The sequence below is a fragment of the Anomaloglossus baeobatrachus genome, chromosome 3 (assembly GCF_048569485.1).
Source record: "Anomaloglossus baeobatrachus isolate aAnoBae1 chromosome 3, aAnoBae1.hap1, whole genome shotgun sequence".
NCBI classification, from domain to species: Eukaryota; Metazoa; Chordata; class Amphibia; order Anura; family Aromobatidae; genus Anomaloglossus; species Anomaloglossus baeobatrachus.
In genome coordinates this window covers 6718160-6790248 of record NC_134355.1, presented here as the reverse complement: position 1 = coordinate 6790248, position 72089 = coordinate 6718160, and the positions used below count along the sequence as shown (strand labels likewise).

General features: G+C 50.0%; 1 long non-coding RNA gene across 1 annotated transcript; it reads left to right on the top strand.

Annotated features, from left to right (window-relative positions):
* The first annotated feature begins 28458 nt into the window (after nt 1-28458).
* Nucleotides 28459-54664, top strand: LOC142294852 (uncharacterized). Its single transcript, XR_012751310.1, has 4 exons — nt 28459-28528; nt 28899-30308; nt 51475-51631; nt 54062-54664. It is a non-coding gene; the product is annotated as an uncharacterized LOC142294852 (long non-coding RNA).
* The last annotated feature ends 17425 nt before the right edge of the window (nt 54665-72089 follow it).

Below are 72089 nucleotides of genomic sequence, written 5' to 3'. Positions count from 1 at the left end.
GCCCTTGGTTGGGGCCCAAACTGGGAGGTTATCTGCCCCAAATCTGTCCCAAGTAGCACGTTTGCGGGGATCCGATCAGTTACCCCCACCTCCCTCACCCCTCGCCCTGCGCCCCAGTCCACATAAATGTCAGCAACAGGCAGCGCCGGGTCAATGCCTCCAATCCCGGAGACAGCGAGGGTTTTTCCAGGGATCAAGTCTTGGGGGGACACCATCTCAGGCCGCACCAGAGTCACCTCCGAGGCGCTGTCTCGCAGTCCTATGGTCACAGACCGGCCGACGGTGACAGGTTGGAAGCTGTCCAGGGACCTACCACCACCCCCACCCACACAATACACCTTGGGCGGCCCTTGGGACGGGGACGGAGCCGGGGCCTTGGGACGCTGAGGGCACATGGCCTTGAAGTGTCCAGGTAGGTTGCACTGGTGGCACCGTCTTGGTTCTGCCACGGGCCTGGAGAGGGGAGTTGAGGGGGACACCCCCTGCAATCTAGGGGCAGGTGGGGCAGTCGCAGAATTCATCTTACCCCCTCTCCAGGTGCTGCTGGTGGCTGCTCTCCTGGCTTCAGGAGCCCAATTGTTGGTGTAGTCATCGGCCAGGGCAGCTGTAGCCGTGGACCCCTTTGGCTTCTGGTCTCGGATGAACTGGCGGAGATCCTCAGGGCAGTTCCACAAGAGTTGCTCCGTGATGAACAAGTCCAGGATCTCCGGTCCGGTGGAAAGTTGCAGGCCTTGGGTCCAGTGGTCGGCAGCTCGGGCAAGTGCCCGCCGGTGGTCAGCCCAGGAGTCCTTTGGTCCCTTCTGTAGGCTCCGGAACTTCTTGCGGTAGGACTCTGGAGTGAGGTTGTACTGTTGGATCAGGGCCCGCTTGATGGTGTCGTAGCCCTGATCTGCCTCAGCAGGCAAGTCCCCAAGGATATCCAGGGCCTTACCCCTTAAACGGGGGGTCAGGTATTTGGCCCACTGGTCCTTGTCCAGATGGTGCTGCAAGCAAGTCCGTTCAAAAGCAGTCAAGAAAGAGTCCAAGTCTCCATCCTTCTCCAGCACTGGGAAGTCCTCAACACGGACCTTTGGAAGTTTGGTGTCTCGAAGGTCACATGTGGCTGATGAGGGCCGGAGCTGAGCTAGCTGCAGCTGGTAGTCACGGTCTGCCTGTCGCTCTCGCTCTTCACGCGCTGCCTGCCGCTCTCGCTCCGCAGCCTCACGCTCTGCGTGCCGCTCCGCAGCCTCAGCGTCACGCGCTGCCTGCCGCTCTGCCCTGCGCTCTGCCAGGAGTTCCTTGTAGCCCTTCTGGTCTCCAGCCTGGAGAAGGGCCATAGCCATTTGAAGAAGGCTATCCGAGCCTCCCAGGCTCGGTGGAATGGCACGTGGTGATCTGCGGCACGCTGCAGAGCTAGGCGATTCACTGTCCCTTTCAGAGCGGAGGGCTGGCATCTGGCTCGTTGAGGAACCTTGGGTGAGCTCCTCCTCATCTTGTCCAGCAGTGCCAGGTTGCGCAATGTCCTCGGCAGAACGGTTTTCTGGCGTCGAGCTCCTGGAGGACTCGTGGGCAACCTCCTCATTGCTGTCCACAGCACCGTCCTCCCTCTCTTCGGCTCCTGCCTTAGCATTGGCCAGTTGCATAGCTCTGCTCCTGGTGCCATCAGCCATTCTTGCAGACTTTTGGTCACTGACACAGAACTGACACCTGATGCCTCCACACACCTTACAGTATCTGCACTCTGACACTCTAGTGTTGAGCTAGTCTGAAGACCCCAGCAGCCACAGCTGCTGCAGGCAGTCTTTAGTGTCTGGGAGTATGGGTCTCACACTCACACACACTATTATCTCGATCCCACCGCTGCCACCAATATGTCACAAACCACCGGGGGGGTCACTCAGAAATCCCCCGCGCTGGCTACCAGTACGTCACAATCGGGGGGTAACAAGTGGGGGTCACCCCTCCTTTATACCTCCCGACCGACAGACAGAGCACGTGACGCGCTCTCTAGCGCCCCTCTTATAGTCAGGCCAATTATGGAATTGCCCGACAATAAGCAAGGAGGCCGCTATACTACTTATGCCGATTATTGAAGGGTCCCCGGTGAGAGTAGGGTATATATTCCCCCGACCTCCGCGGGCGGAATATATAAAATCTCCCCGAATCTCACTGGCCTCCCCACAATAATCCTTGGCACAAACTCGCTGCCACCAACCGCTTCACGGTAACTATTAGCCGAACACACAGACGTGGGATTCAAGATCGAGATAACAGAACAGCCCAAGATTAATTATATAATTTAATCAGCCTAAAGCACACTAGAAACTACAATATATACAATAGGGAATCTACAGAATATACATATGTCAGAGTACAGTTACAATCAAAGCATGGGTTACAAACAGGCATACACAGTTCCAGCAGTTACCTTGTTGCGTCTGGCCACAGGGGGGCGCTGTACCCAGGTTTCTAGGATCCTTCCCACAGATGTTTCCTACACGTGCCCCCAGCGAAAAGAACACTGGAAAATGGCCGAAGTAGGGTTATCAACCTGGGCAGATCCAGGTCCCCTCCTACCTTAGTGACCTCAGAGGGAGCACTGCTCCACCCCTGGCTTGAGTTATGGACAATCCACAACATGGAATATGGGCCATAACTTTGCCGGGGAGCGTCGTAGGCGGACGCCAATGCTCTCATTGTGACAGTTATGAATTTAGCTACAGAACGAGGGGACTCATGACCTGTCTGCCAGTTCCCCATTGGCTGATATCACGCCTGGGGCATTTCCCAATGTCCTGCTCCCATAAAAAGGGTGTGCCGGCATCGTCCGCATGCGGAGACACCATTTTTATGGTTGCCATATTTATCGGAAATATGGCTTGCGAGATATGAACCATTTTTTACTGGAGTCGTTCTGTCTGGCTATTTCCATAGCCTTGCTAATGAGATACAACTCTTGTTACAGGGTGACGGCAGGGAGTCATCCTGTGTCCATTGTTCCCACACCACCTCATCTCCATATCACAGGAGATGGCCATGGGATTTGTTGCTAAACCAGTTGTGTGAAGGAAAGGGGGGGTGACACCAGGAGAGGGCTTCCTGACATACTTGAATATCATGATTTATCGTCATATCTCCGGATTTACCTCACAGGGGCGCTCTTTAGGTTACTCCTTTGTAGGGGGCGCTCTTTAGGTTACCCCTTTGTAGGGGGCACTCTTTAGGTTACCCCTTTGTAGGGGGTGCTCTTTAGGTTACCCCTTTGTAGGGGGCACTCTTTAGGTTACCCCTTTGTAGGGGGCGCTCTTTAGGTTACCCCTTTGTAGGGGGTGCTCTTTAGGTTACCCCTTTTAGGGGGCGCTCTTTAGGTTACTCCTTTGTAGGGGGCGCTCTTTAGGTTACCCCTTTGTAGGGGGCACTCTTTAGGTTACCCCTTTGTAGGGGGCGCGCTTTAGGTTACCCCTTTGTAGGGGGCACTCTTTAGGTTACCCCTTTGTAGGGGGCGCTCTTTAGGTTACCACTTTGTAGGGGGCACTCTTTAGGTTACCCCTTTGTAGGGGGCGCTCTTTAGGTTACCCCTTTGTAGGGGGCGCTCTTTAGGTTACCCCTTTGTAGGGGGCGCTCTTTAGGTTACCCCTTTGTAGGGGGCGCTCTTTAGGTTACCCCTTTGTAGGAGGCGCTCTTTAGGTTACCCCTTTGTAGGGGGCGCTCTTTAGGTTACCCCTTTGTAGAGGGCCCTCTTTAGGTTACCCCTTTGTAGGGGGCACTCTTTAGGTTACCCCTTTGTAGGGGGCGCTCTTTAGGTTACCCCTTTGTAGGGGGCGCTCTTTAGGTTACCCCTTTGTAGGGGGCGCTCTTTAGGTTACCCCTTTGTAGGGGGCGCTCTTTAGGTTACCCCTTTGTAGGGGGCGCTCTTTAGGTTACCCCTTTGTAGGGGGCGCTCTTTAGGTTACCCCTTTGTAGGGGGCGCTCTTTAGGTTACCCCTTTGTAGGGGGCACTCTTTAGGTTAATCCTTTGTAGGGGGCGCTCTTTAGGTTAATCCTTTGTAGAGGGCGCTCTTTAGGTTACACCTTTGTAGGGGGCGCTCTTTAGGTTACCCCTTTGTAGGGGGCACTCTTTAGGTTACCCCTTTTTAGGGGGCGCTCTTTAGGTTACCCCTTTGTAGGGGGTGCTCTTTAGGTTACCCCTTTGTAGGGGGCGCTCTTTAGGTTACCCCTTTGTAGGGGGCGCTCTTTAGGTTACCCCTTTGTAGGGGGCGCTCTTTAGGTTACCCCTTTGTAGGGGGCGCTCTTTAGGTTACCCCTTTGTACGGGGCGCTCTTTAGGTTACCCCTTTGTAGGGGGCGCTCTTTAGGTTACCCCTTTGTAGGGGGCGCTCTTTAGGTTACCCCTTTGTAGAGGGCGCTCTTTAGGTTACCCCTTTGTAGAGGGCACTCTTTAGGTTACCCCTTTGTAGGGGGCGCTCTTTAGGTTACCCCTTTGTAGGGGGCACTCTTTAGGTTACCCCTTTGTAGGGGGCGCTCTTTAGGTTACCCCTTTGTAGGGGGCGCTCTTTAGGTTACCCCTTTGTAGGGGGTGCTCTTTAGGTTACCCCTTTGTAGGGGGCGCTCTTTAGGTTACCCCTTTGTACGGGGCGCTCTTTAGGTTACCCCTTTGTAGGGGGCACTCTTTAGGTTACCCCTTTGTAGGGGGCGCTCTTTAGGTTACCCCTTTGAGGAGAGACACATCCAGTTTTCCTTTGCTGTTTTTTAGGATTCTTCTTCACTGTAAAACATGGACTTTTGTGGGAAATGGCTCGGAGCGGACCTGTAACCAGGACCAGATGTGGATCCTCTCGTTAGTGTTGGCCACTTAACGTCTTTTCTGCGCTCGCTCGTACACTTTCCTCCCTTCTGGGGAATGATTGATATCACTTGCCAGGCAATTTACAGGGATTTCTTCTAAACCATCTGTTCCCTGAAAGTTTGTGTGAGTCGGGAGAAGATCTGACACTTTTCATCCTTTACCGCTCAAAACTCTACAGGAAACTCCTTTGTTCTCGCTTTAACATCCAGGAGGAAATGTTGGTGATGGTCACCTGGGGTCACTGATCGCAGACCATGGACGGGGGCGTTATGAGGGAAGAGCTTTCTGAATTTTGTGTTTGGATTTGTCTGATCCCAATAATTGAGAATTCCAGGCTAAGCTGTCAGGGACCTCCGCTGATCCCGGGTAATTTGGGGAGTAAAAGATGGTGCACCCTTCTGTTGTGTCTCTTCCCTCGGCTGTCTTCAAAGCCTTCATTTTTCCGGATAAACCTGTCTTGGCCTCCACTATAGGTTCTGGACAAGAAGGCTTGCCTGGATGGTACTCTGCCCTCTTCCCAGGGGTTCTGTAGTGGGATGTGGCCCGGGGCGCTTGCAACCACACTGGGCCTCGGTGTTCACTTTTGGAAAATGACTTCTCTTCCTCCAGTTTCTAGGGACCGTCCCCTGTGTGCAGCCTGATCCCTCCACCCGATGGCTTGGTGGAACAGGCCACAAGCGTGAAAGCCTTGCAGTGGCCCTGGAATCCTTTCTGTAGTCACTGCTGTGGTGTCACCTGGGCCTAGCCGGGCCCCGGGTCTCCACCAGGAAGCGGCACTTTCTCCTGCTGTTCTGAGGTTCCAACCTCTCTCTGTTTCACTCCTCTCCTCTCTCAGACTATCTGACTACACTTCACCTTCCAGTCTCTGCTCTACCCTCTGTTGGCTCCTCCCACCTTCCCAGTTGCTAGGCCCCACCCTATGGGAGAAGGGATGGGTCTTATGCCCCCCCATCATACAGCATGGGGGGTAGCTGCCACTATCCCCGGTCCCAAAATATGCCTAACAATGGGTGTAGTGTGAATTTGCCTGTGGACCGGCGTTTACTCCTGTCCTTACCCAGGATGGGACATCACACCTCTGGCAGAGGTGCAATGTCTCTGGGGCGACAGAAGCCTCAGGGGCGCCACATTTCAACTCAGTATCAGCAGATTCTTGACAATAATGTGCAAGAATCAGTGACGAAGTTGAATTTACGCAGGGGATGGATATTTCAGCAACACAAAGAGTCCATCAGTGATTAGATATAAGAAACTGAAATAGCAAAAACCCAAATTGTTACAAAGAAAAAAGGTTAACATTAATAGGGGTGCACAAACTTTTTCATATGACTGTACTGCTCCTGCACAGGGCCCCATATACTGCTCCTGCACAGGGCCCCATATACTGCTCCTGCACAGGGCCCCATATACTGCTCCTGCACAGGGCCCCATATACTGCTCCTGCACAGGGCCCGTATACTGCTCCTGCACAGGGCCCCATATACTGCTCCTGCACAGGGCCCATATACTGCTCCTGCACAGGGGCCCATATACTGCTCCTGCACAGGGCCCCATATACTGCTCCTGCACAGGGGTCCATATACTGCTCCTGCACAGGGCCCCATATACTGCTCCTGCACAGGGCCCATATACTGCTCCTGCACAGGGGCCCATATACTGCTCCTGCACAGGGCCCCATATACTGCTCCTGCACAGGGCCCATATACTGCTCCTGCACAGGGCCCCATATACTGCTCCTGCACAGGGCCCCATATACTGCTCCTGCACAGGGCCCCATATACTGCTCCTGCACAGGGGTCCATATACTGCTCCTGCACAGGGTCCATATACTGCTCCTACACAGGCCCCATATACTGCTCCTGCACAGGGTCCATATACTGCTCCTGCACAGGGCCCCATATACTGCTCCTGCACAGGGCCCCATATACTGCTCCTGCACAGGGCCCATATACTTCTCCTGCACAGGGCCCCATATACTGCTCCTGCACAGGCCCCATATACTGCTCCTGCACAGGGCCCCATATACTGCTCCTGCACAGGGCCCATATACTGCTCCTGCACAGGCCCGATATACTGCTCCTGCACAGGGCCCCATATACTCCTCCTGCACAGGGCCCCATATACTGCTCCTGCACAGGGCCCGTATACTGCTCCTGCACAGGGCCCATATACTGCTCCTGCACAGGGCCCATATACTCCTCCTGCACAGGGCCCCATATACTGCTCCTGCACAGGGCTGCTCATTACACCTGTCTGTGATTTCCTAGAAGCGGAGCATATTCCGGCCTCTGTCCCCGGCGATTACATTTCTCTTTTACGTCTCTTCCCCTAAAATAATATTTATGCAAAAGAAGAGGAAAATTATCAGACAGAGACGAGAATAGAAGATGGAAAATCTCTCCCCGACCTCCTTCACTATTACTGGAAGACACTGAGTCACCGCGGCTGGTACCATCCTCAGAGGGGCATCGAGTTCACCCTGACCCCGGCCCGGACTGCACCCGAGGATGTAGAGGACGGAAACCTGACACCACAGAGAGGACGGAAACCTGGCACCGCAGAGCCACCTGAAGACACAGAGAGGATGGAAACCTGGCACCGCAGAGAGGACGGAACCTGGCACCGCAGAGAGGACCGAAACCTGGCACCGCAGAGAGGACCGAAACCTGGCACCGCAGAGAGGACCGAAACCTGGCACCGCAGAGAGGACCGAAACCTGGCACCGCAGAGCCACCCAAAGATACAGAGAGGACAGAACCTGGCACCGCAGAGCCACCTGAAGACACAGAGAGGATGGAAACCTGGCACCGCAGAGAGGACGGAACCTGGCACTGCAGAGCCACCTGAAGACACAGAGAGGATGGAAACCTGGCACCGCAGAGAGGACGGAACCTGGCACTGCAGAGCCACCTGAAGACACAGAGAGGATGGAAACCTGGCACCGCAGAGAGGACGGAACCTGGCACTGCAGAGCCACCTGAAGACACAGAGAGGATGGAAACCTGGCACCGCAGAGAGGACGGAACCTGGCACTGCAGAGCCACCTGAAGACACAGAGAGGATGGAAACCTGGCACCGCAGAGAGGACCGAAACCTGGCACCGCAGAGAGGACTGAAACCTGGCACCGCAGAGAGGACCGAAACCTGGCACCGCAGAGAGGACCGAAACCTGGCACCGCAGAGAGGACGGAAACCTGGCACCGCAGAGAGGACCGAAACCTGGCACCGCAGAGCCACCCAAAGACACAGAGAGGATGGAAACCTGGCACCGCAGAGCCACCCGAAGACACAGAGAGGATGGAAAACTGGCACGGCAGAGCCACCTGAAGACACAGAGAGAGGATGGAAACCTGGCACCGCAGAGCCACCCGAAGACACTGAGAGGACGGAAACCTGGCACCGCAGAGCCACCTGAAGACACAGAGAGAGGATGGAAACCTGGCACCGCAGAGCCACCTGAAGACACAGAGAGAGGACGGAAACCTGGCACCGCAGAGCCACCTGAAGACACAGAGAGAGGATGGAAACCTGGCACCGCAGAGCCACCTGAAGACACAGAGAGAGGATGGAAACCTGGCACCGCAGAGCCACCTGAAGACACAGAGAGAGGACGGAAACCTGGCACCGCAGAGCCACCTGAAGACACAGAGAGAGGATGGAAACCTGGCACCGCAGAGCCACCTGAAGACACAGAGAGGATGGAAACCTGGCACCGCAGAGCCACCTGAAGACACAGAGAGAGGATGGAAACCTGGCACCGCAGAGCCACCCGAAGACACAGAGAGGACGGAAACCTGGCACCGCAGAGCCACCCGAAGACACAGAGAGGACGGAAACCTGGCACCGCAGAGCCACCTGAAGACACAGAGAGGGCGGAAACCTGGCACCGCAGAGCCACCCAAAGACACAGAGAGGACGGAGACCTGGCACCGAAGAGCCACCCGAAGACACTGAGAGGACAGAAACCTGGCACCGCAGAGCCACCCGAAGACACAGAGAGGACGGAAACCTGGCACCGCAGAGCCACCCGAAGACACAGAGAGGACGGAAACCTGGCACCGCAGAGCCACCCAAAGACACAGAGAGGACGGAAACCTGGCACCGAAGAGCCACCTGAAGACACAGAGAGGGCGGAAACCTGGCACCGAAGAGCCACCCGAAGACACAGAGAGGACGGAAACCTGGCACCGCAGAGAGGATGGAAACCTGGCACCGCAGAGCCACCCGAAGACACAGAGAGGACGGAAACCTGGCACCACAGAGCCACCCAAAGACACAGAGAGGACGGAAACCTGGCACCGAAGAGCCACCCAAAGACACAGAGAGGACGGAAACCTGGCACCGCAGAGCCACCCGAAGACACTGAGAGGACAGAAACCTGGCACCGCAGAGCCACCCGAAGACACAGAGAGGACGGAAACCTGGCACCGCAGAGAGGATGGAAACCTGGCACCGCAGAGCCACCCGAAGACACAGAGAGGACGGAAACCTGGCACCGCAGAGCCACCCGAAGACACAGAGAGGACGGAAACCTGGCACCGCAGAGCCACCCAAAGACACAGAGAGGACGGAAACCTGGCACCGCAGAGCCACCCAAAGACACAGAGAGGACGGAAACCTGGTACCGCAGAGAGGATGGAAACCTGGCACCACAGAGCCACCTGAAGACACAGAGAGGGGGGAAACCTGGCACCGCAGAGCCACCCGACGACACTGAGAGGACAGAAACCTGGCACCACAGAGCCACCTGAAGACACAGAGGGCGGAAACCGGGAACCGCAGAGCCACCCAAAGACACAGAGAGGACGGAAATTTGGCAGTACTTGGCTCATTAGGTGGAGGTGAAAGAATGTGTGTGACAGGGGTGGCTGTGGGGTGTGGTTTTTAGACCAGAATCTTTGGGCCTCACCACGCTGAGAATCCCAGCCCCCAGCTGCCTGGTTTTACCCGACTGGCGATCAAAATATAGCGTGAGCCAAAGGATTTTTTTTAATTATTTTTTAGAATATTTAAAAAAAAAAAAAATTAATGGACTTCCCTGTATTTTGATTGCCAGCCAAGGTAAAGCCAGGCAGATGGGGGTGGCAGCCCATAGCCATCCGCGTTATCTGCACTGAGAATCAAAAGTACCGCGGAGCAATACGTCATTTTTTAAAATTATTTATTTATTTTTACACTATATGTGTGAGGGACCCAACAGCCAATCACAGGCGCTGTCACGCAGAATGGGCATCTGTGATTGGCTGTTGGAGTAACCTGGAATCTGCCCATATATTCTAGATGCTAGAATGTATGAGCTGGTTTCAGGTTACTCCGGCATCCAATCACAGATGCCCACTCTGTGATTGTGTCTGTTTAACAGTAAAATAAAACAACAACACAGAGAAAAAATATTTTATTAGAAATAAAACAGAAGATATTTAGGACTCCATGTTTATTACCCAAAAAAAACCTCCAACGTAGTCCAAAGGCAGACGAGCAACTTCAGCTCTGCTACATCTGTGCGAGGAGACAGACAGGTGTGCTCACACAGGTGTGCTCACACAGACTCAGCTGAGAGCGGTCAGAGACTTCACCCGAGAGCACAGCTGTGGCCCAGGTAACCTCGACTGACGTCACTGCAACACGGCCATAAAGTGAGTGCTTGTCGGCAGTGAGAGCGCTGATGTCAGAGTCGGGGTTACCCGAGGGCACAGCTGACGTCACCGCAAGACGTCACGGAAGGTCATATAACCCACGAGGTAACAACCACAGTCACACCAGACTGGTCACATGGCTATGATGTCATGGAAGGTCCTGTAGTCAGTGGTGGTTACCCGAGGGCACAGCTGACGTCACCGCGAGGCAACAAGCACAGTCACACCAGACTGGACACATGGCTATGATGTCATGGAAGGTCCTGTAGTCAGTGGTGGTTACCCGAGGGCACAGCTGACGTCACCGCGAGGCAACAAGCACAGTCACACCAGACTGGACACATGGCTATGATGTCATGGAAGGTCCTGTAGTCAGTGGTGGTTACCTGAGGGCACAGCTGACGTCACTGCGAGGTAACAACCACAGTCACACCAGACTGGTCACATGGCTATGATGTCATGGAAGGTCCTGTAGTCAGTGGTGGTTACCCGAGGGCACAGCTGACGTCACTGCGAGGTAACAACCACAGTCACACCAGACTGGTCACATGGCTATGATTTCATGGAAGGTCCCGTAATTAGTGGTGGTTACCCGAGGGCACAGCTGACGTCACCGCGAGGCAACAAGCACAGTCACACCAGACTGGACACATGGCTATGATGTCATGGAAGGTCCCGTAGTCAGTGGTGGTTACCCGAGGGCACAGCTGACGTCACCGCGAGGCAACAAGCACAGTCACACCAAACTGGACACATGGCTATGATGTCATGGAAGGTCCTGTAGTCAGTGGTGGTTACCCGAGGGCACAGCTGACGTCACCGCGAGGCAACAAGCACAGTCACACCAGACTGGTCACATGGCTATGATGTCATGGAAGGTCCTGTAGTCAGTGGTGGTTACCTGAGGGCACAGCTGACGTCACTGCGAGGTAACAACCACAGTCACACCAGACTGGTCACATGGCTATGATGTCATGGAAGGTCCTGTAGTCAGTGGTGGTTACCTGAGGGCACAGCTGACGTCACTGCGAGGTAACAACCACAGTCACACCAGACTGGTCACATGGCTATGATGTCATGGAAGGTCCTGTAGTCAGTGGTGGTTACCCGAGGGCACAGCTGACGTCACTGCGAGGTAACAACCACAGTCACACCAGACTGGTCACATGGCTATGATGTCATGGAAGGTCCTGTAGTCAGTGGTGGTTACCTGAGGGAACAGCTGACGTCACTGCGAGGTAACAACCACAGTCACACCAGACTGGTCACATGGCTATGATGTCATGGAAGGTCCTGTAGTCAGTGGTGGTTACCCTGGGGCACAGCTGACGTCACCGCTAGGCAACAACCACAGTCACACCAGACTGGACACATGGCTATGATTTCATGGAAGGTCCCGTAATTAGTGGTGGTTACCTGAGGGCACAGCTGACGTCACCGCAAGGCAACAAGCACAGTCACACCAGACTGGTCACATGGCTTTTTTGTCATGGAAGGTCCCGTAGTCAGTGGTGGTTACCCGGGGTCACAGGTGACCGGCCTCAGCTGTGCACTCGGGTGAAGTCTCTGGCAGCTCTCCGCTGAGTCTGTGTGAGCACACCTGTGTTTGTCTCCTCGCACAGATGTAGCAGAGCTGAAGATGCTCGCCCGCTTTTGGACTACGTTGGAGGTTTTTTTTACAGCCCCTGGACGTGAACTGTAACACACGTTTCCCAGGAAAACTAGTGTTCGGGACCTTGTGCACGGCACTATGTGTTATTTATGGACACCGAACCTTACAGTTCTGGTTCGCCCATCACTAGTTTGGGCATCATCTCCTCAGTGGAACCTCTTCTGCTGCCTGCAGTGTCTTCAGGAAACACTAGATGGCGAGCACACACTGTGAATATGGGTAAAATACTCAGTGATGTGATTGTGAATGTGCCGCTCCAGTGTCACCACCATATACTGTGGGGAAAAAAAGGATTTGATCCGCTGCAGATTTTGCAGTTTCTCTCTGCACAGAATGGAGAGATCTGTAATTTTTATTGTAGGAAACTTCACCCGTGACAGAATAAAAATATCCAGGTAATCCCATTGTATGAGTTATAAATAATGAATCTGCATATTCTTGCATGAAATAAGTATTTTATCACCTTCTGACCAGCAGGAGTTCTGCTCTCACAGACCAGTTATTTTTCTCCTCCTCTGCACTCATTACCTGGATTTATTGCCCCTGTGTGACCTCGTTACCTGTATAATAGACACCTGTCCACACACTCAGGCACGCTCCGATCTCTCCACCATGGCCAGGACCAAAGAGCTGAGTAAAGACAGCAAACACAAAACTGTAGACCTGCAGAAGGCTGGGATGAGCTACAATACAATAGGCAAGCAGCTTGGTGAGAAGGCAACAACTGTTTGCATAATTATTAGAAAATGGATGAAACACAGGATGACTGTCAATCTTACTCGGTCTGGGGCTTCATGCAAGATGTCTCCTCGTGAGGTAACGATAATTCTGAGAAAGGTCAGGAATCAGCCCAGATCTACACGGGAGGACCTGGTCAATGACCTGAAGAGAGCTGCGACCACAGTCTCTAAGATTATAGTTATTACCACACTACATCATGGATTAAAATCCTGCAGGGCACGCAAGGTCCCCGTCCTCACACCAGCACATGTCCTGGCCCGTATGAAGTTCACCAGCGACCATGGTGATGAGGGTCCTGTGGTGGTCTCTGCAGTGCTGTTGCTATGTATCGGTGATGAGGGTCCTGTGGTGGTCTCTGCAGTGCTGTTGCTATGTATTAGTGATGAGGGTCCTGTGGTGGTCTCTGCGGTGCTGTTGCTATGTATCAGTGATGAGGGTCCTGTGGTGATCTCTGCGGTGCTGTTGCTATGTATCGGTGATGAGGGTCCTGTGGTGGTCTCTGCGGTGCTGTTGCTATGTATCGGTGATGAGGGTCCTGTGGTGGTCTCTGCAGTGCTGTTGCTATGTATCGGTGATGAGGGTCCTGTGGTGGTCTCTGCGGTGCTGTTGCTATGTATCGGTGATGAGGGTCCTGTGGTGATCTCTGCGGTGCTGTTGCTATGTATCGGTGATGAGGGTCCTGTGGTGGTCTCTGCGGTGCTGTTGCTATGTATTGGTGATGAGGGTCCTGTGGTGGTCTCTGCGGTGCTGTTGCTATGTATTGGTGATGAGGGTCCTGTGGTGGTCTCTGCGGTGGTGTTGCTATGTATCGGTGATGAGGGTCCTGTGGTGGTCTCTGCGGTGCTGTTGCTATGTATCGGTGATGAGGGTCCTGTGGTGGTCTCTGCGGTGGTGTTGCTATGTATCGGTGATGAGGGTCCTGTGGTGGTCTCTGCGGTGCTGTTGCTATGTATCGGTGATGAGGGTCCTGTGGTGGTCTCTGCAGTGCTGTTGCTATGTATTAGTGATGAGGGTCCTGTGGTGGTCTCTGCAGTGCTGTTGCTATGTATTAGTGATGAGGGTCCTGTGGTGGTCTCTGCAGTGCTGTTGCTATGTATCGGTGATGAGGGTCCTGTGGTGGTCTCTGCGGTGCTGTTGCTATGTATCGGTGATGAGGGTCCTGTGGTGGTCTCTGCAGTGCTGTTGCTATGTATTAGTGATGAGGGTCCTGTGGTGGTCTCTGCAGTGCTGTTGCTATGTATTGGTGATGAGGGTCCTGTGGTGGTCTCTGCGGTGCTGTTGCTATGTATCGGTGATGAGGGTCCTGTGGTGGTCGCTGCGGTGCTGTTGCTATGTATCGGTGATGAGGGTCCTGTGGTGGTCTCTGCAGTGCTGTTGCTATGTATTGGTGATGAGGGTCCTGTGGTGGTCTCTGCGGTGCTGTTGCTATGTATCGGTGATGAGGGTCCTGTGGTGGTCGCTGCGGTGCTGTTGCTATGTATTGGTGATGAGGGTCCTGTGGTGGTCTCTGCGGTGCTGTTGCTATGTATCGGTGATGAGGGTCCTGTGGTGGACTCTGCGGTACTGTTGCTATGTATCGGTGATGAGGGTCCTGTGGTGATCTCTGCGGTGCTGTTGCTATGTATCGGTGATGAGGGTCCTGTGGTGATCTCTGCGGTGCTGTTGCTATGTATCGGTGATGAGGGTCCTGTGGTGGTCTCTGCGGTGCTGTTGCTATGTATTGGTGATGAGGGTCCTGTGGTGGTCTCTGCGGTGCTGTTGCTATGTATCGGTGATGAGGGTCCTGTGGTGGTCTCTGCGGTGCTGTTGCTATGTATTGGTGATGAGGGTCCTGTGGTGGTCTCTGCGGTGCTGTTGCTATGTATCGGTGATGAGGGTCCTGTGGTGGTCTCTGCGGTGCTGTTGCTATGTATTGGTGATGAGGGTCTTGTGGTGGTCTCTGCGGTGCTGTTGCTATGTATTGGTGATGAGGGTCTTGTGGTGGTCTCTGCGGTGCTGTTGCTATGTATTGGTGATGAGGGTCCTGTGGTGGTCTCTGCGGTGCTGTTGCTATGTATCGGTGATGAGGGTCTTGTGGTGGTCTCTGCGGTGTTGTTGCTATGTATCGGTGATGAGGGTCCTGTGGTGGTCTCTGCGGTGCTGTTGCTATGTATTGGTGATGAGGGTCCTGTGGTGGTCTCTGCGGTGCTGTTGCAATGTATTGGTGATGAGGGTCTTGTGGTGGTCTCTGCGGTGCTGTTGCTATGTATCGGTGATGAGGGTCCTGTGGTGGTCTCTGCGGTGCTGTTGCTATGTATTGGTGATGAGGGTCCTGTGGTGGTCTCTGCGGTGCTGTTGCTATGTATCGGTGATGAGGGTCCTGTGGTGGTCTCTGCAGTGCGGTTGCTATGTATCGGTGATGAGGGTCCTGTGGTGGTCTGTATTATACTCTGGGGGGGTGGGGGCATTTTATGAAGCATCACACTCATTGACCATGAAGGGGTTTTGTGGGTGGGAGCAGTATGGGGTAAGGGGGGCTTCTATTGGGGCAAAATGACTGCGTACAATACGAGCCCCAATACACGTCTCATCCCATGCTCATATAAGCCGGGAGCTGGACCCCGGCCCCTCCAAGAAATGACTGATAGGGGCTCCATTAAAATGCTCCCAACTAAGGCCTGCTTTACACGTTGCAGTTTCGCATACGATTTCGTATGCGATCGTAACCGCCCCCATCGTATGTGCAGCATGGCCAATTTGTTGAATGTGCCGCACAAACGATTAACCCCGTCACACGTACTTACCCGTCCATACGACCTCAATGTGGGCGGCGAACGTCCACTTCCTGGAGTGGGAGGGACGTTTGGCGTCACATCGACGTCACACAGCAGCCGGCCAATAGAAGCGGAGGGGCGGAGCTAAGTGGGACGTAAACATCCCGCCCACCTCCTTCCTTCCGCATTGCCGGCTGGAGCCGCAGGACGCAGGTAAGATCTGTTCATCGTTCCCGGGGTGTCACACGCTGCGATGTGCGCTACCCCGGGTACGAGGAACAACCTGACGTGCAATTCATGAGGAATGAACGACGTGCGTGCGATCAACGGTTTTTTCGTTTAATCGCAATCGCACGTCGCTGTCACACACTGCAATGTACCTTACGATGCCGGATGTGCGTCACTTACGACCTGACCCCGCCGACACATCGTAAGATACATTGCAGCGTGTAAAGCGGGCTTTACAACTGCCCTGACCGCAGCAGCCGGCGCCGACCAATGAGGCCGACTGGACCCATGAATAATGACCGCCTGCTGCTCCAGTCAGATACTGCCGGACCATGGACAAGGTACTAACACTGGTAATGTGGAGGATGCCGGAGAATCAGAGCAGTGCCTGAAGAAATGGTGAGAACCAGGACTACAACACGGACCACAACCACAAGTGAGACCACAATAAAGACCAGGACCAAACAAGAACCAGAACTGAGACCACAACAAAGACCAGAACCAGTACCAAAACCAGAACTGAGACCACAAGTACCATAACCAGGACCAGAACCACAAGAGGAACTGAGACCACAACAAAGACCAGAACCAGGACCAAAACAGAACTGGGACCACATCAAAGACCAGAATCACTACCAGAACTGGGACCACAACCAGGACCAAACCAGAAGCAGAACTGAGACCACAACAAAGACCAGAACCGCTACCAGAACTGAGACCACAAGTACCATAACCAGGACCAGAACCACAAGAGGAACTGAGACCACATCAAAGACCAGAAATAGGACCAAAGCAGAACTGGGACCAGAACCAGAACTGGGACCACATCAAAGACCAGAATCACTACCAGAACCAGAATTGGGACCACAACAAGTACCATGACCAAACCAGAACCAGGATCAGGACCAGAACCCAGACCACTTCAAGGACCAGAACCAAGACCAGAATTGTAACTGGGACCACAATAAGGACCAGAACAAGAACCAGGACCAGAACTGGGACCACAACAAGGACAAAAACCACCACCATAACCAGAACTGGAGCTGGGACCACAACAAGGACCAGAACTGGGACCCCAAAGTGGAACAATGGTTCTCCAGCTCTGCGCAGTATTGTGTCCATTTACATAAATTACAGCGAGTGACTGCAGAAATCTTAAAAAGCAACTTGTGATATTTAGAGCACCGAACACGTATATGCCAGAAACTGCGATTCATGGAAATGACTGCATAAAAAACGCATAGACAGGAAAATTATCCAAGAAAGTATAAATATAACTACTATAATACTGCCCCCTATGTACAAGAATATAACTACTATAATACCGCTCCCTATATACAAGAATATAACTACTATAATACTGCCCCTATGTACAAGAATATAACTACTATAATACTGCACCCTATGTACAAGAATATAACTACTATAATACTGCCCCCTATATACAAGAATATAACTACTATAATACTGCCCCCTATGTACAAGAATATAACTACTATAATACTGCCCCCTATATACAAGAATATAACTACTATAATACTGCCCCCTATGTACAAGAATATAACTACTATAATACTGCACCCTATGTACAAGAATATAACTACTATAATACTGCCCCTATATACAAGAATATAACTACTATAATACTGCCCCCTATGTACAAGAATATAACTACTATAATACTGCCCTCTATGTACAAGAATATAACTACTTATAATACTGCCCCTATGTACAAGAATATAACTACTATAATACTGCCCCTATATACAAGAATATAACTACTATAATACTGCGCCTATGTACAAGAATATAACTACTATAATACTGCCCCTATATACAAGAATATAACTACAATAATACTGCCCCTATATACAAGAATATAACTACTATAATACTGCCCCTATATACAAGAATATAACTACTATAATACTGCCCCCTATGTACAAGAATATAACTACTATAATACTGCCCTCTATGTACAAGAATATAACTACTTATAATACTGCCCCTATGTACAAGAATATAACTACTATAATACTGCCCCTATATACAAGAATATAACTGCTATAATACTGCTCCTATGTACAAGAATATAACTACTATAATACTGCACCCTATGTACAAGAATATAACTACTATAATACTGCACCCTATGTACAAGAATATAACTACTATAATACTGCCCTCTATGTACAAGAATATAACTACTATAATACTGCCCCTATGTACAAGAATATAACTACTATAATACTGCCCCCTATATACAAGAATATAACTACTATAATACTGCCCCCTATGTACAAGAATATAACTGCTATAATACTGCCCCCTATGTACAAGAATATAACTACTATAATACTGCCCCCTATGTACAAGAATATAACTACTATAATACTGCTCCTATGTACAAGAATATAACTACTATAATACTGCCCCTATATACAAGAATATAACTACTATAATACTGCCCCTATGTACAAGAATATAACTACTATAATACTGCCCCTATATACAAGAATATAACTACTATAATACTGCTCCCTATGTAGAAGAATATAACTGCTATAATACTGCCCCTATGTACAAGAATATAACTACTATAATACTGCCCCCTATGTACAAGAATATAACTACTATAATACTGCCCCTATGTACAAGAATATAACTACTATAATACTGCCCCCTATGTACAGGAATATAACTACTATAATACTGCTCCTATGTACAAGAATATAACTACTATAATACTGCCCCCTATGTACAGGAATATAACTACTATAATACTGCCCCCTATGTACAGGATTATAATACTATAATAGTGCCCCCTATGTACAGGAATATAACTACTATAATACTGCTCCTATGTACAGGAATATAACTACTATAATACTGCTCCTATGTACAAGAATATAACTACTATAATACTGCCCCTATATACAAGAATATAATTACTATAATACTGCCCCTATGTACAAGAATATAACTACTATAATACTGCCCCTATATACAAGAATATAACTACTATAATACTGCTCCCTATGTACAAGAATATAACTGCTATAATACTGCCCCTATGTACAAGAATATAACTACTATAATACTGCCCCCTATGTACAAGAATATAACTACTATAATACTGCCCCTATATACAAGAATATAACTACTATAATACTGCCCCAATGTACAAGAATATAACTACTATAATACTGCCCCCTATGTACAAGAATATAACTACTATAATACTGCCCCTATGTACAAGAATATAACTACTATAATACTGCCCCCTATGTACAAGAATATAACTACTATAATACTGCCCCCTATGTACAAGAATACAACTACTATAATACTGCCCCCTATGTACAGGATTATAATACTATAATACTGCTCCTATGTACAAGAATATAACTACTATAATACTGCCCCCTATGTACAAGAATATAACTACTATAATACTGCCCCCTATGTACAAGAATATAACTACTATAATACTGCCCCTATGTACAAGAATATAAGTACTATAATACTGCCCCCTATGTACAGGATTATAATACTATAATAGTGCTCTTACGTCCTATACTCCCCTGGTGTTTTCCAGCTGGCTCTCGGTGTGGTGCCATATAGCGTCTTCCCGTTGTCGGTTTTCAGCATATAGAAATGTTGGAGATGGTGAATATCTGAAATATAAAGTGTATTTGGAAGTAACAGACCTTTATTCCTCTGGAATCCCAGGAAAGGGTTAATAGGGGGTGATGGCTGACAATGGGGTGGTCTGGCAGTGCGGAGAGGTGTGGGGCGCTGGCTCTGTGACCCTGGCTCCTGGCAGCCTTCATGTGGCTCGGTGTTTGGGGATTAGGTGGGTGGGTGGTGCTGCTGGGGGTCCGGGCGATATGGCGGTGTACAGTATAACCCCAGTCGCGTGCCTGCCCAGAGACGTGAGGCACAGCTGTTGCGCAGGACCCGGGCTGGGAACGCAGCCAGACCATAGTCACTGACAGTTCACCATTACAGAATGAGGGCGGATAGTTACAGAGAACATCAAAAAGGATGCTACTGTTATGTAATTACTGTGCAGACCCTCCTGATAAAACACGAAAAACGTGCCACGTAAAAAGGGCAAATTATAATCTAAGAATCCCATGGTCACAGACATGTCAACAGTTGTCCTGGTAGGGTGTACATCGAGAATCGGATCCCCCCTGCCCCTGGATTGTAGGACCTGGAGGTCCACTGTTCTTCTTTCATTCCTTCCATGCTATGGAGGTTGGTAGATCAGTGGGCTGGGGTCCATGCTGAAGGTCCTCATCTTCAGGCTTCCAGGCCTCATGGTTTCTGCAGGGATTGGTAGGTTGGTTTTTCACCTTGGTCTTCTGCATGTTTTGTTAACTCATGGTCGCACCGTGGATCAGAAGATCTTGGTGGCCAATTCCTGTCACCAAATCGGAAAGTAGCCAAATAGTCACAGCGACCTTCTCAGCAAAAGTCTGAAGGAGGGTGATGAGGTCATGCTGTCCCTGTGTTCATGAAATGTCCAGAGCCACCATCAGTTGAGGACATCTCCATCGCTGGTAACTACAGTGCTTGTATCGTGGCTCCTTCAATGTGGCCTTGGATGGCTGGCACTAGTTTAGATAGACTACTTGTGAGCAGAGAGAATCTTCTCGTGATCAGCTGGGGAGAAACACTGGCATCAAATTACTGCAGTTAGGACTATATTGTCAGGACATGGGCCCAGTGGACTTCTCATGGGGATGTCTAGTACATGACCCCCAGTAAACATGATGAGGCCAGTGGGTTACAGGTGTTGTCTCTGGCACAGCTGCCTCAGTCATGAGCACTGGACCTTCATATGAGCTCAGGGTCCTCACCCTCAGACGATCATTGGCCGGCGGGTGAGATGTCCTCACTTTCTCCTGAGTCCTCGGTATTATTGTCTAGTTTTCATCTGTTGATCGTCTCTATGACCGTGGGCGGGCCGACGGCCGGGTCCTCAGAGTGACACAAGTTTGGAGAGCAGCGCTGTGTAATGAACTATGATAACATGCTTTTTTTTCTGTTTTGGCCTCGAGCTCGGTTCCTGTAATCCTTTAGTTGGACGTCCTTGACTCGACCTTGTTCTTCTCCTGCAAAAGACGCATCAAAGAGGTCGTGACCGAGATGTAAATATGATTTGGTGCATGAAGTACATGAAGTCTCTCATTTTGTAGCGTTAACTTAAATTATAGTGTTTTAATGTGGTAGAGGAACAGAGGGAGCGTCCTCCGACCCAACAAGCAGAACAGTCATGTTGTCAGGATGACGGTATTACATGGGACAGCCGGTAATTAGCCCCATAGTGCTGAGTTAGCCTCAACCCCATGACCTGATCGATGGACTCACATCACCGCTGTGTAACTGGACAGGAATCGTGGTGGTAATTATCTCTAATAAATATTACCAAATGGTGGTGTCCCAAACTCCTTGTCATAAATGTCCTCCTCTCTGAGCCAAAGGATCAAGAAAGATCTCCAGACGCTTTTTGCCATCTCACGGACTCACTACATTTTGACATTGATACTGGCTATTACAATGTAATGTCACCCGTGAACTCTCTGCACCACTCCTGTAAACTGGACATGATAAAATACAACTCTCTCCTAACACCTACCCCAAATACTAGCCCAGATGACCCGGCACCTGAGAACGGGGTTACTGTATTATCACTCCGTGCCCAGATGACCCGCCAACTGAGAAGAGGGTTACTGTATTATCACTCCGTGCCTAGATGACCTGCCAACTGAGAAGAGGGTTACTGTATTATCACTAGGAGCCCAGATGACCCGCCAACTGAGAAGAGGGTTACTGTATTATCACTAGGAGCCCAGATGACCCGCCAACTGAGAAGAGGGTTACTGTATTATCACTAGGAGCCCAGATGACCCGCCTACTGACAAGAGGGTTACTGTATTATCACTAGGAGCCCAGATGACCCGCCAACTGAGAAGAGGGTTACTGTATTATCACTCTGTGCCCAGATGACCCGCCAACTGAGAAGAGGGTTACTGTATTATCACTCCGTGCCCAGATGACCCGCCAACTGAGAAGAGGGTTACTGTATTATTACTACGAGCCCAGATGACTTGCCAACTGAGAAGAGGGTTACTGTATTATTACTACGAGCCTAGATGACCCGCCAACTGAGAAGAGGGTTACTGTATTATCACTCCGTGCCCAGATGACCCGCCAACTGAGAGCAGAGTTGCCCAGATGACCCGCCAACTGAGAACGGGGTTCCTGTATTGTCACTTAGGGCCCAAAAATGTGACTCTCTGCACATACTCCCAACCTATAAGCTGCCATGACGAGTCAGAATAAGTGAGCTGCTGCTAAGCTCGGGGGCCACTGGTGAACAAATATGGTACTTTGCTCCCTCTTCTTCCAAGCAGAGCCTCCCTACCCCAATGCCAAGTCATGGTGCCAGCTACACTTTGCGCCCTAATTCCATTGCTCCACTATTTTTCTCAGACGATTTGTTCTGAAATATTATTCCACACTGGCTTTTAAAATGCAAACCTAGTAAAGGCCCTTCAGGAATGGAGTCAGAGATTATGCAATGCATCATAACTTGGTTGATGGCGTCTGGATCTTATTACTGAACAATTCTTTTTTTCCAACTTTAGAACTGATTTCACCAACCATCAATCCCCGATGATTTCATGTAAATAGCCCCGAACGCCGGACGGTCTTTACATTACCTGACACTGCGGAAGCCGAGGATTTCAGTATGTTCAGATCTTAAAGGGCAAATTCCGGCTGATTCTACAGAATTTATCCTAGTCTCATTCATCTATCATTGGTTTCATAATCCGCGGAGTTTTATGGGCACGGCCATGGGAACTCACAACAAGCCTCATATGGGAATAAGCAGATCAATGTGAGAAAAAACATTTATGGATGGCATCCAAGAAGCAAAGTGAGATCTGGCAGGAGAGACGTTATTATTATCTCCTCTCCTCCTCTGATACAGAGTCATGCCGTAAATATTGAGCAGCGTCTCACGGAGAACGCTTAATCATCTTCAGCAGGCTCCATCTCAATGGAGTTTGCATCAACTTATGATCCCACAATTGTCCATTAGCTCCGAAATCAAAGGATATTTCAACATTTCCTGGACTATTGGACAAACCCAAGCATAAAACAAAAAAATAGAGCTCCAGAGACTCAAACCCAAAACTAGAGATGAGCCGGTCAGTCCCATCGACCCCTAGTGCGGTCACTGTGTGAAATGTAAAGAAAACAAGAATCCAGTGATCAGGAAATCTCTTATCACCATAATTTATCTCCCAGAACACAGGACAGATCAGATGTTGATCTTTGGATATTTCTCCATTTCTTGTGAAAACATTAACTAAGTGAGAATTTGATGGCAGCCACACATCTCAGAACAGTTGTGCCAGGGTCATGTCCACCAATGTGCCAGGGTCATGTCCACCATTGTGCCAGGGCGATGTCCACCATTGTGCCAGGGTCATATGTCCACCATTGTGCCAGGGCCGTGTCCACCATTAGGCCTGGGCCATGTCCGCCATTGTGCCAGGGCCATGTCCACCATTGTGCCAGGGCCATGTCCACCATTGTGCCAGGGCCATGTCTACCATTGTGCCAGGGTTGTGTCCACTATTGTGCCAATGAAGTGTTCACCAATATGCCAAGGTTGCGTCCATCATTGTGCCAGGGCCGTGTCCACCACTTTGCCAGGGCCGTGTCAAATATTATGCTAGGGCTGTGTCCACCATTGGGCCAGGGCTGTATCTACCAATGTGCCATGGTTGTGTCCACCATTGTGCCGGGGCCGTATCCACCATTGTGCCGGGCCCGTGTCCACCATTGTTCCAGGGCCGTGTCCACCATTGTACCAGGGTCATGTCCACCACTATGCCAAGGCCATGTCCGCCATTGTGCCAGGTCCATGTCCTCCACTGTGCCAGGGTTGTGTCTACCACTGTGCCAGGGCCGCGTCCACCAATGTGCTAGGGCCGTGTCTACCATTGTACCAGAGCTGTGTCCACCATTGCACCCAGGCCATGTCCACCAATGTGGACATTCCTCTCTTCTTCTTACAACAGTCTGTAAATGTCAGGGAGGTAAGGAAAGGATTGCTGGAGTTGTGGGAGAGGAACATTGTCCCCTTCTTGTCAGATGTGGGATTCTTGTTGCTCCTCAGTTTGGAGTCTTTGCCACATTTTTCATTTCATACTGCGCCAAATGTTTTCTTATGTTGAAAGGTCTGGACAACAGGCGGCTGGTTCATCCCCCAAACTTCTGTGGAGCCGTGTTGTGTGATGGATGTAGTATGTGACTACTATTGACCTGCTGAAATATAGGTCTTCCCTGAAATAGACATTGTCTGGATGGAGAAGATGTTCCCTCACCTTTATTTACGGCTCAGAATTAATAGCGCCTTTCATGTGTAAGCTGTCCCTCTCGTAAGCACCAATACCCCCAATACATCAGCGAACTGTGTGCTGATAATAACCTGGATTTTCCCTCTAATCGATAATGAGCCAAATAGTTCCTCTCCTGAATAAAAAGCTGGATGATCCCTCTCCTCAATAACAAAGTGATAAGCTGGATACTCCCTCTCCTCGATAACAAGCTGGATTGTTTCACTCCTCAATAACAAGCTGTATGATCCCACTCTTTGATAACAAGCTGGATGGTCCTTCACCTCAATGACAAACTGGATGCTCCTTCTTTTCAATAACAAGATGGATGGTCCCACTCCTTAATAACAAGATGCATGGATGGATGGTCCCTCTCCTTGATAACAAGCTGGATGGTACCTCTCCTCAATAACAAGCTAGATGGTCCCTCTCCTGGATAATAAGCTGGATGGTCCCTCTTCTCGATAACAAGCTAGATGGTCCCTCTCCTGGATAACAAGCTGGATGGTCCCTCTTCTCGATAACAAGCTAGATGGTCCCTTTCCTCCATAACAAGCTGTATGGTCCCTTTCTTCCTGAGTCTACCAGGATGTGGCATCTGGGGTTTTCATAACGAATTTCACATTCTGTTTCATCCAACCATAGAACAGTTTTTCCATTTTGCTTCCGTCCTTTATAAATGAGCTTTGGCCTACAGAAGACTGCAACGTTTCTGTACTGTGCTGATAATTAGCCTTTTCTTTACATGATGGAGCTGTCACTTACATTTGTGGACTGTACGGTGACCTGTGGTCACTGACAATGATTTTTGGACGTTTTTCTTAGCAATGCTCTGATTTGGACAACCAAATCACCACTGTATGTAATGCAGTGCTGCCATGATGGCCCGGTGAGTGCCTAATAATGACCAGCTGCCATGCCTGTTGTGCATTTGGGTTTTTGCAGAATGTCTTTTGATGATATTATGTGCTGTAAATGGTGGATATTAATATTCAGGAAACTCTTCCACAATTTTTTGCAGCAGTTGTTCACAGACCTGTTCTTCTGACCATCTTTGCTTCTGGGAGACTCTGCCTCTATAACACACTCTTTATAAACAGTCATGGGACAAACAACCACAGAGAAACCAACGCAAGATCTCAACACACACCGGTCACATCGTATCCGAATACATAGAAGATCACAAAGTAATCCCAGCAATCCCACCCCAGGGCTGACGTTACAGCAATGCCAGGCGGTCCACACATTACTGTGCACTGCGGAGAGGTGCAGCTGTCTCCTACTGAGATGTGGGAATTATTTCCACATTAATAAAGGGAATCTGCCAGCAGCATGATGTCAGGGCAGAGACCCTGATTCCAGCCATGTGTCACTGAGCTTCTTGATGCAGTTTTGATGACAGTTTTATCTGCTGCAGATTTACCATTTCCTTGAATATTGAGCTCATTATAACCCCAACCACACCACTGATTGGCAGCTTTCATTGTACACTGTGCATAGGCAGAAAGCAGAAAGCTGTCAATCGGTGGTGGGGGAGGAGTTACACGGAGCTCAAGAATATGGAGGCCAGGATGGCAGCAGGTTTACTAGTTGTCTAGTAATACTTTGACAAGAGTGTTTTCATCAAACTGACAGCAAGCAGCCCAGTAAGAGACACACTGCTGGAGTCAGGGTCTCTGCCCCGACATCATTCTGCTCTCAGATTAGGGGACCAAAACTTGGTGACAGATTCCCTTTAAGCTTCGACAAGAGAAAGATCCACCTTTTTCGTTCCTTTTGGAAGGAATCAGGTACCTGACAGATCCGTTCTCTATTGGAGTGTGGAGAACCCGTCAATCACCCGTCTGTCCTGGCTCCGGTGTCGGGCTCTGCGTCTTCCTCCCAACCTTTGATGTCACTCTGCTAGGCCCTCTGAGTATTCAGACAGTGGAGAATATACCAGATATTCATGCTACAACTCCTACCCACTCACTTGTCAAATTTAGCTCTGCTATGTGTCCTCTAAAGGATACCCTCTCACAAACTCCTCTCTACTATTCCACATGCTGCATATACAGCTCTTCTGTTTTATGGTGCCTGTATGCACACTGAGCGTGCTGTACGGCTAATCCATCTGTATTGTTCCACATGTAGCCGAACGAATCCAGCTCTGCTGTTCCACGTGCCGTCCATCCACTCCAGCTCTGCTGTTCCACGTGCCGTCCATCTACTCCAGCTCTGCTGTTCCACGTGCCGTCCATCCACTCCAGCTCTGCTGTTCCACGTGCCATCCATCTACTCCAGCTCTGCTGTTCCACGTGCCATCCATCTACTCCAGCTCTGCTGTTCCACGTGCCATCCATCTACTCCAGCTCTGCTGTTCCACGTGCCGTCCATCTACTCCAGCTCTGCTGTTCCACGTGCCGTCCATCTACTCCAGCTCTGCTGTTCCACGTGCCATCCATCTACTCCAGCTCTGCTGTTCCACGTGCCGTCCATCTATTCCAGCTCTGCTGTTCCACGTGCCGTCCATCTTCTCCAGCTCTGCTGTTCCACGTGCCGTCCATCTACACCAGATCTGCTGTTCCACGTGCCGTCCATCTACTCCAGCTCTGCTGTTCCACGTGCCGTCCATCTACTCCAGCTCTGCTGTTCCACGTGCCATCCATCTACACCAGATCTGCTGTTCCACGTGCTGTCCATCTACTCCAGCTCTACTGTTCCACGTGCCATCCATCTACTCCAGTTTTGCTGTTCCACGTGCCGTCCATCTACTACAGCTCTGCTGTTCCACGTGCCGTCCATCTACTCCTTCTCTGCTGTTCCACGTGCCGTCCATCTACTCCAGCTCTACTGTTCCACGTGCCATCCATCTACTCCAGCTCTGCTGTTCCACGTGCCGTCCATCTACTCCAGCTCTGCTATTCCACGTGCCGTCCATCTACTCCAGATCTGCTGTTCCACGTGCTGTCCATCTACTCTAGCTCTGCTGTTCCATGTGCTGTCCATCTACTCCAGCTCTACTGTTCCACATGTAGCCGAACGAATCCTGCTCTGCTGTTCCACGTGCCGTCCATCTACTCCAGCTCTGCTGTTCCACATGTAGCCGAACGAATCCAGCTCTGCTGTTCCACGTGCCGTCCATCTACTCCAGCTCTGCTGTTCCATGTGCTGTCCATCCACTCCAGATTTGCAGTTCCATGTGCTGTCCATCTACTCCAGCTCTGCTATTCCACGTGCCGTCCAGCCATTCCAGCTCTGCTGTTCCCCATGCGTCCATCTACTACAGCTCTGCTGTTCCACGTGCTGTCCATCTACTCCAGCTCTGCTGTTCCACGTGCTGTCCATCTACTCCAGCTCTTCAGATCAATGTGCCGTCCAGCCATTCCAGCTCTGCTGTTCCTCGTGCCTCCCAGCCATTCCAGCTCTGCTGTTCCACGTGCCTCCCAGCCATTCCAGCTCTGCTGTTCCTCGTGCCTCCCAGCCATTCCAGCTCTGCTGTTCCTCGTGCCTCCCAGCCATTCCAGCTCTGCTGTTCCTCGTGCCTCCCAGCCATTCCAGCTCTGCTGTTCCTCGTGCCTCCCAGCCATTCCAGCTCTGCTGTTCCTCGTGCCCCACAGCCATTCCAGCTCTGCTGTTCCTCGTGCCTCCCAGCCATTCCAGCTCTGCTGTTCCTCGTGCCTCCCAGCCATTCCAGCTCTGCTGTTCCTCGTGCCTCCCAGCCATTCCAGCTCTGCTGTTCCTCGTGCCTCCCAGCCATTCCAGCTCTGCTGTTCCTCGTGCCTCCCAGCCATTCCAGCTCTGCTGTTCCTCGTGCCTCCCAGCCATTCCAGCTCTGCTGTTCCTCGTGCCCCCCAGCCATTCCAGCTCTGCTGTTCCTCGTGCCTCCCAGCCATTCCAGCTCTGCTGTTCCTCGTGCCTCCCAGCCATTCCAGCTCTGCTGTTCCTCGTGCCTCCCAGCCATTCCAGCTCTGCTGTTCCACGTGCCTCCCAGCCATTCCAGCTCTGCTGTTCCTCGTGCCTCCCAGCCATTCCAGCTCTGCTGTTCCTCGTGCCTCCCAGCCATTCCAGCTCTGCTGTTCCTCGTGCCTCCCAGCCATTCCAGCTCCGCTGTTCCACGTGTCTTCCAGTTAATCTAGTGCCACAGTTCCACGTGCCGTCCACCTTATGACAACTCTGCTGGATCTTGCTGCACGTCTGGATCTCCGGCTTGGCGGATCCACCTCACACCGGCTCGGAGTCGTATCCATTGTTCATGTGTATGAGGCACTGGTGAGTAACCGGTGATGATGTTATTAGTGGCCTCTGAGGGGCGCTATGACTTGTCATTTGTAATGATAAGGAGAGGGTGACCTTGTGGATAATGGGCTCGGGGGTCCAGTGTAGCCAGTGAGTGATGGGGACACTCAATGCTTCCGCACATCTCGGCCACATTTATCTTGATTTCCCAGCAGGCGGGCGGTGGATGAGGTTATTACCGGAGCTGATGGCAGCTGCTGACCGGTCAGCCTCGCTCTGTACTCCCTGTTCCCTGACTTTTCTATCTCACAATATTTGGGGAAGATTATGACCAAGGAAATTGGAGGAGTCCGGAGGATGATAGATTGCAGCCCGGTCATGGCTTGTTTTCATTCCTCCTCAGAAAAATGGTTCAAAAGCGAAGTGAAGAGATTGTGAAGGTGATAATGGCCGTCCATAGAGAGCGCAGGATGGAACCGTCCCAACATCCGAAACACAGAGCGTCTGATCCTGAGGAGAGGCCGCCATCATCTGACCGGCGGGGTCCAGCTCCTGATAAACAAGGAACACCCCAAAATCCAGCTACAGATCATCGTATATAACGAGGGGGGTCACAACAAGGGACATCATTATATTACATGTATATAACAAGGAGGGGTCACAACAAGGGACATCCCTATATTACATGTATATAACAAGGAGGGGTCACAATAAGGGACATCATTATATTACATGTATATAACAAGGAGGGGTCACAACAAGGGACATCCCTATATTACATGTATATAACAAGGAGGGTTCACAACAAGGGACATCCCTATATTACATGTATATAACAAGGAGGGTTCACAACAAGGGACATCCCTATACTACATGTATATAACAAGGAGGGGTCACAACAAGGGACATCCTTATATTACATGTATATAACAAGGAGGGTTCACAACAAGGGACATCCCTATACTACATGTATATAACAAGGAGGGTTCACAACAAGGGACATCCCTATACTACATGTATATAACAAGGAGGGGTCACAACAAGGGACATCCTTATATTACATGTATATAACAAGGAGGGTTCACAACAAGGGACATCCCTATACTACATGTATATAACAAGGAGGGGTCACAACAAGGGACATCCTTATATTACATGTATATAACAAGCAGGGGTCACAACAAGGGACAAGCCTCTATTACATGTATATAGCAAGGGGGGGTCACAACAAGGGACATAAGGGACATCATTATATTACATGTATATAACAAGGAGGGGTCACAACAAGGGACATCCCTATATTACATGCATATAACAAGGAGGGGGTCACAACAAGGGACAAGCCTCTATTACATGTCATTTTCGAAAACATATAGTATATATATATTATTTTTTTTTGTTTCCCTCCCAAATCATGTGCTTAACTGTAAAATATCCCTTTTATTCTGAGGGCTGGCTCAGCACCTCACTTTTTGAAAGTACTTTTGCCAAAGTATGTGTGTAATTAAACCGATAGGACGTGATTTGGAAAGGCGCACACCTGTCTATATAAGACCTCACAGCTCACACTGCATGTCACACCATATGAGAATCATGAGGTCAAAGGAACTGCTCAAGAAGCTCAGAGACAGAATTGTGGCAAGGCACAGATCTGGCCAAGGTTACAAAAGAATTTCTGCAGTACTCAAGGTTCCTAAGAGCACAGTGGCCTCCATAATCCTTAAATGGGAGAAGTTTGGGACCAGCAGAACTCTTCCTAGACCCGACCGTCCAGCCAAACTGAGCAATCGTGGGAGAAGAGCCTTGGTGAGAGGTAAAGAATGGGTCACAACAAGGGACATAAGGGACATCATTATATTACATGTATATAACAAGGAGGGGTCACAACAAGGGACATCCCTATATTACATGTATATAATGAGGGGGTTCACAACAAGGGACACCCCTCTAGTACATGTATATAGCAAGGTGGGGGTCACAATAAGGGACATTATTATATTACATGTATATAACCAGGAGGAGTCACAACAAGGGATATCCCTATATTACATGTATATAACGAGGAAGGGTCACAGCAAGGGACATCCCTCCATTACATGTATATAATGAGGGGGTTCACAACAAGGGACATCCCTCCATTACATGTATATAATGAGGGGGTTCACAACAAGGGACACCCCTTTATTACATGTACATATTGAGGGGAGGGTCAGTACAAGGCACACCCCTTTATTACATGTACATATTGAGGGGAGGGTCAGTACAAGGGACACCCCTCTAATACATGTATATAATGAGGGGTCATAACAAGGGACATCCTTATATTACATGTATATAGCAAGGGGTGGTTAGTACAAGGGACAAACCTCTCTTACATGTATATACTGTAATGAGGGGGTCACAACAAGGGACATCCCTCTATTACATGTACAGTGGGTATGAAAAGTATTCACACCCCTTTACATTTTTCACTCTCTGTTTCATTGCAGCCATTTGGTAAATTCTCAGTAATGTCCACTCTGCACCCATCCCCCATCTTGTCAGAAAAAGACAGAAATGTAGAACATTTTTCAAATTTATTAAACAAGAAAAAACTGAAATATCACTTGGTGATAAGTATTCAGCCCCTTTGCTCAGTGTAACACATGGTCATAAGTATTCAGCCCCTTTGCTCAGTATAACACATGGTGATAAGTATTCAGCCCCTTTGCTCAGTATAACACATGGTCATAAGTATTCAGCCCCTTTGCTCAGTATAACACATGGTGATAAGTATTCAGCCCCTTTGCTCAGTATAACACATGGTGATAAGTATTCAGCCCCTTTGCTCAGTGTAACACATGGTCATAAGTATTCAGCCCCTTTGCTCAGTATAACACATGGTGATAAGTATTCAGACCCTTTGCTCAGTATAACACATGGTGATAAGTATTCAGCCCCTTTGCTCAGTGTAACACATGGTCATAAGTATTCAGCCCCTTTGCTCAGTGTAACACATGGTGATAAGTATTCAGCCCCTTTGCTCAGTGTAACACATGGTCATAAGTATTCAGCCCCTTTGCTCAGTGTAACACATGGTGATAAGTATTCAGCCCCTTTGCTCAGTATATCACATGGTGATAAGTATTCAGCCCCTTTGCTCAGTATAACACATGGTGATAAGTATTCAGCCCCTTTGCTCAGACACTCATATGTACGTCCCATGCTGTCCATTTCCTTGTGATCCTCCTTGAGATGGTTCTCCTCCTTCATTGGGGTCCAGCTGTGTGTAATTACACTGATAGGACGTGATTTGGAAAGGCGCACACCTGTCTATTTAAGACCTCACAGCTCACACTGCATGTCACACCAAATGAGGATCATGAGGTCAAAGGAACTGCCCAAGAAGCTCAGAGACAGAATTGTGGCAAGGCACAGATCTGGCCAAGGTTACAAAAGAATTTCTGCAGTACTCAAGGTTCCTAAGAGCACAGTGGCCTCCATAATCCTTTAATGGGAAGTTTGGGACCAGCAGAACTCTTCCTAGACCTGGCCGTCCAGCCAAACTGAGCAATTGTGGGAGAAGAGCCTTGGTGAGAGAGGTAAAGAAAAACCCCAAGATCACTGCGGCTGAGCTCCAGAGATGCAGTAGGGATATGGGAGAAAATTCCACAAAGTCACTGCGGTCTCCACTACTTGGGCCTTTATGGCAGAGTGGCCCGACGGAAGCCTCTCCTCAGTGCAAGACATATGAAAGCCCGCACACAGTTTGCAAAAAAAGACATGAAGGATCCTAGACTATGAGAAATAAGATTCTCTGGTCTGATGAGACGAAGATAGAACTTTCTGGTGATAATTCTAAGTGGTATGTGTGGAGAAAACCGGGCACTGCTCATCACCTGCCCAATACCATCCCCACAGTGAGACATGGTGGTGGCAGCATCATGCTATGGGGGGAGGGACAGGATGACTGGTTACAATTGAAGGAAAAATGAATGCGGCCAAGTACAGAGATATCCTGGAAGAAAACCTCCTCCAGATGCTCTGGACCTCAGACTTGGCCGAAGGTTCACCTTCCAACAAGACAATGACTCTAAGCACACAGCTAAAATAACAAAGGAGCGGCTTCAGAACAACTCTGACCATTCCTGACCGGCCCAGCCACAACCCTGACCTAAACCCAACTGAACTGTGATGGTATGATATATGCATTTGCTAGAGATAGTGATAGACATATGCTTATGTCTTCAAAAAAGAAAGAGGAGGATTTGAATATTACACGCATTATTGGCACTTTTGATGTTCAATCTGAACGGATATTTGGAATTATTAACAAACATTGGAATATTTTAAAGGCAGATAGAGACCTGGCCAAATATATTCCAAAAAATCCATGCATTACCTATAGAAGGGGTCAAACTATAGGAGATAGACTCATGCACAGCATGTATCAAGGACCCCGTCCGTCAGGGACTTGGCTGGACAGGCAGATACGCGGTATGTTCCGATGTGGGACCTGTAGTTATTGTGATTCTATGGATTCATGTAAAACTGTAAGAAGTGCAGCAACAGGAAAAATCTTCACTCTACGAGATTTCAGTAATTGTAAATCTACAGGAGTTGTCTACAGAGCCACCTGCAACTGCCCCCTCGACTATGTAGGTAAAACAATACGAGAATTTCGGAGAAGGGTGGGGGAGCATTTATCCGATATACGGAATAAAAGGGATACTCCAATTTCCCGGCACATAAACACTGTACATCATGGTGATATAAAACATATCCGATTCTCCATACTTGAAGTAGTAAGGCATAATCCAAGGGGGGGGAATTTTGACAGAATTCTACTACAGAAAGAATCTGAATGGATTTTCAAAATGGGTTCCTTATCTCCAGGAGGGCTCAACGAGCTGCTCTCTTTTAGTTGTTTCCTACCCACTTAAATACCTAAGGACTTATCTGTTTGATATCCTATAACGTCATAATATTAGAGATAGAATGCCTATGGCATTTATCCAGATTCTTGGAAAAATATCAATTGTAATTTTATCTTCTTGCTCTAATAAATAGGAATATATTAATGACCAATTTTGGAGAATTTTCTGCATATTAGGGATGCCCGCTGCAGGGAATTTCTGGTGTATCACTGATATCTGTCATGTATATGTTATTAATTATACATAGGATCCCTGCTATACGTTGTATAAAAAGCTATATTGATTATTATATGGCTATAGAATATATATACAAATATGATCCTGAAAAAGAATTGATAGATACAAATGGATCTAGAAAGAAATATTATATTTGATTCAATGACCTAATGGATATAAAGAAAAAAACGTCCAGCAGAGATCTACCTTACTATCATGAACTATATTCTTAATGAGCCTTCTAATAGGCAATTAAAAGCCATGCATATTTATTTATGTAAAGATCAGATCTGTGGGCCCTATAGAGATGTGGCGGTATATACTGAGAATAGTTGTATGATCTGTACCTGCTATGTATATATAGCAGGTTTCATCTTGGAATGCATGCTGGCGTCATGATTATTTTAAGATCATATACAATATATAGCCGTGAGGGTTCGTTGCGGTACGCAGGCGCAATAGTCACAGCTAATTCATCTGAGCTATGACGGCTGTGTGTGTTGGAATGCGATATACTGCGCATGCGCGTTGACGTCATAGATGACGCATCGCGCATGCGCACTAGCATTGCCACTATAACTACCGGTATATCATTGGTATATACTAACATCTTGCGGATGTATATATAATCATATGCGGCATACAGCCGTGATGCTTCGCTGTGATGCGCAGACATAGAAGGCCGCAACTAATCCATCGGAATTGTGGTGGCTGTGCGCCTGCGCGGCGGGGTGCGATGCACTGCGCATGCGCGCTGACGTCATGGTGGCGATTCGCGCGTGCGCGGTGGTGGCGGTGCGTCGCGCATGCGCACAGACATCACTTGTAGCTGTTCACGATATACAGCTGCAGTGATGTTATTGCTGCACGCAAGCGCAATAGCGATACTGTGACGCGCTAGCCCATCTGACCTAGGGGCGCACAGCTGATCTAGGTTATGCCGGCTTTATAAACCTCTACGGCTATGCAGATCCATAGAGTCTCCAGGGACGGAAGTGGCTGTTTATCTTGACAGGATCGCTCTGTGCTGCCGCCGATTCCATTAAGGAAAGACTCCGTGGATCTGCATACCCAATTGATTCTTTGTTATGGCAAGTAGATACAATGTATATATTGACTATGTTCATGTTTATCTTCCACACATGCATGTGTTATTCTAAAAGATACAAATATGTAAACCTGATGGACTGTATTCTGCTTTTTGTAGCCTCCTGATGAACCACAATAATTCATGTGGGGAAACGCGTTGAGGTGAAGATCAACCTAACAGACTTGATGATACACTCACTCTGAGTATACTGGGACTGGATTCTATATGCTTGATTTTTCTGGACCTGCTTAAATTATAGTGGCGTCTGCCATGAATATAATGGAAAAGAACATATAAGTCCATAAGTTAAGTCTTTGTGAAGCATTATCCATAACCCTGGAGTGAGCAGTCTGTATATATATTTAATAATCATTGTATGCTATATGTATGCGAACTGTCCTTGATATCAAGGCTTTATATGTACTATAATTAATTCACTGTAGGTGTGGATATTTTGTTAATTTTTTATATTCAAAATAAAGAAATATTTGGGAATATATCTGTCTGATACTTATGTACCATTTTGTGTGGGTTCATGTTTTGGGCGTGGTGGTCTATTTGATATATTGTTCGTCCTGTTAAAGTCAGGTTATATCCCCTTGAAGTTCTTCTGTCCTTAGGTGTGGGGGAGGGGGCCTGGGATCCACTTAAACTCTCTGTTTACTTGGGGGATTAGTCATTCTGGGTGAGACTTACAAGAGAGAAGAAGCAAGATTGAACCTCTGAGGGAGAAGCTGAGGCTAGGGCCAGCACCCCAGAGACTGTGAGACACCCTGATTTCCCTGGAAAAGGACTGCTGGAGAATTGTGACTGAACTTTGGGACATTTATGCCATTTCTGGACTATTTTTACCCTCCGTGTGGTGGACCTCGCTCTGTTGATTGTGTGATATTGGAGAAGGACCCCGTCACATGAGCATCTCTGGAGAGACCTGAAAATGGCGTCCTCCAACGTTCTCCATCCAACCTGACGGCACTGGAGAGGATCTGCAAGGAAGAATGGCCGAGGATCCCCAAATCCAGGATCCCAAGAAGACTCATGGCTGTACTAGCTCAAAAGGGAGGGTGCCTCTACTCAGTACTGAGCAAAGGGGCTGAATACTTATGACCATGTGATATACTGAGCAAAGGGGCTGAATACTGATGACCATGTGATATACTGAGCAAAGGGGCTGAATACTTATGACCATGTGATATTTCAGTTTTTCATGTTTAATAAATTTGCAAAAATCTCTACATTTTTGTTTTTTTCTATCAAGATGGGGGATGGGGTGCAGAGTGTACATTACTGAGTGAAAAATGTAAAGGGGTGTGAATACTTTCCGTACCCACTGTATACAACGAGAGGGTTTCAGTACAGGTTACACCTCTATAATACATATATGTGAGAGGGGGGCGGTCACTACAAGGGACAGCCCTCTATTACATGTATATGGCCTTGTGTCCACAGGGCTTTTTTTCATGCTTTTTTTAACCAATAAAAAGCAAGGAAAATGCATCCCATCAAAGTCTATGAGAATCGAGTGTTTCTATGGTAACGAATGTTACATCACATGGAAGCCTTATGTGTCTAATATATGTTTTTTAAAATGTTGTGTTTGTTGCTTATGGCAACATTTGTTCTACGCACGCAGAAAACAAAATGGCGGAGTCTAATGTGATATTCACAGCAAATGAGAGCAGAGGAGGGATAAATTCTTATTTCTGCAAAGAAAGTCCGCGGCGGATATTTATGGTGATATGTTGCAGACATTGGGGGGTCAATGCCCTTCATAATCCACAGTTCAGCCCCAATGATGAGGAACGTCCTGAACCGAGAGTGGCTGTTGTTCCGGAGATCGTCGATGCTGCGCACAACCTCATCCTGGAGAATCCACCAAATTCAGCTAAAGCAATAGCAGACATTATGGGGATTTCCCCTGACCGTGTTTGTGTCATTATCCATGAACATTTGGACATGAGGAAGCTTCTGCAAAGTGGCTCCCCAAATGTCTGACAACAGATCGGAGAAGCAGCGAGTGAAAACTTCCCGCTCCATTTGTCAGCGTTTCCGGACTGATAAGAACTTCCTGGAGTGACCGGTCACTATGGATGAGACCTAGATTTATTTATATGACCCTGAAAACAAGTAGCAGTCAAAAAGAGTGGAGGCACAGTGGTTCACCTCATCCAAAGAAGTTCAAGGTGCAAAAATCAGCCACTAAGGTGATTGCGTCTGTGTTCTGGGATAAGGAGGGTGTGCTGCTAGTGGACTACCTGCAAAAGGGTTCCACCATCAATGCAAGGTATTACATTGAACTTTTGGACCAATTTTAGGCAGCTCTGAAGGCCAATGGTGCGGCAAGCTGTCCAAAGGAATCTTGTTCCTGCAAGACGCCTCCGGTCACACTGCACAAGTGACCACAGCAAAACTTGCAGAGCGGGGCTTCCAGCTGGTGACCACCCACCTTATTCACCAGATCTAGCTCCCTCCAACTATCATCTGTTTCCAAACCTGAAGAAACACCTCAAGGGACCAAATTTCACACCATTTCTGATGCCATGGCTGCTACGGATGCCTGCTTTGAGGCACAACCGAAATCCTTCTTTTTGCTGGGCTTACAGAACTTGTAATACCGATGTAAGAAGTGTGTGACATCAGTGGAGGCAAAGAAGAGGGGAGCCAGCACTGCTCATGAGTGGCATGCAACAATGAAACAATAAAAAGTGTAAAATTCACAAATTCATTCCTACTGTAACAATTCAATGAGATTTTTTGCAAATGATTGATCAATGATTTGAGCCCCCCTGCCCCGTCACGGCAAATCTCTATAGGGGGGTCCCTACACTATCATACCTCCCAACTTTTAAAGAAGGAAAAGAGGGACAAAGTTTGCGGCGCGCTGAGCGCGCCGTGGTAAATTTTTAGGCCACGCCCCTAACCACACCCATTTCACAGTCACGCCCATATCCACTCCCCATCCACACCCATTCAGCATGGACACTTAGGCAGCCGGCGGGCCTCCAGCAGGGACACACAGGCAGCCGGCGGGCCTCCAGCACGGACACGCAGGCAGCCGGCGGGCCTCCAGCACGGACACGCAGGCAGCCGGCGGGCCTCCAGCAAGGACACGCAGGCAGCCGGCGGGCCTCCAGCAGGGACACGCAGGCAGCCGGCGGGCCTCCAGCACGGACACGCAGGCAGCCGGCGGGCCTCCAGCACGGACACGCAGGCAGCCGGCGGGCCTCCAGCACGGACACGCAGGCAGCCGGCGGGCCTCCAGCAAGGACACGCAGGCAGCCGGCGGGCCTCCAGCACGGACACGCAGGCAGCCGGCGGGCCTCCAGCACGGAGACGCAGGCAGCCGGCGGGCCTCCAGCACGGAGACGCAGGCAGCCACAGTGAGGCGGCCGGTCGCCCGCACAGTGAGGCGGCCGGTCGCCTTCACAGACAGGTGGCCGGTCACTCGCACAGACAGGCACCGGGGGCGCCCGCACAGACAGGCGGCCGTCCGCCCGCACAGACAGGCGGCCGTCCGCCCGCACAGACAGGCGGCCGGCCGACCGCACAGGGAGGCTCCGGCCGGGGGGGGGGGATCAGCGCTGGGGAGATTATGTTTACATACCTTAGCAGCAGCACAGAGCAGTTTCGGGCAGCGCGCTCCTCTCTGTTATGCACGTCACGTGTTAGGATGGTAGGAGGGAAAAGCAGGAAGGCGGGGAGAGAGTGCGTGGACGGAGCCCGGGAGACGGCCGTGGGACAAACAATGCAAAGCGTGATAGTCCCGCTGTATCCGGGACGGTTGGGAGGTATGCAATATGTTGTAAATTAATATCGTACCATAAGGTCTCATATAATGACTTGAACAGGACCATATAAGAACACCACTTACCCGGGGAATGTCAGAACCGCTCCCATGCTGCAAGGACTGACAACTGCGAGTAAAAGGGCAGCCCAGGTGCCAGTGTGTGCGGCAGAACCACACACACCAGCACAATGTCAGAACTGGCCCTCACAGTGCCAGACCAGCAAACATGGATGAAGGGCGGAACAGCCTCAGGCAGGTGGTGCTTAAATAATGATGCCTATGGACCAGGGGGCGGTGGCTGTGTGTGAACAGGCACCAACATGAATTTTGATGGCAACAGAAGGAATTTGCAAACCACACTGGGCGTGCACGTCATGGTGGCGGTCAACCACCGACCAGTAAACGCAAATTGCAAATTATTTCATATGGTCCTGCTCATTATATGAGACCTTATGGTACATAATAATTTATAATATAGTGTAGGGACCCCCCTATAGAGATTTGCCATGACGGGGCAGGGGGGCTCAAATCATTGATCAATCATTTGCAAAAAATCTCATTGAATTGTTACAGTAGGAATGAATTTGTGAATATTACACTTTTTATTTCTTCATTGTTGCATGCCATTCACAAGCAGTGCTGGCTCCCCTCCTTTTTTCGTTATCAGTGGAGAGTATGTGGAATAAATGGACAGTTTCATCATCCAATCTTGCTTCTTTCTGGGTAAAGCCAAAGACTTATCAGCAGCCCCTTGTAGATAGACACATTGTAGGATGAGCCATCACACGTGTATTTTCAGGCCCCGCGTCCTCCATTTCTGGCCTCCTGTTGCTATAGCTCTGGCCTCGGCCGCTCTGCAGAATTTTCTCCCACTATTCATACATTCAGGGTCTTAATTCAAAGCATCCGCCAAGACATATTTGCCCACATTAAGCCGCACAAAGAGGAACGTCAAGAAAATGCATGGAATTGTCTGTGCAAATATTTGTGTAGAATGGGAATGACCCGGGAGAACGCCGCCTGTGCCCCTGGATGGTGGGGTGATCATCCGGCTGTGGAATCAGGCTTTGTGCTGGGTTTGATATACGGCCCTGAGGTCCTGAGTCTTATAAACTCCAGACATAGGATTTATTAAGATTATAATATTGGACAAGAGATTCTCCGAAGAGTCAATGCCGGACCCTAGAGGGCAGATTGGGGTAAAAGAACCACAGCCAAAAATGCCGCAAAGGATGGCTCCATAGGCACTGACTGGACTTTTTGGCAATATTATACAAGTTTTCTAAAACATCATCATTTGGACCATGTATAATGGCGGTATATGAATAAAGACAACACTGAGGCTAATGTATATATATATATATTGAAGGTTGAACTACATGGACCTAGGTCTTTTTTCAACCTTAGTAACTATGTAACTATGTATATACATATATATATATATATATATATATATATATATATAATATATATATATATATATATACAGTGCCTACAAGTAGTATTCAACCCCCTGCAGATTTAGCAGGTTACACATTCGGAATAACTTGGCATTGTGACATTTGGACTGTAGATCAGCCTGGAAGTGTGAAATGCAGCAAAAAAGAATGTTATTTCTTTTTTTATTTTTTTTTTTAAATTGTGAAAAGTTTATTCAGAGGTCATTTATTATTCAACCCCTCAAACCTCCAGAATTCTGTTTGGTTCCCCTAAAGTATTAAGAAGTATTTCAGGCACAAAGAACAATGAGCTTCACATGTTTGGATTAATTGTCTCTTTTTCCAGCCTTTTCTGACTAATTAAGACCCTCCCCAAACTTGTGAACAGCACTCATACTTGGTCAACATGGGAAAGACAAAGGAGCATTCCAAGGCCATCAGAGACAAGATCGTGGAGGGTCACAAGGCTGGCAAGGGGTACAAAACCCTTTCCAAGGAGTTGGGCCTACCTGTCTCCACTGTTGGGAGCATCATCCGGAAGTGGAAGGCTTATGGAACTACTGTTAGCCTTCCACGGCCTGGACAGCAGGGCCGGATTATAGGCGGGGCAGACGGGGCTTCAGCCCAGGGGCCCCCACCACAAGAGCCTCTGAGGGGGCCCCCACCACCATCTGTGTGTCCGCCATTTTATTAAAGTTGCAGTGGTTCAAGACTGCACTGTACCTTTAAGGTATTTCAATCCCGGCCATCACTATACTGCAGACACGCCCACTGCACGCTGTGTGGGCTGCGTCTGCCAGGATGACGTCACCGCGCTGCTGTTTCTTCCTGCCGTAGAGGAGCTTGTGGGAGGACCGGAGGTCTCAGTTTATCCCGGTAAGTATGAGGTCATTAATCATGGTGCCGGCCGGGCAGGAGACTGCAGTGAGGAGGGAGCAGACGCCGCTGATAACTCCAGACCGGTTCCATAGTGTCAGCGGCCACTCTGCTATCAGTGTGAGTTATTGCAGGAGTGTGAGCTGCTGCAGATCAGGTCGGGCTGTCAGTGCCGGGTCATCGGCCTCATCCCTCCCCTGCAATAACTCACACTGATCTCCAGCAGAGACATCACTACACAGAATCCTGCACTGGTCACATCTGAGCCTGCAGCACACATTATACTATATGGCCCATATTACATATAGAATATGTTACATCCTGTCCTGTAGGCCCAGGTGTGATCAGTGCAGGGGATTGTATATCTGTGCACATGGTATACCACATCCAGCGTACAGAGAGTAGTGTGATATACTGTGCACACACATCAGATGGTATATAATAATGTGTATATTGTATAGCATCTGGTGTCTGTGTCACAGTATATTGTGTAACAGTCATGTATTCTCCTGTACACTGTACAGGGGCGTACCTTTGGGGAACATGCGTCATATTTGTCCCTGCACAGCAATCAGGGGGCACCATTAAAGGGAACCTGTCATCAGGAATTTGGCTTTCAACCTAAACGTTTCCCCCTCTGCAGCTCGGGGGCTGCATTCTAGGAAGGTTTCTGTACTTTTTGTGCCCCTTTTTAAACCAAAATAAACACTTTATAAACTTGTACCTTTCTGTTTGAAAATCTTGTTAATTTTCCATGGGGGCGGGCCGTGTGGCGTCCGTTGCTGTAGCTTACGCCGTCCCCCATGCTCCAAATCATGCCTCATAACGCCGCCCACTGCGCCGAGGTCCCGTGCACGCCGGGACACCTAGTGACGTGGTCGCATGCACGAGAGTATGGGCGGCACTGTGATTGCATCGCAAGTGCCGCCCATACTCTCGTGCCCGCCCTTTCCCCCACTGCCTCCAGCGTTCTGCGCCGGCCCGACGTCACCTCCTTCCCATCGTACCCTGCAGCAGGAAATAGATGGGAGGAGCGGAGCACAGGAGAAGCAGAGGATCTGAGCGACGTACAGAGGGGAGAGCGCGCACACGAGAGTATGGGCGCGCACTTGCGATGCAATCACAGCGCCGCCCATACTCTCGTGCCTGCGACCACGTCACCAGGTGTCCCGGCGTGCACGGGACCTCGGCGCAGTGGGCGGCGTTATGAGGCATGATTTGGAGCATGGGGGACGGCGTAAGCTACAGCAACGGACGCCACACGGCCCGCCCCCATGGAAAATTAACAAGATTTTCAAACAGAAAGGTACAAGTTTATAAAGTGTTTATTTTGGTTTAAAAAGGGGCACAAAAAGTACAAAAACCTTCCTAGAATGCAGCCCAGGAGCTGCAGAGGGGGAAACGTTTAGGTTGAAAGCCAAATTCCTGATGACAGGTTCCCTTTAAAGAGTGTGAGGCAGCAGTATGGTGGGAGAATATTGTAAGTGGAGAGTATTGGTGGAGAAAAGTGTGAGGGGCATAGTATAGAGCCTGGGTAGTGGGGGGGGGGGGGGGGGTTAGCAGTATAGAGAAGGGGCAGCATGGTGGGCAGTGTGAGGGCACAGTATGGAGGCACAGTATGCTGAGGAGGGGGAATGTGAGACTGAGGTGCGGTATAGTGACTGTATAGTGAAGGAGGTAGGCAGTATAGAGAAGGGGCGGCATGGTGGCCAGTGTGAGGGCACAGTATGGAGGGCACAGTATGCTGAGGAGGGGGAATGTGAGACTGAGGTGCGGTATAGTGACTGTATAGTGAAGGACATAGGCAGTATAGAGAAGGGGCAGCATGGTGGGCAGTGTGAGGGCACAGTATGGAGGGCACAGTATGCTGAGGAGGGGGAATGTGAGACTGAGGTGCGGTATAGTGACTGTATAGTGAAGGAGGTAGGCAGTATAGAGAAGGGGCAGCATGGTGGGCAGTGTGAGGGCACAGTATGGAGGGCACAGTATGCTGAGGAGGGGGAATGTGAGACGGAGGTGCAGTATAGTGACTGTATAGTGAAGGAGGTAGGCAGTATAGAGAAGGGGCGACATGGTGGCCAGTGTGAGGGCACAGTATGGAGGGCATAGGATGCTGAGAAGGGGGAAAGTGAGACGGAGATACAGTATAGTGACTGGATAATGAAGCAGGTAGGCAGCATAGAGAAGGGGCAGCATGGTGGCCAGTGTGAGGGCACAGTATGCTGAGGAGGGGGAATGTGAGACTGAGGTGCGGTATAGTGACTGTATAGTGAAGGAGGTAGGCAGTATAGAGAAGGGGCAGCATGGTGGCCAGTGTGAGGGCACAGTATGGAGGCACAGTATGCTGAGGAGAGGGAATGTGAGACTGAGGTGCGGTATAGTGACTGTATAGTGAAGGAGGTAGGCAGTATAGAGAAGGGGCAGCATGGTGGGCAGTGTGAGGGCACAGTATGGAGGGCACAGTATGCTGAGGAGGGGGAATGTGAGACTGAGGTGCACTATAGTGATTTTGGTACTGAGGGTGAGGGGAGTATAGAGAGGGGATAGCATGGGGAACAGTGTGAGGGTACAGCTCAGGAGGGGGAGTGTGAGGAGGGGGCACAGTATAGACATTTGGAGGTATAGTGGGTACACAATGTAGAGGACTGTGTGAAGAGGGGGCCCAGAACTGAAAGAAGAGGCTATGTACCATAAGAATGACATTGTGTGGGTCATTGTGAGGGGTGTGAGGTAAATCCTGGGATATGAAGAGGAATTATGACTAGAAGTCATAATTGCTCTCATCACTCCCTGGCAGTGCCCCCCCTCCCTCCTTGTTCCCAAATGTCCAGCATCTGTGAAGGTGTCACATCCCACTTACACCTCCAACAGCCATCTCCTCTGATATGGAGATGAGATGATGTGCGGACAATGGACACAGGATGGCTCCCTGCCGTCACCCTGTAACAAGAGTTGTATCTCATTAGCAAGGCTTGGAAATAGCCAGACAGAACGACTCCAGTAAAAAATGGTTCATATCTCGCAAGCCATATCTCCGATAAATATGGCAACCATAAAAATGGTGTTTGCGCAGGCGGACGATGCTGGCACACCTTTTTTATGGAAGGGGGAGCTTGGGAAATGCCCCAGGCGTGATATCAGCCAATGGGGAACTGGCAGACAGGTCATGAGTCCCCTCGTTCTGTAGCTAAATTCATAACTGTCACAATGAGAGCATTGGCGTCTGCCTACGACGCTCCCAGGCAAAGTTATGGCCAATATCCCCTTTGCTGGATAATTCTGATCCATGCAGGGGGAGTGGCAGTGCTCCCTGTGAGGTCACTAAGGTAGGAGGGGACCTGGATCTGCCCAGGTTGATAACCCTACTTCGGCCATTTTCCAGTGTTCTTCTGCTCGGGGGCCTGGTTGGGAAACATCTGTGGGAAGAATCCTAGAAACCTGGTCTACAGCGCCCCCCTGTGGCCAGACACACAAGGTAACTGATGTAATTGTATACCTGTTTGTAACCCATGCTTTATCTGTAACTGTACTCTGACCTATGTATATTCTGTAGATTCCCTATTGTATATATTGTAGTTTCTAGTGTGCTTTAGGCTGATTAAATTATATAATTAATCTTGGGCTGTTCTGTTATCTCGATCTCGAATCCCACGTGTGTGTGTTCGGCTAATAGTTACCGTGAAGCGGTTGGTGGCAGCGAGTTGTGCCAAGGATTATTGTGGGGAGGCCAGTGAGATTCGGGAAGATATTATATATTCCGCCCGCGGAGGTCGGGGGAATATATACCTTACTCTCACCGGGGACCCTTCAATAATCGGCATAAGTAGTATAGCGGCCTCCTTTCTTATTGTCGGGCAATTCCATAATTGGCCTGACTATAAGAGGGGCGCTAGAGAGCGTGTCACGTGCTCTGTCTGTCGGTCGGGAGGTATGAAGTAGGGGTGACCCCCACTTGTTACCCCCCGATTGTGACGTACTGGTAGCCAGCGCGAGGGATTTCTGAGTGACCCCCCCGGTGGTTTGTGACATATTGGTGGCAAGCGGTGGGATCGAGATAATAGTGTGTGTGAGTGTGAGACCCATACTCCCAGACACTAAAGACTGCCTGCAGCAGCTGTGGCTGCTGGGGTCTTCAGACTAGCTCAACACTAGAGTGTCAGAGTGCAGATACTGTAAGGTGTGTGGAGGCATCAGGTGTCAGTTCTGTGTCAGTGACCAAAAGTCTGCAAGAATGGCTGAGAGCACCAGGAGCAAAGCCAAAGGAATGGCCGATGCTAAGGCCAGAGACGATGAGGAGGTTGTCCACGAGTCCTCCAGGAGCTCGACGCCAGAAAACAGCTCTGCAGAGGACATTGCACAACCGGGCACTGCTGGACAAGATGAGGAGCAGCTCGCCCAAGGGTCCTCAACGAGCCAGATGCCAGCCCTCCGCTCTGCAATGGACAGTGAATCACCAGGCTCCGCAGCGGGCCGCAGATCACCACGTGCCATTCCACCGAGCCTGGGAGGCTCGGATAGCCTTCTTCAAATGGCTATGGCCCTACGCCAGGCTGGAGACCGGGAGGGCTACAAGGAACTCATGGCCGAGCGTGAGCGGCAAGCAGCGCGTGAAGAGCGCCAGGCAGAGCGTAACTACCAGCTGCAGCTAGCTCAGCTCCGGCCCTCATCAGCCACCCGTGACCTTCCAGACACCAAACTTCCAAAGGTCCGTGTTGAGGACTTCCCAGTGCTGGAGAAGGATGGAGACTTGGACTCTTTCTTGACTGCTTTTGAACGGACTTGCTTGCAGCATCATCTGAACAAGGACCAGTGGGCCAAATACCTGACCCCCCGTTTAAGGGGTAAGGCCCTGGATATCCTTGGGGACTTGCCTGCTGAGGCGGATCAGGGCTACGACACCATCAAGCGGGCCCTGATCCAACAGTACAACCTCACCCCGGAGTCCTACCGCAAGAAGTTCCGGACGCTGCAGAAGGGACCAAAGGACTCCTGGGCTGACCACCGGCGGGCACTTGCCCGAGCTGCCGACCACTGGACCCAAGGCCTGCAGCTTTCCACCGGACCGGAGATCCTGGACTTGTTCATCACGGAGCAACTCTTGTGGAACTGCCCTGAGGATCTCCGCCAGTTCATCCGAGACCAGAAGCCAAAGGGATCCACGGCTACAGCTGCCCTGGCAGATGACTACACCAACAATCGGGCTCCTGAAGCCAGGAGAGCAGCCACCAGCAGCACCTGGAGAGGGGGTAAGATGAACTCTGCGACTGCCCCACCTGCCCCTAGACTGCAGGGGGTGTCCCCCTCAACTCCCCTCTCCAGGCCCGTGGCAGAGCCAAGACGGTGCCACCAGTGCAACCTACCTGGACACTTCAAGGCCATGTGCCCTCAGCGTCCCAAGGCCCCGGCTCCGTCCCCGTCCCAAGGGCCGCCCAAGGTGTATTGTGTGGGTGGGGGTGGTGGTAGGTCCCTGGACAGCTTCCAACCTGTCACCGTCGGCCAGTCTGTGACCATAGGACTGCGAGACAGCGCCTCGGAGGTGACTCTGGTGCGGCCTGAGATGGTGTCCCCCCAAGACTTGATCCCTGGAAAAACCCTCGCTGTCTCCGGGATTGGAGGCATTGACCCGGCGCTGCCTGTTGCTGACATTTATGTGGACTGGGGCGCAGGGCGAGGGGTGAGGGAGGTGGGGGTAACTGATCGGATCCCTGCAAACGTGCTACTTGGGACAGATTTGGGGCAAATAACCTCCCAGTTTGGCCCCGCCCCAAAGGCTGAACCTTCAGCCAGTGCTGACATGACTCCTGACAATGTTAATGTGTTATCTATGAATGATGTAAGGGAGGAGGGAGTGAACTCTGATATTTCTGCTTGCACAGACACCATAGACACACACACAGCTGCAGCTGTGACAGGGGAGGGGGTCAGAGAAAGGTGTGACAATGCCTCTACAAGTAACCAGCCTGTGAGCTGGGATCTGTTGCCCTCTGCAGGGATAAGCAGAGAGCAGGGTGCTGCAGGGGGAGGACCAGTGTGTGGGGTGGGGGCTACCACAGCAAATGTGGGGTCCCCAGAGATTTCACAGCGGGGTTCTGTTGCTGCAGGAGGGGAACAGGCAGGTGAGATTGGGGCCGGTCCAGGAGCGGAAGTGCTCCCAGGTAAGATCTCGGTGCATGGTTCCCCCACAACCGGGGTGTCAGGAAGCCAGGTAGGTCTGCCTGAACCGGCGACTTGGTCAGGAACGGAGGAGGAGCAGGCACGACCCACGGTCGCAGCGGCTGTGGCCGCTGTCACCCGCAGTGGGAGTGCTGGAAGCCAAGGGGCCTCCCGGAGGTCCGATAGCTCTTCCCCTTCTGACCAAGTGGCAGCCGAGTCAGGTGGAGGCCAGGACACAGGTCCCGGGGTACTGACTGAAGATGTGACAGTCTCGTCGATTCTGGCCACATCTAGTCAGGGGTTTCAGGCAGCGTTAGAAGCTGACGACAGCCTGAAAGCTCTTAAGGAGCAGGCGGCACAGCCTCCCTCGGACTCGGACCCGGAGCGAGTGGTCTGGGACCAAGGACGGCTGTACCGGGCCACGGTCCAGCAGGGTTCACCGGAGGCGTGGCCCAGGGACCGACAGTTGGTGGTACCCTATCCGTTCCGGACGGAGTTGTTGCGGATCGCACATGAGATTCCGATGGCCGGACACCTAGGGATCGCTAAGACCAAGGCCAGGTTAAACCAGCATTTCTACTGGCCAAAAATGGGGGCCGATGTGGCTGCCTACTGCCGTTCGTGTGAAACCTGTCAGAGAGTGGGGAAGGCGGGGCCACGCCCCAAAGCCCCACTAGTATCTCTGCCAATCATCGATGAGCCTTTCAGGAGGGTGGCTGTGGATCTGGTCGGCCCGCTGGCCATCCCCAGCAGCTCCGGGAAACGCTTCCTACTGACGGTAGTGGACTATGCCACCCGGTACCCAGAAGCAGTGGCCTTGTCGTCCATTCGGGCTGACAAGGTGGCCACCGCATTGCTGGAGATTTTCTCCCGAGTGGGTTTTCCCCAGGAAATGCTCACTGACCGGGGGACCCAATTCATGTCCCAGCTGATGGAGGCCCTCTGTAAGCAAGTCCAGGTGCGACATCTGGTGGCCAGCCCGTACCATCCACAGACTAATGGCCTGTGCGAGCGGTTCAATGGCACCTTAAAGCAGATGCTTAAGATGTTGGTCGACTCCCATGGGCGTGACTGGGAGCGGTATCTCCCACACCTGTTATTTGCTTACCGGGAGGTTCCACAGGCCTCAACAGGATTCTCACCGTTTGAGCTCCTGTACGGGCGACGTGTGCGGGGCCCCCTGGCTCTGGTGAAAGAGGCTTGGGAAGGGGATTTGGCCACCCCTGGAGTGTCGGTTATCGAGTATGTCATGCGCTTCCGGGACAAAATGCAGGCCTTGACGCAACTGGTACACGACAATATGGCTCAAGCCCAGGCCGATCAGAAGCGTTGGTACGACCAGAACGCTTGTGAGAGGACCTACCAAGTGGGTCAAGAGGTGTGGGTACTGGTCCCCGTACCACAGGACAAGCTTCAGGCAGCCTGGGAAGGCCCATACCTCGTGTACCAGCAGCTCAACCCTGTGACGTACCTGGTCACCCTGGACCCTGCCCGTGGAAGGCGGAAGCCCTTCCATGTGAACATGATGAAGGCACATCATGAGCGGGAGGCATGTGCGCTCCCCGTGTGCAACCTGCCCGAGGAGGGAGAAGCGGAAACCCTCTTGGATATGCTAGCCCAGGTTAGGGCAGGCGGATCCATTGAGGATGTGGAGGTTGGCCACCAGCTCTTGGAGGACCAACGGTCCCAGCTGTGGGCCACCCTCCTCCCCTTCCGGGGGTTGTTTACCAACCAGCCCGGAAGGACTGACTTGGCTGTCCATCACGTGGACACTGGGGATCATCCCCCGATCCGGCGTTCAGCATATCGGGTCTCCCTGGAGGTGCAGCAACACATGCGCCAGGAGATTGACGAGATGCTGGAGCTGGGGGTGATCCAGGCATCCAACAGCGCTTGGGCCTCGCCTGTAGTCCTCGTCCCTAAGAAGGACCGAACCACTCGGTTCTGCGTGGACTACAGGGGGCTCAATGCTGTCACGGTCGCCGATGCGTACCCAATGCCACGCATCGATGACCTGCTCGATCAGTTGGCCGGGGCTCAGTACCTGACCATCATGGACCTGAGCCGGGGATATTGGCAGATCCCCCTGACTCGCAAGGCCAGGGAACGCTCTGCCTTTATTACCCCATTTGGACTGTACGAGTCCACGGTGATGCCATTCGGGATGAGGAATGCCCCTGCCACTTTCCAGCGGATGGTCAACACCCTGCTCAAGGGACTTGAAGGGTACGCGGCCGCGTACCTGGATGACATTGCCGTCTTCAGTCCCACCTGGGAGGACCACCTAGAGCATCTAGCACAGGTGCTCCGGCGGATCCACCGGGCAGGTTTGACCATCAAGCCGGGAAAGTGTCAGCTGGCCATGAGCGAGGTCCAGTACCTCGGTCACCGGGTAGGTGGGGGAACGCTGAAGCCCGAGCCTGAGAAAGTGGAGGCCATCGCATCCTGGCCCACCCCCAGGACCAAGAAGCAGGTGATGTCCTTCTTGGGGACCGCTGGGTACTATAGGAGGTTTGTTCCATGCTATAGTAGCCTGGCAAAGCCCTTGACGGACCTCACCAAAAAGAAGCTGCCCTCTGCAGTCGATTGGACAGTGGACTGCGAGACAGCCTTCCGGGCCCTAAAGGACGCCCTGTCCAGCCCGCCCTTGCTACAGGCAGCCGACTTCACGCGGCCGTTTGTAGTACAGACCGACGCCAGTGACTTCGGCCTCGGTGCGGTGCTCAGCCAGGTGGACTCTGCGAGCCAAGAGCACCCAGTCTTGTACCTGAGCAGGAAGCTGTTACCAAGGGAAGTGGCCTATTCTACAATGGAGAAGGAGTGCCTGGCCATAGTGTGGGCCCTGCAGCGTCTGCAACCCTATCTATACGGGCGCCACTTCATCGTGGAGACGGACCACAATCCCCGCAGCTGGTTGCACACCGTCTCTGGGACGAATGGGCGATTGTTGCGATGGAGCCTTGCGCTCCAGCAATACGACTTCACCATTCGCCACAAAAGGGGCCGTGACCACGGTAACGCAGACGGGCTGTCCCGACAAGGAGAGGTCGCGGACGGGCGCACGGGGGAACACCGGAGTGTGCTGCCCCCTAGCGCCCTCAAAAGGGGGGAGGTGTGAGGTAAATCCTGGGATATGAAGAGGAATTATGACTAGAAGTCATAATTGCTCTCATCACTCCCTGGCAGTGCCCCCCTCCCTCCTTGTTCCCAAATGTCCAGCATCTGTGAAGGTGTCACATCCCACTTACACCTCCAACAGCCATCTCCTCTGATATGGAGATGAGATGATGTGCGGACAATGGACACAGGATGGCTCCCTGCCGTCACCCTGTAACAAGAGTTGTATCTCATTAGCAAGGCTTGGAAGTAGCCAGACAGAACGACTCCAGTAAAAAATGGTTCATATCTCGCAAGCCATATCTCCGATAAATATGGCAACCATAAAAATGGTGTTTGCGCAGGCGGACGATGCTGGCACACCTTTTTTATGGAAGGGGGAGCTTGGGAAATACCCCAGGCGTGATATCAGCCATATGGGAACTCGTAGACAGGTCATGAGTCCCCTCGTTCTGTAGCTAAATTCATAACTGTCACAATGAGAGCATTGGCGTCTGCCTACGACGCTCCCAGGCAAAGTTATGGCCAATATCCCCTTTGCTGGATAATTCTGATCCATGCAGGGGGAGTGGCAGTGCTTCCCTGTGAGGTCACTAAGGTAGGAGGGGACCTGGATCTGCCCAGGTTGATAACCCTACTTCGGCCATTTTCCAGTGTTCTTCTGCTCGGGGGCCTGGTTGGGAAACATCTGTGGGAAGAATCCTAGAAACCTGGTCTACAGCGCCCCCCTGTGGCCAGACACACAAGGTAACTGATGTAATTGTATACCTGTTTGTAACCCATGCTTTATCTGTAACTGTACTCTGACATATGTATATTCTGTAGATTCCCTATTGTATATATTGTAGTTTCTAGTGTGCTTTAGGCTGATTAAATTATATAATTAATCTTGGGCTGTTCTGTTATCTCGATCTTGAATCCCACGTCTGTGTGTTCGGCTAATAGTTACCGTGAAGCGGTTGGTGGCAGCGAGTTGTGCCAAGGATTATTGTGGGGAGGCCAGTGAGATTCGGGAAGATATTATATATTCCGCCCGCGGAGGTCGGGGGAATATATACCTTACTCTCACCGGGGACCCTTCAATAATCGGCATAAGTAGTATAGCGGCCTCCTTTCTTATTGTCGGGCAATTCCATAATTGGCCTGACTATAAGAGGGGCGCTAGAGAGCGCGTCACGTGCTCTGTCTGTCGGTCGGGAGGTATAAAGGAGGGGTGACCCCCACTTGTTACCCCCCGATTGTGACGTACTGGTAGCCAGCGCGAGGGATTTCTGAGTGACCCCCCCGGTGGTTTGTGACAAGGGGCAATTATTTATTCAGACGCACAGTGTAGGTCATATATTTATATTTAGGAGCATTATAATCATTCTGCTATTTATTTTAAGGGCATAATGTTGAGATGTGCTGCAGAAGACCCGGGAGGTCTGCAGAGAGGAGCTGTGGATGAGAATAGTCATCATGACGTCTGGACAAGATGGAGAAGAAAGAATAAGATGACTCCGATCAGGGAAGATGTCACCTACAAGGTCCCTGGATGTGACTGTATGTGTGTGATACTCAATGCTTCTCATCAGGACTGTGGTTCCTGTATGGTCCAAAGTCTGATAAATACTGATAATAATTCCCAGCATTTTCTTACAATTGTTAAGGACATACTGGGAGTTGTTAATTCATGTGATACCAATGTATATGGGGATGTGACACTGCAATATATTGTTGCAGTAAATTTGGTACTGTAGTCATGTATTGGTGGCTCTGGTGATATATTCGTTTACTGATGAGGGTGCTAGTGATGTATTTTGGTATTGCTTTTGGTTCTGGTGCTGTATACCATGTGCAGAATTATTAGGCAAGTTGTATTTTAGAGGATTTTTTTTATTATTGATCAACAGCAATGTTCTCAATTAGCCCAAAAGACTCATAAATATCAAATCTTAATATTTTTGGCAGTTGGAGTGGGGTTTTTTAGATTTGGCTATCTTAGGAGGATCTGTTTGTGCAGGTAACTATTACTGTGCAGAATTATTAGGCAACTTAATAAAAAGCAAATCTATTCCCATCTCACTTGTTTATTTTCACCAGGTAAACCAATATAACTGCACAAAATTTAGAAATAAACATTTCTGACATGCAAACACAAAACCCAAAAAATTAGTGACCAATATAGCCCCCTTTCTTTCTGATGACACTCAGCAGCAACCATCCATAGATTCTGTCATTGCTTGATCTGTTTACGATCAACATTGTGTGCAGCAGCCACCACAGCCTCCAGACACTGCTCCCAGAGGTGAACTGTTTTCCCTCCCTGTAGATCTCACATTTTATGAGGGACCACAGGTTCTCTATGGGGTTCAGATCAGGTAAACAAGGGGGCCATGTCATTATTTTTTCATCTTTTAGACCTTTACTGGACGGCCACGCTGTGGAGTAGTTGGATGCATGTGATGGAGCATTGTCCTGCATGCATGAAAATCATGTTCTTCTTGAACGATACCGACTTTTTCCTGTACCACTGCGTGAAGAAGTTGTCTTCCAGAAACTGGCAGTAGGTCTGGGAGTTGAGCTTCACTTCATCCTCAACCCGAAAAGGTCCCACAAGTTGATCTTTGCTGATACCAGCACATACCAGTGCCCCCCTCCACCTTGCTGGCGTCTGAGTCGGAGTGGAGCTCTCTGCCCTTTACTGATCCAGCCTCTGGCCCATCCATCTGGCCCTTCAAGAGTCACTCTCATTTCATCAGTCCATAAAACCTTTGAAAAATCAGTCTTAAGATATTTCTTGGCCCAGTCTTGACGTTTTATCTTCTGTGTCTTGGTCAGAGGTGGTGGTTTTTCAGCCTTCCTTACCTTGGCCTGTCCCTGAGTATGGCACACCTTGTGCTTTTTGATACTCCAGTAACGTTGCAGCTCTGAAATATGGACAAACTGGTTGCAAATGGCATCTTGGCAGCTTCACGCTTGATTTTTCTCAATTCATGGGCAGTTATTTTGCGCCTTTTTTGCCCAACACGCTTCTTGCGACCCTGTTGGCTATTTGCCATGAAACGCTTGATTGTTCGGTGATCACACTTCAAAAGTTTGGCAATTTCAAGCCTGCTGCATCCCTCTGCAAGACATCTCACAATATGGACTTTTCAGAGCCCGTCACATCTCTCTTCTGACCCATTCTGCCAAAGGAAAGGACGTTGCCTAATAATTAAGCACACCTTATATAGGGTGTTGATGTCATTACACCGCACCCCTCCTCATTACAGAGATGCACATCACCGGATTTACTTAATTGGTAGTTGGCTCTCAGCCTATACAGCTTGGAGTAGGACGACATGTATAACAAGTATCATGTGATCACAATACTCATTTGTCTAATAATTCTACACACAGTGTATTTATGTACATTTTACTGATTCTGATCCTGTACACACGTAGCAAGCCATAATTTGTAAAATTACATGACCGCAAGGGTTTCTACATTATGTTAGTAGCATTAAAGGGGTTGTCCAGGTTTGTGATGAAAGTTTCTATGTGACTGCAGACTTCTGAATCCTCAGTCTGCACACTGTCAGGACTCTCCGATGCCAGCAGTGAGAGCTTGAGGGCATGTAACTATTGAGTGAGGCTGCAGACGTCTAATTTGAATGTGGCCGGAAGTAAGCAAATCGCATACTTGCAGTCCCATGACTACTTGCTCATGGCTCGGGAAAATCATGACAATGTGCAGTCCGTAAGCTGTGAGAATTCAGAAGTCTGCAGTCATATAGGAGAACAACAAATTTTCCTTGTCGACCTGGACAACCCCTTTAATAATAAAAGTAAGCCCCGTAGCATGCCCAATCCAACAACCTGTAATATACTCAATGTAAGGATTCAGCTCTGCTTGCTAATTCTAGAAGTGGTCACATGACCACTTGCAGGTCATTTTAATACTTTGAGTCACAATTAGCTTCTCTTCCTGCTTCTCTTTATGGGCTGTAGTATTTCACTGAACATTGAGAAAATTCGGAAGAGCAGCTCATCGGCACGTGTGAAAATGGCGTATGAGCGGTCACATGACAACTACTCAAACCGCATAAGCCGTGTATAGAAGGGGGCGCCAAACTGAACTCCTACTCCATGGACAGGAAAACCTAGATCCACCTCTGATACAGTGTATGGCATACCATGTACAGACATCAGCTGCTATGTACTACTCCGGAGACAATACAATAGAGAGCACATTGTGATTTTCAGCAACCATTGCTGCCAGTGAGAACTTTCCCTTTATTTTTACTATTCCTTCGCTGTCTTAACATTGGGATCAATAAAAAAATGTAACTTTCTGTGTATAAGTGTAAATGTGAATGTGGCAGAACAGGATAAGATCCATGCTCAGTGGATTTATTTCTAAATGCTTCAGTTCGTGCTCTACTGTTATGGCTAAAAATGTTAACGTTATGGGGCCCCCACCAGATTTTCTGCCCAGGGGCCCCCACCAACCTTAATCTGGCCCTGCTGGACAGCCTTTGAAAGTTTCCACCCGTGCCGAGGCCAGGCTTGTCCGAAGAGTCAAGGCTAACCCAAGGACAACAAGGAAGGAGCTCCGGGAAGATCTCATGGCAGTGGGGACATTGGTTTCAGTCAATACCATAAGTAACGTACTCCACCGCAATGGTCTCCGTTCCAGACGAGCCCGTAAGGTACCTTTACTTTCAAAGCGTCATGTCAAGGCTCGTCTACAGTTTGCTCATGATCACTTGGAGGACTCTGAGGCAGACTGGTTCAAGGTTCTCTGGTCTGATGAGACCAAGATCGAGATCTTTGGTGCCAACCACACACGTGACGTTTGGAGACTGGATGGCACTGCATACGACCCCAAGAATACCATCCCTACAGTCAAGCATGGTGGTGGCAGCATCATGTTGTGGGGCTGTTTCTCAGCCAAGGGGCCTGGCCATCTGGTCCGCATCCATGGGAAGATGGATAGCACGGCTTACCTGGAGATTTTGGCCAAGAACCTCCACTCCTCCATCAAGGATCTTAAGATGGGTCGTCATTTCATCTTCCAACAAGACAACGACCCAAAGCACACAGCCAAGAAAACCAAGGCCTGGTTCAAGAGGGAAAAAATCAAGGTGTTGCAGTGGCCTAGTCAGTCTCCTGACCTTAACCCAATTGAAAACTTGTGGAAGGAGCTCAAGATTAAAGTCCACATGAGACACCCAAAGAACCTAGATAACTTGGAGAAGATCTGCATGGAGGAGTGGGCCAAGATAACTCCAGAGACCTGTGCCGGCCTGATCAGGTCTTATAAAAGACGATTATTAGCTGTAATTGCAAACAAGGGTTATTCCACAAAATATTAAACCTAGGGGTTGAATAATAATTGACCCACACTTTTATGTTGAAAATTTATTAAAATTTAACTGAGCAACAAAACTTGTTGGTTTGTAAGATTTATGCATCTGTTAATAAATCCTGCTCTTGTTTGAAGTTTGCAGGCTCTAACTTATTTGCATCTTATCAAACCTGCTAAATCTGCAGGGGGTTGAATACTACTTGTAGGCACTATATATACAGTTAGGTCCAGAAATCTTTGGCCAGTGACACAATTTTGGCGAGTTGGGCTCTGCATGCCACCACATTGGATTTGAAATGAAACTTCTACAACAGAATTCAAGTGCAGATTGTAACGTTTAATTTGAAGGTTTGAACAAAAATATCTGATAGAAATTGTAGGAATTGTCACATTTCTTTACAAACACTCCACATTTTAGGAGGTCAAAAGTAATTGAACAAATAAACCAAACCCAAACAAAATATTTTTATTTACAATATTTTGTTGCGAATCCTTTGGAGGCAATCACTGCCTTAAGTCTGGAACCCATGGACATCACCAAACGCTGGGTTTCCTCCTTCTTAATGCTTTGCCAGGCCTTTACAGCCGCAGCCTTCAGGTCTTGCTTGTTTGTGGGTCTTTCCGTCTTAAGTCTGGATTTGAGCAAGTGAAATGCATGCTCAATTGGGTTAAGATCTGGTGATTGACTTGGCCATTGCAGAATGTTCCACTTTTTTGCACTCATGAACTCCTGGGTAGCTTTGGCTGTATGCTTGGGGTCATTGTCCATCTGTACTATGAAGCGCCGTCCGATCAACTTTGCGGCATTTGGCTGAATCTGGGCTGAAAGTATATCCCGGTACACTTCAGAATTCATCCGGCTACTCTTGTCTGCTGTTATGTCATCAATAAACACAAGTGACCCAGTGCCATTGAAAGCCATGCATGCCCATGCCATCACGTTGCCTCCACCATGTTTTACAGAGGGTGTGGTGTGCCTTGGATCATGTGCCGTTCCCTTTCTTCTCCAAACTTTTTTCTTCCCATCATTCTGGTACAGGTTGATCTTGGTCTCATCTGTCCATAGAATACTTTTCCAGAACTGAGCTGCGTTCATGAGGTGTTTTTCAGCAACTGTAACTCTGGCCTGTCTATTTTTGGAATTGATGAATGGTTTGCATCTAGATGTGAACCCTTTGTATTTACTTTCATGGAGTCTTCTCTTTACTGGTGACTTAGAGACAGATACACCTACTTCACTGAGAGTGTTCTGGACTTCAGTTGATGTTGTGAACGGGTTCTTCTTCACCAAAGAAAGTATGCGGCGATCATCCACCACTGTTGTCATCCGTGGACGCCCAGGCCTTTTTGAGTTCCCAAGCTCACCAGTCAATTCCTTTTTTCTCAGAATGTACCCGACTGTTGATTTTGCTACTCCAAGCATGTCTGCTATCTCTCTGATGGATTTTTTCTTTTTTTTCAGCCTCAGGATGTTCTGCTTCACCTCAATTGAGAGTTCCTTAGACCGCATGTTGTCTGGTCACAGCAACAGCTTCCAAATGCAAAACCACACACCTGTAATCAACCCCAGACCTTTTAACTACTTCATTGATTACAGGTTAACGAGGGAGACGCCTTCAGATTTAATTGCAGCCCTTAGAGTCCCTTGTCCAATTACTTTTGGTCCCTTGAAAAAGAGGAGGCTATGCATTACAGAGCTATGATTCCTAAACCCTTTCTCCGATTTGGATGTGAAAACTCTCATATTGCAGCTGGGAGTGTGCACTTTCAGCCCATATTATATATAGAATTGTATTTCTGAACATGTTTTTGTAAACAGCTAAAATAACAAAACTTGTGTCACTGTCCAAATATTTCTGGACCTAACTGTATATATATATATATATATATATATATATATATATATCTCACATAGGAGACACCAAGATATATGTATATACATCACATAGGAGACAGAGACTGCTATATATACATCACATAGGAACACTGAGACTGCTGTATATACATCACATAGGAGACACAGACAGATGTATATACATCACATAGGAGACAGAGACTGATATATATAAATAGGAACATCGAGACTGCTGTATATACATCACATAGGAGACACAGAGACAGATGTATATACATCACATAGGAGACAGAAACTCCTGTATGTACATCACATGAGAGACAAGACCAGTGAATACATCACATAGGAGACACTGAGACTGCTGTATATACATCACATAGGAGACAGTGAGACTGTTGTATACATCCCATAGGAGACACTTAGACTGGTGTATATATCACATAGGAGACACTGAGACTGCTTTATATACATCACACAAGAAATGCCAAAACTGCTGTACATACATCACAAAGGAGACACTGAGACTGCTGCATATATATCACATAGGAAACACTGAGACAGCTGTATTTACATCACTTAGGAGACGCTGGGACTGTTGTATATACATCACATTGGGGACATAGGCTGATGAATACACATCACATACACACATGTACAAAATTGTTGGTCCCTTCTGGTAAAGAAAACCCGACAACGGTCACTGAAATAACCGGAAACGGACAAAAGTAATTTTCATTGTAAATTTTCTGAATATCAACTAACGAGATTCAGACTTTGCTTTTCTATTTGTGAATTTTTGCTTCAACAAAAAAATGTAAAAAAAATCTAATATATAAAGCTGAGTGTATGTGTGTGTGTGTGTATGTGTATGTGTATGTGTGTGTGTGTGTGTGTGTGTATGTGTGTGTGTGTGTGTATGTGTATGTGTGTGTGTGTGTGTGTGTATGTGTGTGTGTGTGTATGTGTGTGTGTGTGTATATGTGTGTGTGTATGTGTGTGTGTGTGTGTGTGTGTGTGTGTGTATGTGTGTGTGTGTGTATGTGTATGTGTGTATGTGTGTGTGTGTGTATGTGTATGTGTGTGTGTGTGTATATGTGTGTGTGTATGTCCGCTAAAGGAATCCACACCGTCGCATTTACAATGACGAAATTTTGCACAGACGCCTCATGTGACTCAGGGAACGTCATAGACTATGTTTTGACAGGAAAATGTAACCCCGTGCTTTACAGTTACTCTCCAAAAAAAATGCCTCCATTAAAGTAAATAGAGCCTGGAACTACTGGTTTTAATAGCAGCTGGATTAGTTGCTATAGGAACAAAGGACATTGTTGGTATAAGAAGCTTATGTATGAGGTAATATGATGTCGGTGGGGAGATGGATAGAGAGAGACAGAGAGAGACAGACAGAGACAGAAAGGGAAAGAGACAGAGATACAGACAGACGGTGAAAGAAACAGACGGTGAAAGAGACAGACAGTGACAGACATAGACAGAAGCGGAAAAAGACAGACGCAGAAAGAGACAGACAGGGAAAGAGACAGACCTGGAAAGAGACAGACCTGGAAAGAGGCAGACAGACAGGGACAGAGACAGACAGGGACAGAGACAGACAGGAAAAGACACAGACAAAAAGATGGACAAAGACAGACATGGAAAGAGATAGGAAAAGAGACAGGGAAAGAGACAGACAGGGTAAGAGACAGATGGGGAAAGAGACAGATGGGGAAAGAGACAGATGGGGAAAGAGACAGATGGGGAAAGAGACAGATGGGGAAAGAGACAGACAGAGAAAGGTGGGGAAAGAGACAGACCTGGAAAGAGACAGACCTGGAAAGAGACAGACGGGGAAAGAGACAGACAGGGAAAGAGACAGACAGTCAAAGAGACAGACAGTCAAAGAGACAGACGGAGAAAGTGACAGACGGAGAAAGTGACAGACGGAGAAAGTGACAGACGGAGAAAGAGACAGATCTGGAAAGAAACAGACCTGGAAAGAGACAGACAGAGAGACAGACAAAAACAGAGAAGGAAAGAGACAGACGGGGAAAGGGACAGACGGGGAAAGAGACAGACGGGGAAAGAGACAGACCTGGAAAGAGACAGACAGAGACAGGTGGGGAAAGAGACAAACAGGAAAGTGTCAGACCTTGAAAGGGACAGACCTGGAAAGAGACAGATGGGGAAAAAGACAGATGGGGAAAGAGACAGACAGGGAAAGAGATAGACCTGGAAAGAGACAGACCTGGAAAGAGACAGACGGGGAAAGAGCAGACCGGGCAAGAGAGAGACAGACACAGACATAGAGAGACAGACAGACACAGAGATAGATAGACAGACAGACACAGAGACAGATAGAAATAGACAGACAGAGACATAGACACAGACAAGGAAAGAGACAGACAGACAGACACACAGAGACTGGGAGAGAGACAGAGAGACAGTTACTATCCCGGGCAACGACCGGGTACTACAGCTAGTAAACTAATAAAAGTGGCCTGGACATTGGTCCCCTGACAAGAGGGTTCCCTTAATGCAATATTTTGTTGCACGATCTTTTGAGGCAATCACTGCAACCAAACGATTCCTGTACCTCTGACTGAGACGTCTACCCTCATCCACAGGTATTTTGGCCTCCTCAGACGGCTCCTTGTGTCTCCTCCGGTGTGAAGGCGACTTCTCCAGACTGCAGGTCTCACCTATGACAACAGATGAGTAGGATTTACATCAGGTCTGATAGAAGCCTCTTCAGAAGAGTCCGGTGCTTCGCTCTCAGCTGCTCTTGGAGGTTTTTCGCTTATTTTGAGTCATTCTGTTGGAGGAGCCATGACCGGCGGCTCAAACCGAGCTTTCTGACACTCAACAGCACATTTTGCTCCAGAATGTCTTATTAGTCTTGAAATTTCATTGCACCCTGCACAGATATGTGCCGCCCCCGTGCCAGCAGCTGGCGCTTCTCGGATCCGGGCCTGCTGGGGTAGTGGCTCGAGGGTCTCCGGACCCGGGGGTCTCGCGGACACGCCGAATAAAACGGGGGGAAGTGTAGATGTACGGGCTAGGCCGTATTAAGTTTGTGACGCCACCCACGCTGTGTGATGAGTTGGAACACCACCGCTGCTGTTATGGGGCACCCGGGGGAGATGTAGTGGGAGCTGGATGTTAACCCCTCCGTGGGTAGGGATAGTTGCCCCGGGACCCAGTGTCTGGTGCAGGGTATAGCGATGGCAAGGGGATGTTTGATTACTCATAGTCAATAAATCACACGAGTCTCTGGTAAACCAAGGTGCTGGAGGCCGGTGCCGCGGCCGGTTGCATTCGGATCCCCCACCCGGCTGGTGGTCTCTATCCTTTTCCTCTGCACTGACTTTGTGTAAGGTGGACTTCCTAGTCTGGAACTCAGGAGTCCGCTCCCGGCTGGATGTGGCCTAAGGAGCCGTGCCCGCAGACGCTGGCCCATGGGATCTATGGGCCCTGGCGGTGACCTCTTATCCCTATCGGTAGGCTGTTGTCTTCTATGAGGGACTTTGGGTGGGACAGGACCTATAATCCTGGCCTCAATTGGTTAATTATCTAGGCCCCTTGTTTCCGGTCCTGGTTTCAGGGTCCGAGTACCCCCCTTTGTGCTCCGGTTTCCGGGTTGGTTCCCCGTGTCGGTACCGGCGGGCTACAACCCTGTCCCGGTCCACCTCGGTTGGGCCGAGCCATCTTCCCGTCTCCTGCTGATGCAGACCACCGTCTGCCTCCTAGCCAAAGGCACCAGGGTTCCTACCCTGGTACCGTTCAACTTGAACTTTCCTGCTGGAGCTACACTTAGCTCCAGCCCACACTACTCTCCAAACTGAACTACAAAACTAATCTGCTTGTTTTCCTGCCTCGGGCTGTCTAGACCCCTGGGTGGGCGTGTCCAACTGCCTGGTCACGCCCACTGGTGTGTCTGTCTTTCCCTAAGGGGGGTGACTAGGGTTTTAGGTTGGCTGTGTGTTTCCCTAGTGAGGGATGGTGTTGTGTAGGGGCCTATCTGTGACTACCTGGTTTTGCCAGGGCGTCACAGATACACGACTCCCAGTGTTCAATATATCAGAGAATCCCTGGAACATCCCTGAGCATCCATGTGTGTGACCGAGCCTCCCTAGTATATGACCGAGCCGCCTCGGTGACCGAGCCTCCTCCGTGTGTGACCAAGCCTTCTCCGTGTATGACCGAGCCTTCTCTGTGTGACGGAGCCTTCTCCATGTGTGACCAAGCCTCCTCTGTGTGTGACCAAGCCTTCTCCGTGTTGACCGAGCCTTCTCCGTGTGACGGAGTCTTCTCCGCGTGTGGCCAAGCCTTCTCCGTGTATGACTGAGCCTTCTCCTTGTGTGACCAAGCCTCCTTCGTGTGTGACCAAACCTTCTCCGTGTGTGACAGAGCCTTCTCCGTGTGTGACCGAGCCTTCTCCGTGTGTGACAGAGCCTTCTCCGTGTGTGACCAAGTCTTCTCCATGTGTGACCAAGCCTTCTCTGTGTGACGGAGCCTTCTCCATGTGTGACCAAGCCTTCTCCGTGTGTGACCAAGCCCCCTCCGTGTGTGACCAAGCCTTCTCCATGTTGACCGAGCCTTCTCCGTGTGACGGAGTCTTCTCCGCGTGTGGCCAAGCCTTCTCCGTGTATGACTGAGCCTTCTCCGTGTGTGACCAAGCCTCCTTCGTGTGTGACCAAACCTTCTCCGTGTGTGACAGAGCCTTCTCCGTGTGTGACCAAGTCTTCTCCATGTGTGACCGAGCCTTCTCCGTGTGATGGAGCCTCCTCCGTGTGTGACCAAGCCTTCGTGTGATTGAGGCTCTTCCGTGAGAGACCGGGCAAAACAGTAACAGTGCGGTGACATGGCGAGAATCTGCAGAACTGATTATCTGCTAAATATCTGCAGTCACATTTCTGTATGAGAAGCCGAGATGATTGTCTATAAGATGAAGATCGTGTCACGCACAGAGCTGTAGAGGATGGGGAGATATGGAGCTGGAAAGTCACAAGTGCAAAACATTGCTACACTTTTGCTCGTCACTGTATACACAGCAGGTGAAATAAGTATTGAACACGTCACCATTTTTCTAAGTAAATATATTTCTAAAGGTGCTATTGACATGAAGTTCTCACCGGATGTAAGTAACACCCTATCCAATCCACACAGGCAAAGAAATCAAATTAAGTCATTTGTAATAATGAGAAATGTCACAGGGAAAAAGTATTGAACACACAAAGAAAGAAAGGTGCAAAAAGCCCTGGAAAGTCCTGACACCAGCTGAAATCTATCAGTAATTAGAAAGCAACCCTGCCACTTAGTAAAAAATATCAGCTGGTGCAACTGATGGCAGGTAAAAAGGTGTCTCATTACCAAGGTGCCACACAAGAAACATCTTATGATGGGAAAAACCAGTGAGCTGTCTCATAACCTTAAAACATACTGATGGTATTGGTTACAGTAGAATTTCTAAACTACTGAAGGGTCCAGTGAGCAGTGTTGGGGCCATAATCTGGAAGTGGAAAGAATATAATTTCGGCATAAACAACGAGGTGCTTCCAGCAAGATTTCAGAGGAGTGAAAAGAATTATCAGAAGAGTTTTCCAAAAGCCAGGGACAGCTGTGGAAGCTACAGAAAAACCTGGACTCAGCAGGAGCAATTGTTTCACAGAAAACAATAAGTAATGCACTCCCCTCCATGGCCTGTATGCATGTGTGACGCCCCTGGACTATCAGGTTGTCACAGGGTACTGCACAACCTATCCTCCCGTGCAGTATTCCACCTCCCTCTTCATTCTGGGTCCCTTTCTTAATAGTGTTGCCTCTAACAGCAAATCAAATCCTAGATACACCCTGCAGCACACCCACCAGACACACCAGTGGACGGCTTGAATGGAATAGAGACGCCCACCTGGGGGTCAGGGAGGGGAGGTGAGGAGTGTAGTCAGAGAGTGTGAGTAGTCAGAGAGAGAGAGAGAGAGAGTGGGAGGAGGTCGGGAGCGGTGGCTCCTAGGAGAAGCTGTCTAGGTTGCAGACAGTGGTCTGGACCTAGAGGAGCCGGACCGGGACCGAAGGCACGGCGGCATACACGGACCCTAGGTCGGGGAGAAGCTTCAGGCAACCCAACAATTCACCTGAGGAGAACGGAGCCTTTATGATCCGTTCCCACCCGCTCCAGAATCGGGGCATTAGTGCAATGAGGGGGATAGGGCCTTCCAACCCAAAACGGTCCAAAAAATCCCAAGCGTGAGCCCTGAGAGCAAGCTCACACACTTAGCCACAGTGGGGAGTGGGGCCCGGCAAGTTTCAGACTACTGGGTCACCACGTTGAAGTTAAACTTAGTGCCAGGAGGCAAGTCACGGATCACCAGGCAACACTACAGGGGACGGGACCCAGACGAGCTCCCCTCAGCGGCAGCGGCACCCAGCGAGTTGGTTTACCCGGTTTTCAGCATCTGCTTATTGACTGAGTGAGTATGAGAGTGACCCCTGCATCCCACACCGAGTCCCGGGGCATCCCCCCTTCCCATGGAGGGCAATGTCACCTAGCTGCCCCACTTCAGTACCCGGGTACTCCCAACGGCAGTGGCGGTACTCCAAATTACTGTACACCACTGGTGGCGTCAAGAACTATATCAATTCCCCTGTAAATACCCCCTTTCATTTGAGTTGCCACATGACCCCGGGTCCGGAGACCCTCGAGCCACAGCGAACCCGGATCCGAGCAGCTCGGCTGCTTACCTGGGGGTGGCACACATGCTCCTGTATGCACGCTCACCACACAAGACTCTACTGCTGAACAAAAAGCAGCTTCAAGTGTATTTAGAGATTGGTCAACAGCATTTAGGGCGGCTTTGCACGTTGCGACATCGCAAGCCGATGCTGCGATGTCGCACGCGATAGTCCCCGCCCCCCGTCGCAGGTACGATATCGTGTGATAGCTGGCGTAGCGAAAATTATCGCTACGCCAGCTTCACATGCACTCACCTGCCCTGCGACCGTCGCTCTGGCCGGCGAACCGCCTCCTTCCTAAGGGGGCGGGACGTGCGGCGTCATAGCGACGTCAAACGGCAGGTGGCCAATAGCGGCGGAGGGGCGGAGATGAGCAGGATGTAAACATCCTGCCCACCTCCTTCCTTCCGCATATCCTATGGAAGCCGCGGTGACGCCGGTAGGAGATGTTCCTCGCTCCTGCGACTTCACACACAGCGATGTGTGCTGCCGCAGGAGCGAGGAACAACATCGTACCGTCGCGTCAGCTTAATTATGGATTACGCCGACGCTGCACCGATGATACGATTACGACGTTTTTGCGCTCGTTAATCGTATCATCCAGCCTTTACACACTGCGATGTCGCATGCGATGCCGGAAGTGCGTCACTTTCAATTTGACCCGACCGACATCGCACCTGCAATGTCGTAGTGTGCAAAGCCCGCCTTAGACAAGTTGTGAAATATTAATGGACAAAAAGATAAGGTGACAGATGGAAATTCAGTACAAAATAAAGGGCCACTCAAAATAGCAATGAATAAATATGGAAAACTGAGTTTTATATGGCCAAACATAGTTCCAAAAGGAAAAATAATAACTAGTACACCCACATAGATAAACAGATATTTATTACAAAATTCCACATACAAAATAGGGGTACTGTTAGTAAAAAACAGGTTATCAGAGAGGAAGCAACTAAGCGAAACGCGTCGGGGCGTTTCTCCCCCTCTTTACTGGACCCTGGATACGGCTACTGCATAGGAACCTGATATGGGTAAGCTGTTGCTCTAACCCTTGCACAACCCATGGGCTCTTTCGTGTGCTTTTTAGACACAATTGGTAGGCCATACAATGTGACTTTCCCTTTTGGGTTGTGCAGCATATTTACCTATGCAGAATACTTGATTAACGCTGCCTGGGTCCTTGGAAGGGTGATCTCTGATTGTTCTTTAACCCTTCACTGTCTAACTCTCTGATAACCTGTTTTTTACTAACAGTACCCCTATTTTGTATGTGAAATTTTGTAATAAATATCTGTTTATCTATGTGGGTGTACTAGTTATTATTTTTCCTTTTGGAACTATGTTTGGCCATATAAAACTCAGTTTTCCATATTTATTTATAAGTTGTGAAATATTGCAGAATACTGCGCTTCCTCCCGTCTTCTGCTTGTGATAGTTTCTCCTTGTCAGTTTCTTCATGGAGGAGGCAGAGGAGAGTGGCAGCAGCTCATAGAAATAACATACAGACATTGGGCAGAGAAGGCCTTATGATTCTGCAGCCAATCATTAAATAGAGTCTCCTCCTATATTCTCTGTTCCCTTATATTAAGCAGAAATAATAATTTCCTGTCTGTGGAGGAGGAAAGGTACCAGGACAGGGCGGCTGTTGGGGAGCGGAGGCACAGACGGGGCGGCTGTTGGGGAGCGGAGGCACAGACGGGGCGGCTGTTGGGGAGCGCAGGCACAGACGGGGCGGCTGTTGGGGAGGGGAGGTACAGACGGGGCGGCTGTTGGGGAGCGGAGGCACAGACGAGGCGGCTGTTGGGGAGCGGAGGTGTCGCGGGCGGAGGGGCCGCGCTCGCTACGCTTGGGTCCGCTGCTGCTCGGTGGCTCTAGCGGTGGGCCGGACCCGGGGACTCGAGCGGCGCTCCTCGCCCACGAGTGAAAAGGGGGTGGTTTGTTTTGGGAGATAGTTCGTGACGCCACCCACGGGTCGTGGTGATGATGGCACCACTGCTGCTGGTGACGGGGATCCCGGGAGCGATGGTAGGGAGCAGCTAGGATGTTGTCCCCTCCGTGGGTAGGGGTTGGTGATGGCTGGGGTGCAGGGTTGCAGGGGCAGCGCGGCGCGGTGCCGGATGGCACTGTGGTACTCACTCAGACACAGATGCACAGAGTCTCTGGTAAACCAAACGGCTGGATGGACGGGTCCCGCAGCCGGCTGCAGTGTTGGTGCTCTCCCCGGACAGGGTGATGGTGGCTGTCTTTCCCTGCACCTTGTTAGAATGTTCTGACTCCTGTGACGACATGGACTCTCATGGGTTAAAGTTTCTTAAAATTCAGCCAGACAGGATGATAGATTGTTTATAGACGGGGGATAAGTCCCTCATTGTTTCTACAAGACTCTTGTTGACTCATGTAATTGTGTTGGCCACTGAAAGCCAAACGTATTGTTTCTCCAGACTCTTTCAGTAACCATTGTAACGTAGTTGAGTATTGCTAATGTGATTACCTTAGTAGCCATTGTCTAGTCGGTGACTCCCAGACTACATGTATACCGTCAGTCTTTCTGTAGACATCATTTGGATGAACATTGTCCATGCAGCTTGAGATTCATCCAATGGGAGAGGCGATCTTGTCCAACCAATCGATGAGGACGCAGTGTATCCAAGTGGAAGGCTGTGGCTATAAAAGGGATTTCTTTAAGCCACCAGGTTGTTGATGGATGCTGATGGATCCAGTCTAAGCTTTTTGGAGCTGACTAGAGGATCAGGATATCTTATGGCTTCAATCTAGGGACTCCGGTTCCGGTTGGAGACCATATCCATAGCCTAGGGATTTCGACTCCGGCTGCCAGGATTGTAACATCAAACCAGGACTACCTAAGGAGGACACTCAGGTTGGGACAGTTCAGTCACCTGTTACAGACTTTGCAGACCTCAGCCAGCTTCCTAAATCCGGCGTTATTCCTTTCTCGGTGGGTGCCCACCAAAAGCGGGGTGCTGCTGGATTGGAGTAAATAGCCCTGGAACCTCTGAGGCACGGACATTCTAAATCCCTGGTGAGCCAGCGGAAGGGTGAGACTCTGTTGCCTGTTACATTTGTGTGTTTTGCTGGTTATGTGTTATGTGCCGTTAATTGTTTGGGGATCCAATAAAGTCTAATTATTGTGGTTCCCTCACCCTGTGTTGTCTGAGTAGTGTTACGCCCACGGTTAAGGAGGCCGGCGTTCAGTTGGGATGAGCCCTGAGCCACACTGTCTTTCTAAAGGCGGCGGGTTTTAGTGGACGAGAGCACCCACTGAGCCCCGTGTCTCCACAGTTGCCCACCGGTAGTCCACTCCCCGGCGTATAGGTACCGAAGGAGCCCGTTTTGCCCGCAGGCGCTGGCCCTTGGATCTCTAGCCTATGGCGGTGGCTGTATATCCTCATGGTGTGGACTGTTGCCTTCTGTCGGGTCTTGGTTGTTAGGAAACCCCTGGGGTTCCGGTCACTTTCGTATTTGAACGTTGTCGGCGGCTCCAAGCCTAGTCGGGGTCCGATGGCCCTGCCTTTGTGCTTAGCTTCACTCCTCTCCCCGGTCGGTACCGGCGGGCCACCGCCCGACCCGGTCCTATGGTTCCGCAGAGATCCACTAACTCCTGCAGGCGGCCACCACCGTCTGCCGACCTTGCTGTTTGTGTCTTGGCCCCTACCCAGACACCGACAGTTTCTGACCGCTCACTTTCAACTCTCAAACGAATCTGTCACTTTTCCCGCCTCCAGGCCTATGAACTCCTCGGTGGGTGGGGCCAACCGCCTGGCTCCGCCCCACCTGGTGTGAACGTCAGACCCTGGAGGGAGGCAACAAGGGTTTTTGTTTGACTGGTGTGAACTATCAAGGGGAGGGGGTGTGTGTGTTGTTATGTCTGTGACTACCTGGCTAGTCCAGGGCGTTACAGAGGCACAGACGGGGCGGCTGTTGGGGAGCGGAGGCACAGACGGGGCGGCTGTTGGGGAGCGGAGGCACAGACGGGGCGGCTGTTGGGGAGCGGAGGCACAGACGGGGCGGCTGTTGGGGAGCGGAGGCACAGACGGGGCGGCTGTTGGGGAGCGGAGCCACAGACGGGGCGGCTGTTGGGGAGCGGGGGCACCCGAGAGCTTCCTGGGTGGATTCTATTTGTGATGATGTCATCACATAGTTCACAGGAAGCCAGAAACTGACTTCCTGTGCACACATAGGCCCATGTGCTGGGACTGCAGGTCACATGACTCAGCTGTCCCCTTATGAAGGTATGGATGTCCCTGAGCCGGGAAGGAGCAGGTTAACCCTCGCTGTGTGAGTATGTAATGATTCTCTTCTACTTTTCTGGGTTTTGTTTGGAAATTTCTTTTCGTTTCCTTCCAAGTTTAATTAAACGTGGATTAATGTAACAAATTGCGGTGCTGCAGTCAGTGGCGCTGCGTCGGCTCTGCTGTGTCAGTGATTAACCTCTCCGCCTGGCACAGTTCATTCCCAGTGCCACGAGTTTTCCAGCACTGGGCGGTTTCTATGGCGATGCCCCCGCCGGCCGCCTCTTCTGCACCTTTCATGTAAAGAATCTGCAGGACAAAAACTTCTCATTTGTAGGGAGACAGATTTTATGTGAAGTCATCCGAAAGATGAGCGGAAGATTGTGGGAAATGTCACCTGCGGACGCCACGGAGCGTGTGCCTGGACCTAACGCTTCTCACAGCTGAGGGTTTGGTACCATTGCATCCAATGTGGACACTGTAACAAACATGCAGCATTTGTTTGCAGTTCTTTGTGGTGAGGATCTGTGTGGCCTGTGGCTCCTGGACACATGTTTTACGGCTGACCCAGGTATGCTTCAGCCCTTCAGGACATTTCTTTTACGGCTGGTCCATGTAGGTGTCGGCCACTCTTCTGGCGGGATGGCTCCTGGACACGTCTTTTATGGCTGGTCCATGTAGGTGTCTGTGCCGCCCCCGTGCCAGCAGCCGGCGCTGCTCGGATCCGGGCCTTCGGGGGTGGTGGCTTGAGGGTCTCCGGACCCGGGAGTCTCGCAGACACGGCGAATAAATGGGGAGGGGGGGGCGTAGATGTACGGGCTAGGCCGTAGTAAGTTCTTGACGTCACCCACAGTGTGTGGTGAGGTGGGACACCACACCTGCTGTTACGGGGCACCCGGGGGAGATGTTGTGCAGCAAGTTGTTAACCCCTCCGTGGGCAGGGATGGTGGCCCCGGGACCCGGTGGCTCGGTGTAGGGGAGATGACGACCGCAGAGGGTGCTGGTGTACTCACTGTTAGTAAAACACACAAGTCTCTGGTAAACCAAGGTGATGGTGGCCGGTCGCGTTTGGGTCCCCCACCCGGCTGGTGGTCTTTATCCTTTTCCTGCACTGCTGTGTGTAAGGTGGACTTGACTCGCCCACCCCAGGGCTATGGGACACCCGGTGCCGGGCCGGACTAGTCCGGGGGTCGTCAGTGGTGGCAGGGCCCGACTCCGTGGCCCTGGTGGGTGTCAGTTTAAATATGGCTGGTGACTTGGGAGCAATTAAAGTATTTGTTTCGTGACGCCACCTGTGGTTTGCGGCTATTAAGCCGCCGCTGCTGTGTGAGGCCTCCGGGGTGATGGTACGGCAGCAATGGTGGTACTGCTCCCCACAGGTGGAGCGGTGCCCCGGGGACACTGTTAGTGTTCGTGAAAGTCTATGGTGTTGTGTTGATAACACGGTGCATGGCCGACAGGCAATGAAAGAACCAGTCACAAACAACAGTCTCTTTACCTTCTCCTCTTTTACTTTAAGAACAGTCCAGTCCTGGGAGACCGTCACAGGTGGTGATGGGGATCCGGTCGGCCTGGAAGTACTTGGGGTGATCTTTCTGGCCAGCTGAGTATGAGGCCTACTCCTGTTCTTTTCTTTACTATGATAGGACCCTGCTCTCTGGATCTAGCAATGGCCCTCTTGCTGCTGGGACTGGTGGTACGTCCCTTTCCCTCTGTGGTAGGCTGCGCAGACCCTCTCTGGTGCTTCTCTGATGGAGTCCTCACCGGGCCCTGATGCTGCAGCTGTACCTTCGGGCTCTTTATGGGCAGGTGCTTGCAGCTCTCCTGCCCTTCGGATTCGGCTACCAGGGAATATTTTAAGCCCTGGTGGCCACAGACTCCGATGTCCGAGTCTCTTCTCTGCCTCTCTGCTACTCCTGCTTCCCTGGGCCAAGCTGCTCCAGCTCCAGGCCCCAGATCCACAGGACAGCACACTCTGCGTCTGCTCGCTCTCACTTCTCTCTACAGACTGACTGCTACTTCCTCCCTCAGGTCAGACTTGAGGAATGCTCCCTGGAATTCCAGGTTCAGAGCTCCCCCTGCTGGCCGGAGGGAGAATTGCGTTGGATGTTAAACTTGCTGGCCAATGGACCTCCCAATTACCTCCAGGCTCAGCATTAACCCTTTGGAAGGGCAATGCTGTTGTGGCGACCAGGTCCTGGGGCGCCACACTCCCCCTTAGTTAAATTCAGTACTCCCGGACTGTAGAACAAAACATAATATGTTAGAACATTTCATCCCATTATGGGAGGCGCATTACTTAAACGTTACAAACTTAAACACTACTATTAGAGTCCAGTGTGGCTCCCTGCCGGGTGTCCATTACACTGCTCCATGGGGGACCCGCCGCGATCAAACCCCCAACGTAGGCTCTGGGCGTGCGTCAGAGCATTGATAACCTCACTTTATGCACGCCGGACGGGTTTTTCTTCAGGGGCGCTGAGCACACTGGTGCTAACTATGTACAGCTAGGTGTTGGCCACTCATAGTCCAGTGGCCCAATTGTCCATTTACTTAATCACCTGAAACAAGACATTACATACAGACATTTTCACATAACTATTTATACTCTGTTAGGTATTTTACTTTCTATGTTCTATACCTTGGAGGGGGCTGTCCCCGAGTGCTACGTTGGGACCGGCGTAGCTCTGGGGTTTGTCCCTGACTACTTGGAGTGTCTGCCCCCTCCGTGTCACTGGTAGGCCTAACCCTGACAGGTATGCGTGTTGGTTGCCTACGGGGTCTCAGATTCGCCAAGGGTACAGCAGGTTCACCACTGGCAGGGGATTGATTCTCCTGTTCCACTGCTGGCGTGTCATCTCGTGTTGGAGCGAACGGTTCTTTAGGTGGATCTGGAACCTCTTCTGTTTCTGGCTCGACCAACTGCGGGAACGTCAAGACTGGTACAACTATGGCATTGTTTATTCGGGTCCAAGTTTTGGGGAATTTTCCAAGGATTGTTTGGATCATCTCTTCCTCTTTTTCTTGACTTTGGGGACTTTCTTGTACTTCTTCTACTTCTTTTTGGGTTCTGCACCGTTCAGGGCACGCTTTCAGGCGGTCTCGAGAAACTGCTTGATAGGTCTTGCCTTCATCTTTGCTTATGAGGCATACCTTACTATTGTCAAAGTTGGAGGGAATAATGGTGTAGGGTTCATTCTCCCACTGATCATCTAATTTATGCGCCCTCTGCTTTTTATTGAGAACTGTTCTCCAGGTGCTAAGGGAGTTGCTGTTGATTGTAATGCTGCTCTTGTCTCGTTCTTGCTTGGGACAGGCTCTTTTCTACGCATTCCTGGATCTTACGGTACTGCTGCTGCCGCTCTGTATCCCAATCTTCTATCTCTTGAACTGCTTCAGGTGACACAGTCCCCATCTCAAAGTCTACAGGTAACTTGCCAGGTCTTGCTCACATCAGGTAAGCAGGGCTGCAGTTGGTCGAATTTACTGGGATATGGTTATACAGGTCTACCAGATCTGGTAACTTCTCTGGCCATTGGTTTCTTTCTTCCAGCGGTAGAGTCTTGAGCATATCAATAACCACATGGTTCATCTTCTCGCACAATCCATTGGTTTGCGGGTGGTACGGTGTTGTTCTGATTTTCTTACAACTGTACATGTTACAGAACTCTTGGAACACTTCTGCCTCGAATGCAGGACCCTGATCAGTCAGTACCCTTTCAGGGTAACCGTGAGGTCGACAAAAGTATGCCTGAAATGCTCTAGCTGCTGTTCTGGCTGTCTGGTCCTTCACAGGCACTACTACCAGGAAACGAGAGTAATGGTCCACAATGG